The sequence below is a fragment of the Glycine max genome, chromosome 12 (assembly GCF_000004515.6).
Source record: "Glycine max cultivar Williams 82 chromosome 12, Glycine_max_v4.0, whole genome shotgun sequence".
Lineage (NCBI taxonomy): Eukaryota > Viridiplantae > Streptophyta > Magnoliopsida > Fabales > Fabaceae > Glycine > Glycine max.
In genome coordinates, this window is record NC_038248.2 from 7,588,558 (window position 1) to 7,660,646 (window position 72,089).

Below are 72,089 nucleotides of genomic sequence, written 5' to 3' on the forward strand. Positions count from 1 at the left end.
AAGTAGTCTCTTTTTTTTTTATCTACTAATGTTAGTTGTTAGGGGAAAATTAGTCTTACTAAATGAAATATAAAAAAAAATTGAAGCTAAAGCCCAAAATAAATTCACTAGAAAGCAAAATTACTATAAAAAAATCAGGACTTAAAGTTGAGAATGGAAATCAGTTACAAGAGGCAATCAAATTGGGCCCTGCCTAAAGCCTTTGCCCATAGCAAAAGTTATTGGGTTGTTGCTTCCTATACTCCCGAATTAGCTTACTGCACCCGTAGGAAAGTCAAAACACAACAACTAGATAAAAATGCCCTTAATCCCTCTTATACTCATCAGGCACCCACAAGCACTTCCTATCCCTATTACAATTTTGCGCTACCAAAGTACTTCTCTCGCTTTCTCCTTTCCTTTTTTCCATTTATGCGCCTTTGCCTAGATACCACCGCCATTAATGAATTAGAGGATAACCACCACCACAGCTTGTCCCTGCCATTCAAGTAGTCATTTCTAGCAATTTGCTCTTGGTCGCAAACATTGAAAATATTATAAAAATTTAAACTTACAATGAAAAGCATTGGTAACCAGCAAAAAATTATAAAAACTAAACCTTAACATACAACTTGGTAGAAGTCATGAAATTAAGGTTTGATTCTAAATAATTTTTTGCTAGCCACCAATGGATTCACTATAGATTTTTTTCCTCCCGACCAGTATATTTGTAGTGTTTGAAAGTTTATGGCCCATTTATCTTGAAAAGGATTTTTTTTATTTTGATTTTTAATTACAAAATTGTCATCTTGTGTATTTTGAATCTGTATCCTATTTTCAAATATTAGTATAGAATTAACTAAAAATAAGTTTTTTTTTTTTACAATTGTACAAATTTTTTAAAATAGAAAACCAAAACCGAAGTAGACAGACCCTTAATTTTTATAAATTTATCTTAAATAATTGTTAACTCCCTATAATACAAGGTTGTTTTTGGTTTGATCCCTTATTAATTTTGGTTGTTTTCATTTTAGTCTTCTTAATTTTTTTCTCTATAATATTTTGCTTTTTCTATTTTTGTTGTTGTAATTTTTCAATTAGATTTAATGGACAAATCTAATGATAGGAACCCAAAAAAAGATAAAGGATAAAAACCAAAACAGCCTTGTATTGTAGGGACTAAATAGTTATTAAAGTCTTTCTCATTTGTTTTTAAATTATTTTTCTCACTCTTCATTACTCAATATTAAATGTCAATTTGTACATGTATAACAATTCATATATTTTTTATGTTTATCTATCTCGTGCACATTATTTTTTACATGTCATAACCTAGATATAAACACACAAAAAATGATGTTGTGCATGTATAAATTGTTATATGTATATCACATTTCATATTAAAATTATAAACAAATTGAGCACTTCAACTTGGCTAAGTACGAACAAGGCTTGATCTCTCTATCATATTCATTACAAAAATGATTTTTAGGTAATATAATATGATAAGAAAAGAAAGATAATAATTATATTAATTAAATGTTGGAAAAAGTTGAGTGTCCAAAATCATTTCCATAGGTTAACCAGTGCGCCACTCATCATACAAAAAGAAAGTTAACAAGTTTATCAAACCCGAAAAATAAAATGCAACTGCAATGATTTGATCGCCATCTTAAGTACACAGAGCAAACTCGTTGTATTTCTCCTAATTAATGCCTTCTCTTCTACAGAGCTGAATTTTGCTCAAGAAAATATTTTTTTATCATTAGTTACATTTTTTAAATAAAATTTTAGATGAGTTGTATCCGATGATTCATCAGGGTATTATTAGTTATATTTTATTCGCAGGTAAACATACAATTATCAATGCTAAAATGGAAGAATTATTTTTCTGAGCAAAGTCTGATAGCCTGGGTGTGGTTAAAAGTAAATATTCCAAGTTTTTCCTACTCATTTCAGAGATGCAAAGATCCAATCTGTGCCTGATGAGCACGTAAAGGATGATGGGTCCGCCGGATTCGTATTGTATGATGACATATTTGTACGAAAGACAGGTTCTGTTCTTTACTAATTATTGTATTTTTAGCATGTCCTATTTCTTTTTTTCTTTTTGGATTTTCTTTTTGGTATATTATATGTCCTTTTTCTTTGCTGAAAGATGAAAATGGGTAGGTCCTGCATTCTCGTCTGGGCGAATGGCATCTTTTTACTGTTCTTAGTGTGAATTTTGTCCCTAGTGGATCATGTAAAGATTTGGAGATCCTGTTGCTAAAGATGCCACTTGCGTACTAGGTGTAAAAAATGGTGCAAATTGTTATAGTGAGTGGAGAAGCACGTCATTATTATTAATTATGATGGGTTGATTTTCGTTTGTAGTATTTGTTTTGTTTAGGCAATGCTTTGTAGAAGCACAACCTTATAGGGCATGAGAATTACTATCAGCACAACGTTACAAACTGCTTTAAATACGTTTTTATTATTTACTGAAATTTATGAGGAATTACGAATCAAATTTATGAGAAATTACGAATCAAATTAGCTGTCTAGCTAGCTAACTTCTTATTTAATTAATTTCACTCATAATTTTATAATTTTCAATGAATTTTAATGAATGATAATAAAAAAATATATTAAAGAATGGATTGTTAACATTTCTTTTATAGAAAATTAGCATTGGTGGAAGCATGTAAATGTGTGTTTTATCTTAGAAGATCTTCAAACAGTTATTGAATCAAAAATTTTGAATTCTTACTTTTCATAAAACATGCAAGAGAATGTGTGTCCATTTAACCTAACTTTAAACAAAAGTGACACGCCCTAAATCAGTGATAGATCATGTTAGGTGTTGCTTGGTTGGAGGACTTGCTTTTTTTTGTTAAGGATCCGTTTAGTTTAAGGGAATGAAAGAAGTGTGAAAGTAAATTGAGATGAAAAGAGATGAAATATTTGAATTAAAGTTGAGTGTAGATAAAAATATTTAAAAAAGAAAAATGAAACAAATGACTATTTTACTTGAAATTGCATATATTCTATATGTTTTATATGCATATACTTATTTGCTTTTTATCATTATTCAAAAGTGGAACCAGGCTCAAAAACATGAAATAAACTTAGAAACGATTAAGTCAATAAACTCCCGAAATATTATCAAGAAGCATAATACTTCAACTGATCAGTTAGGGAGAAATCTGTGAAAGTTCAGGACATATTTTTATAATTTTTTCCCTCGGCAATTTCTTTCATGCATTATAATTGACAATGTTAATTAAACCATTGGATTATATTCTCTATAAATTACTTTGAAAATCTTATTATTATTATTATTATTATTATTATTATTATTATTATTATTATTATTATTATTATTATTATTATTATTATTCCTAAAAGTTGAACTAGTTTTAAAAAAACACGAAAATAACTAAGCAATAATTAAAGTCAAGAAACTCCTGAAACATTATCAATAAGCGTGATACTCAACTCACTGTCAATAATTTTAATTAATAGTATAATAAGAAAATAGATAAAATGTTTCATCGTGTATGCTAAGCTAAATATGATTACTTGTATGGCCCCTCTCAAGTGATTAAGAGTTAAATTAGTACATATTAACTTTAGATTATGACAAATTAAATTGATTTCCCATCCTGATGCATTAATTAAAACTTGGAAAAGAAAAATAAAACATAAAATGAAATGAAACTTAATTAATGTATTAATTAGTAATTATTCAAGGTACTATATGTGTGTGTGACTACCCCTTAAGTGATAAACCTGTTAGGGTCAGCTTAATAGTGGAAGGTTTGATAGTATGCATGAGATTTTAAGTGTGATTCTCAGTGTCACTACCAAAAAAAAAACATCAGGGTTAATTTCTTAGAAAAATTGTTTAACACAAAATAATGTTTCATGCTTCTCTCTTGGAAAAAATTTATTTGAATATACAAAAATAAGACAACTGTACACAAAAATAATAAAAAGTTTGTAAAAGATAGAAATATACAATTTCATATGATAGCACATATAATTAATGTTAACTTTTTATGCTTAAACAATGAAACTAATAATCTTCATCCTTTCTATTACATTATCCTTTTCATCAAATTTACGCAAGATAATCGTTCATCTTTTTTTTTAATACATGGAGGCCCCTAAGGCCTTGTTTATCTTCTTTTACATTATTCTTTTCATCAATTTCACACAAGATAGTCGTACTGTCACAGACAAGTTAAAAAAAACTGTCAGAAGTTTTATATCTAGACAACAACAAATAGATAACAATAACTAAATTTATTTGTCACGGGTATGCTAAGACAATAAGACTTAAGTGTACCCATCAAACGAAAAAGAAAGGGTCATGAAAACCTAGATCCGTACACCAACTTTCTTGTATCGAAATCTTAAACTTGCAGTTATAGTAGACGGATTCTATGGTTGTGATATTATTAACTAAATTTTATTATCATGAAGGATTTAGACCAACGACACAATATCCATATAATTAAGTGCATTTCTATCATCTACAACAGCCGTTGGATCTACTTTCTTCAATGATAGTTACCGTCAAAAGTAGCAGTTGTGGTTGATGAGAAACCTCACCCTTTTCTCTTAGTGCTTTAATATGTGGTAGCAGGACCAGCCCAAGAGTAAAATAAAGTCTTTGTTTTAGACTTAAAAAAAACCAAAAAAATATATTAATAATTATAAAACTTATTTTCTTATAATACCCATAAAATTAAATACAGAAGAAATATATTTTTAATTTCCAATAAGACCCATAATTTCATTGTTTAGTTTTCACTTAAAATTAATTACTCACTAATTTTTATTAATTAATTTGTCTTTTGGCTATATTAAAAGTCTCTCAATTTGAATATATTAATTTTTATTAAAATTAATCTGAAATCTTATTTTTTTTTATTTTATTTAGTTATCAAAAATAATCTAAAAGTTATTCTCTATTATCTCCCAAATTAGTTGAAATATCACTCTCATTCGTATTTACTTTATGTGGCTCTTTATTCATGCAGATCATTTACACTTATTGATTTTTTTTTCTCAATATTCCTTGTTTTGCTTTTAAGTTGTGGCTTGGCTTTGCTACTCATGTTCCGATTCAAATGTAATCTATTACACATGTTATTTTAATAATTATTCTATCCATTTGACTAAATCATTTGAATCCTTTATGCTTTTTTTGCTTTTTGAAATATGATTGTAAATTTTATAATATTTTTATAATTGTATTATTTTTGTATAATTTCTTGAATTCTAAAATATATTTGTTTTACATTTATTAGTTTCGAAGTTTAAAAAGTATTGTGGTGAAGTATCTCAACTCAAAGAAGTATATAAAATAATTCATTTGCACGTTGGCAATCAGGTTTTATTGTTCTAATATTTTTTTTTATAATCTTGATTTATGATTTTTATTTATTTTTTATACATTAGTTGCTTTATTTCAAATGTTAACTCAAAAATTTGAATTTGGTTATTCAAAAATTTTTTTTGAAAAAAAAATGAGTTGATGCTTTAATTGAATCACAAAAAAGGACTCTAAATAGATTTATGAAAACAAATAAAAATAAATATAAAAATAGGTAATTGATTGTTTAATGAGCAAGTTAATAATATAAAAATTAATAAAAATGAAACTGAAGAAGAAATATTAGTTAATGAACAAGATGATGTTAATTCTCAAACTCAAAATGAAAAAAAAGAAGAAATTAATAAATTAAAAGAAATAACTATTAAAAATATATAAGATCCAAGTCAATGGACAAATATTAATACAAGTTTGAGAGGTTTATTAGTAGAAAAAGAAATGTTAAAGGAAATCAATTATAATAAATTAATAAATAACTTTGCATCCTTAAAAACTCGAAAAATAAATTTTCATTAAAAATATAAATATTAATTTTTGTTAAAAAAATTATTAAACTAAAAAAGTCTTATTTTTAAAATTTACTTTTTGGCATCTAAATACGTTAGGCGGCCTGTGTGATATATAGATAAACAAATTGAGAGGGCCTGAAATTTGAAGTGGCCACTGTTTATGATCAATTAATATACATGTAACTACGGTAATTACTTTCACATTATTTCTATGGCTGCACTTCGATCCTTAGATGGCGGACATTTTGATGATATATAAAAACTGCCGTTAGGTTGGGTTGATAGGCTAATTTTCACGTTACTATAATTGTACAACGCAAATAAAGTACGTACTTATTTATGCGCTTGGCCGAATTTGTTATGCAAATCAATCTTATTCATATCTCAATAAATATGACGAAGACCAACTGACTTTGAAAATTGTCAGCTAAATAAAATATGAAGGTGGACTATTCACGATTTGGTCTTATTGGTTGGGTAAAGTTTGGTTTGCTTACCACACCTCGATCACGCTGTTCTCTGAATCTGGTGGAGATAGTTAAGTATTATCTCGTTTCCTCCCTAGTTTTAATATTCTTTCTCCTAATGAGTTGATGTTAATTGTTAGGTGTACTGTCTTTATTACAAAGAGTTTGACTGCTCTTAGGGCCCCATCCTTCATGGTCACTATTCCAGTTCCTGTTGAATTAATTATCTCTGTTTGGTTTAGATATGGTCACTATTCCACTTCATGTTGAATTATTATCTCTGTTTGGTTTAGTATTCCACTTCATATTGAATTAATACCTCTCTTTGGTTTAGATATGGTAAATTACGTTTTCTTCTTGAGCTTCCGCATTCGAAATTCAATAATTGAATCTTTACTAATTTATGTTTTTTTAAAAGAAAAGTAGTGTCTATTTATATATATATATATATATATAAAAGTAAAAGATAATAATCTTATATGTTAAACTTAAATATAAGTAAATTTAGTTAATTTTATCTTATTTAATATTATATCATTCCAAAAATATAATTTATTTAATTTTATTTTTATTTTTAATAATTTTTTCTATTCAAGATGATAAATTCTAATGAAAATTATTTTATTTTTTACTTGATATCAGTAAAATTAAATAATATCAAATATTTTTTTTAATTAATATAAAATTAGTTATTTTTTATTATATATGATTTTAAAGATAATACAATTTTGGAAGTTATACAAGTGCATGAGCAGGTTGCCATGCACATCTCACATTGGAGTTGTCTATATGTGCATTTGCTATGTATAACACTCTGTCTCATGTCTCCTCTTGCATGTTCTCTTCTGTGCTCCTCCACTTCGATCTACTCGCCATTAAATTAATTTGGCATTTATTTTCAATCAATCTCCTCCCTCTGTATGCTTTACCTCTCTTCAATTCGTTCCTATCACTTTAATAACTTCTCTCTCTCTATATATACGACTAAATACCCTATATGCTCAAAGTGAAGAAGAGTCACAGTCACACCACTTTAGTTTTAGGCTAATATTGTGAAAGAAAGATGAGCAAGAGGGCAAGGAGTCCAAGGTTGGAACTGAGGCTGAACTTGTCCCCACCAAGGGCAGCAGCAACCTCAATTATATCTTCTTCGGAGCTGTCATCGACGGAGTCTTCGACGTTGTCGCCGGTGTCGGTGCAATCGCTGGAGAGCTCCTGCGTGTCTTCCGAGGCTGAAGAGACAAGGGCAATGCTTCTCGTGGGGTGTCCTCGGTGCCTCTTGTATGTTATGTTGTCGGAGGTTGACCCTAAATGCCCCAAATGCAAGAGTACTGTGTTGCTTGACTTCCTCAACAACGAGGAAAACAATACCAAGAAGAGTAGCAGCGAGTGAGAGATATGTTGTGAACACCACATGCATTACCGTCGAAGATTAACCACTCCACCTAGTACCAAGAAAATGTTGTTTTTTGTTATTGTTGGATTTCCCTTTTTAGTTAATTATTAGAGTAGAATTGGCATTTTCCTCTCTCAAGTTTTTTCTGTGAAATTTTGCTGTTACTTACTGTACCTGTACAAGACAATTGCAAGTTAAGGGAAGAGATTTTAAATTTGAGTTTTATATATGCAGGGAGGATTTTTTTTTTATTTTTCTTTTTCAGTTTTATCCTTCTTACTATTATATATTTGAGCTCTTGTTTGAATAATTTTTAATTAATAAAAGAGAAGGAAATAATTAAGAGAGTAATTTAAATTAAACTTTTCTATAAGTTTAATTAACTTATGCACTTTAACTTTTTATAAAAGTTCTCTCACTTTACTTCTAAAAGATTATTTTAATTTCTGTATTATAAACAACTTTAAGTTACACAAGAACCTTTTTTCGTTTTATCATCTTGCTTTCTCTTTTTATAAATATTTATATTGAGAATTTTATTCAAACAAATATAGTTCTTTTGGTCTGGAAAATCGTACATAACATAAGGGAGTTTATGTTGGAATTTTCTATTTTAAATTAATGTAGGCTAATATTATAAGACAATTATATTAATTTTTTATCATTAGTGGGTTTTATTTTATGTTATCAAATTAAGTGAGTCTGTTAAACAACCAAACTAGATGATATGAACGTAAATGAGCAGATGTAAGTGTTGTCCTATTAGGGAATAATGAAAATCATATTAGGTTAACACACTATAAGAACACTATGGTCCCCAATATATCGAGTCGTTACATATATACAATTTCTCTTCTTCCTATTTGAGGAGTTAGGAAGGTCCTATTAAGGAATAAAGAGGTTCCAGTTGAGGAAGAACCATAAAGCCACCAGTTACTTACGGATTCAGTGTGTTTGTTGATAAATCATTATGGATCCAGGTATTCCTAAAACTTTTTCTGATAATCTAACGTAATGTGTTCTTGGTGGTTATTGGTATTTTATAAGGTTTATTAAAAAATTTCCAACACGTGGTATCAGAACCATCATTACTATTAGATTGTTAGGATTTAAAGTTATTTGATTTCAATTATACCTAGATTGCTTTGGTTATATGAACCCAAGTTTTTTTTTTGAAACAACACTTATTAATTGTTGGTAAATTGGATATTTGATTTAAATTCGGGTGGTTCGTTTTTTTTTAACATCGTTGTTTGGATTTGTGAACGACTTCTCTTCATGGCTATTGTTCATAATATATATAAGGAAGTTTTGTGTGCATGTAGTTTTTGTTTTTTTTATTTGTTATTTTTTTTTTAAAAGAAAAGGAGGTGGAAAGTTATATAAGGGAGTACATAATGAAAATGTCTAATTTGGCATCAAAACTTAAAGCATTTAAGATAGAGCTTGGTGAAGAACTGCTCATGCATCTAGTTTTGATCACACTTACGGTACACTTTGAGCAATTCAAAATGAGCTATAACACTCAGAAGGACAAATGGTCCATTAATGCAAGAGGAAGAGAGGCTATAGAAAGACACATTTAAAAGTGTTCATTTAAGCTTAACCTATGAGAATAAAAAAAGGAAAATTAAGGCTGCTCTAAGCAAAAGAAACAAAAGAAAGATGTTTGTGGTATTTTAAGTATAAATCAATGATAGTATTAAATATAATTTAAGGATGTGATATTTACTTGCCGTAATTAATGTTTTATATTTTTTTCTATCACGATTGAAGTTAATTTAGCAATACCAGATCTTTCCCATTTATTTACATATCTAGTGATTTTTAATTAAATTGATTGACATGATATATTGTCAAAGCAATTTTTATTGCGTAAATTAATTTAATTAGAATTGCATAGATATTTGTATAAAATTATTTATGCGAATTGTGCTAAGTCCAAAGGAAGGCACAATTTTCCCAAATAATTTGGTGTCTGTGGTGATAAATGTGTGACAATTATAACATATTTTCATATGAATTATAGTCGGTCCAAAGAAAGACTATGATTTGACAAAATTTATTGTCAATATTTGATCATTGTGTTGAGAGTACTAATTACAAATTAATTTCTATATCCAAAGACTATGAATTAATGTTGTTCTGGGTATCTTGTGATGGGTCTGTTCTGCAAAATATTTACATGTTATGCTATATATATTTTTATATAACTAAATTATATGTGAAAGTTATGTAATTTTAAGACCTCACATTTATTATATTAAATTGTCTTGTATTTTTTGGTTAAATTGATTAAAACAACATGTTGCCAAAATAACATCTGTTGCGTAAGTTGATTTGATTGAATTTACATGAATGTTGCATGGAATTATTCATGCAAATTGTGTTCGGCCCAAAGAAAGACATAATTTGGCAGAATAATTACATACTTGCGATGATAAACATGTGGCGATTATAAATAGTGTAATTTTCCATGTGAATAATGAAATGTTCAAAGATAATCATTATTTGACCGGAATAATCATCATATAAGTTTTTCATGTGAGTAATAGAGTGTCCAAAGACAATTTTTGTTTGACAGGACTTATCATCAATGTTTGATTAATATGTTGAGAGTATCAGTTGCAGTTAGTCTTTTTCAATCCAAAGATTGAGGATTAATAGTGCGCTAGATATCTTGTTTGGGTCTTGAAATTTATCATAAAGATTATTTGTGCATTGCATGTTTATTGTTCTCTTCTTTAATTGTTGTTGTTGTTATTACTATGATTTAAATTACTCATATTATGTGAATCTCAAATTTGCATGTATAAAATTTAGAGTTTGAAAAGGGAGTCCTAAGGTGATATATGAGTGATCTTGGTATGCAACACTAGAAGTAGTAAAGCGCATTATGCGTTAATTGAAGAGAACAAGAAACTACATGTTTTCATATCGAAAGTCTAGAAGTTAAGAGATCAATGGGTATTCTGACTTCGATTTTTTGGAATGTCTTATTAGCAATCACTCCACATTAGGATCCACATTTAACCATGTTGGTGGAGTTAATATTTTGCTATGAGACATCATACTAGAATTTATGATTGCTAAATTATTATAACCGGCTTGCTTGTTGTCGCCAACATTAAGTAGTCATCGGTTGTTTATTGGGACAATATCTTAATGGTCTTATTAAGGATTCAACAAAGTAAAAGTTTGTTGACATAAAGTATTTGGTTGTTAAATAATGAATCCAAAAAATACAGATTTGTATAGAACATACAGTTACTCATTGCATGCTAGTTGATCCACTTACTAAAGGTAAGACACTTAAAGTTTTTCATGAGCACACTATTCATATGGGTGTAATTGTTAATAGTACCTTAGTTTAGTGGGAGTCTTACTTATGTTCTATATCTTATGGTTTACAAATATTTAGTTGTTTGGATTTTCTGCAGAAATAAAGTTAAAGTTTATCATTTCATTATCAGCTTGTTTTGTTTGCAATATTTATGTTGTGTTTGGATAGATCTCTATAAAGAATAAAGTTTAGACCAGTTGGAAATAGGCATGACTAAGACCACATTGCATATAATTTCCATGTTGCTTATCCATATTGACCTATGTCATTGAGTGTACTGATGTGGTGGTCATTTGGGTCTAGTTACATTTGTTGTAGTGACGAAAGTTGTAATGATTTCATTATTGATATATGAGATGGACTAGGTTGTTAAGGTGAAAGTCTAAAGGTAAATAGCATACATATGCTTCTTTCCTTAATTAGTCATGAAATTTTCCTACTTTTTTGGGCTTTATTTTACTCATTAAGCATCATAAATTCACCACTTATATTTTGTGCACAAAAACTTAAATGATATTAATTTAACAATTATTTACTCAAAAAAGAAAAATTAGGAGAGAAAAATTATAAATTCTTATATAATTTAACCCCCAAAATATAATCATAATTAATTGTTATCATCAATTAAAAAATTATTTTTCAATTATAAAATTTAATGTAACTTAAGTTAAACACTCATTTTAACAACTTTAACATTTGAGTAAAATTTTACATGAAATTTTAAATTTATATGACATTATAAAACTCAAATTTAAGATAAACAACTCATTTAAGTAATGCTCTAATTTAATTATAGCCTATCTTTTAAGCCAGTCAAGTAAAACTAACTAATAAGCTCCTAACTTGACTTAATAGATAAATTCAAATACGCTATTTTTTTAGCTCTTCTAAATGGGATTTCAGTAGAAGATAATAAAATTGTTTTTTAATATAATTTTTTTTGGCACTATTCATTTATTATTAATAATAAGAATTCTTATCTTTATACTCCAGCAATTGATACGCGGTATATTTGTTATTAAAAATATATTTTTAGTAGAGGAGTACTGATGCAGTACGCTAGCTGAATCCAGCAATAGATACAGCGTTGGAAACGATGTAGTGTTAAAATTTTAAGATTTTGGGAAATTAATTTCCAACATATATTTAATATATTTATTAAAATTCTAATATATTTACAAAATTATGTTTATATATATATATATATTAGCAATGAAATTTAAGAAGAAATACGTTCTAAAAATTAATTTTTTCCAAAATAATATTTGTTTTAAAAATAATCGCAAAAGAGAGTACAAAGATAGGATAGACAAGGGATGCAAATAGAATCCTATCCACCTGTATAATTTTGCAACATGAGTAACTGGATCCCAATCAGATTGGAGCTGTTCTAGAAATAGACCACTGATCCAACCCATGGGCATGGCAGCAGTGATGGCAAATCCTCCAAGTTGGGCCTTGGCCTCAAACTGATAACAACAAAGCATTAAACATATTCAACTTTTCAATAAAGTAAGCATTAATTTACAGATTTTAAAGTAAGGATTAATCATAGATTTTAATGGCCGTCACTCCGCGCCTAGAAAGATTCATGCTTTTGGATTTTAGTGGAAGTAGTAGTAGGAGTATTGTCTCAAACGTAGAATGTATGTCAAAATCTAATAAATAAGGAATCCGTTACAAAGTAACGTGCTCAAATAGGAGTATTTATTCTATTGTTTGAAAAACAATATAATAAAATCTATACGCACGATTTGAATGCTACAATTTGAGTCTATACAGTCTACACACACGATAACTTTAGTAGTGCTTGACACCGCAATGACTTTTCCGCAATCCGAAGCATGTGATAATAATTTTTAAAAAAATCAATGGATTGGGTCTAACTTTGAAGGGACTAATCTCCAGCAATATAATAAATCTAAGATTTGAATTTCTATCGGCAGATATTTATATTTAATAGGTTAAATTAGTTATTTAGTTTTTATAATTTTATAATTCTTACTTTTTAGTTCTTATAATTTAATTTTAAAATAATTTTTTAGTTTTTATAATTTAATTCTTTTTTAATTTCTATAATTTTGAAAATAATTTTTTTAATTCTTATAATTTTATGATTTTTATTTTATAAATTATAAAGATTAAAAAAAATTAAAATGTAAATTATAAAAATTAAAAAAACATTTTTAAATTACAAAATTAAAAAAATTACTTTTAAACTATATAAACTAAAAAATAAGACGATTAATTTAACCTATTTAATAGATATTTGATTATGATTATCCAAAACACACAAATAAGTTCATGTGAAAAAAATAGTTTTGAAAGAGGAGAATTGTGGGAAAAATAATAATAATTTAGGTGCCTAATTTGACCAAGTCTGGCATTAACTCAGCATCAGTTACCTTGTTCAGTCAAGGTTTGTGACGCGTTGAACTTTGACACTTTTATGGCACATTCATGCCCTATTCACCCCTACACTGAACTTGACCAGTTTCCACGCAACATCTTATAATTCTTCTCCCACTCCTCATATATAAACCTCTCCCATCCTCACCTCTTTCCCACACTCATATCCAAAACCGAATCCACTTCTCTAACTAATGGGCGTGTTCAGCGAAGATCCGAATCCCAACCCGAACCCGATCGTGATCCGAGAGGTTTGGGCCTCCAATCTCGAATCCGAATTCGAACTCATCCGCGAACTCATCGATCGCTACCCTTTTATCTCAATGGACACAGAATTTCCCGGTGTTATTTTCCGACCACATGTGGACCCCACCAAACCCTTCAACCACCGCAACCGTCCCTCCGACCACTACCGCCTCCTCAAGTCCAACGTTGACGCTCTCAACCTCATCCAGGTCGGCCTCACCCTCACCGACGCCGCCGGCAACCTCCCCGACCTCGCCGGAAACCGCTCCATCTGGGAATTCAACTTCCGTGACTTCGACGTGGCGCGTGACGCCTACGCTCCCGACTCCATCGATCTTCTCCGTCGTCAGGGCATCGATTTCGCGCGTAACACCGCCGACGGCGTGGATTCCACGTGCTTCGCGGAGCTGATGATGTCTTCGGGGCTCGTGTGCAACGACGCCGTGAGTTGGGTCACGTTCCACAGCGCGTACGATTTCGGTTACTTGGTGAAGATCTTGACGCGCCGTAACCTACCGACGAGGTTGGAGGAATTCTTGAAAACCGTGAAGGTGTTCTTCGGAGATAACGTTTACGACGTGAAGCACATGATGAGGTTCTGTGACACGCTCTACGGCGGATTGGACCGCGTTGCACGGACGCTTAACGTGGACCGCGCCGTAGGGAAGTGCCACCAGGCCGGGTCAGACAGCTTGCTGACGTGGCACGCCTTCCAGAAGATTGTTGACATTTATTTTGTAAAGGAAGAGCACCGAAAACATGCCGGTGTATTGTTTGGACTATAGGCATTCTGTTAATTATAATAACATAAAAATAATAAAAATTCAATTGATTGATTATTTATTTGTTGGATTATCTTATTTTTGTTTTATTTTATGTTGATGTGATTTCTCCTTTTGGTAGGAGATTGCGCGAATCAAGGGCAAAATTACTAGTTTACATATGGTGCGTGGAAATGATGATTATTATTATAACTTTGGTGTCTCTAATTATGTTTATTGGAGTGGAATTTTCATCTGATGATCGTTGCATAGAAATACCTTTGTTGTTCAAGCTCTAAAATGTGGCTTTTAAAATTAAGTAAATTACAGTGTGAAGCAAGGTATTGTAATTGGCATATTATGAGTAGTCGTCAATTAATGAAAACTTGAGAATCGAGTGAATTACAATGTTAAGCAAAGTGGTGAATATTATTCTCTAATAGGTTGATTTTCATTGATCAGCCATAAAAGATTCTCACTTGTTTATCATATTATATATTAGATGCATGAGCACAAAAGCATTGTGATTGAATGTGAGTTTATGCCAAATTTCAAATTTTATTTGTATCCTTAGCATATTTTCTCTTGACCTATATGATCGTATTGTCAATAATAGGTCAAGAAACTAGTCCGTGCCGGAATGAGAGCTCCCTCTTCCTAATTTCTGCTGATGGATTTATTGTTGTTACTTCGTTGATTGTTTTCAGCATACAATAGCCGGAGATTCAATTGTGAGTTGGTGTTTGCCTGTGTAGAGTTCAAAGAATCTAAAGGTGGGTGAGGCTGTAAGTAGCATTTTACTTTTTTAATGAAATTCATCTCTCGACTTAGATATAATTCATCTCAATGTAAAATGTTAGTGGTAGACTCCATTTTAGTTATACTGATTCATTGTTTTTTACGCTAAATTGTGGATGAAGTTCTTGTAAAATCATTTTCCCCCCAACATGCCATTTTACACTTAATTAACTGGCAAGGTAATTTGTTTGTATATATGACATAAATGTTATTGCAACTTTGTAGTATGCCAAATTTTCAAACTGGTATGATATTTAATTATTGGTTAACATAGATTAAGGTTATTATCTCCAACTATTTTTTAAGGAATGTTATATGTATAGGATTGCATAATTTCATACCTGCAGCTTTTTACTGGTGTATCTGATTATCTCATGTCAAAATGGTCGTGGCATAAGACTTGCAAAGCAAATATACATATATGATTTTTTTTATGAACTCGAGGATATTTATGCATACGAGCCATAGAATCTGCTGAGTGTAACGGCAGGCTCCCAAGTAAGTTACTTTTAAGGATCCTTTAATGATTGCTTAGTTTCATGGACAACAGATATGGGACAAGTTGGGCAAATGTATGTGCTTTTGTGTGATGCTCATGTATGACCACTTCCTTGATTCTTGCAACTTGTAACTTTGGTTCATTTTTAATTGGATTTCATTTCTCTCCCATTTTTCTAAATTAGTACTATCGGTTTTTCTTGAAGATGTTGCAATGATGACTGAATAAAGGTTTGGTCAAGAGATTGGACACAAGCGATTAATGTGTTAAAGTTAAGGGATGACTGAACAAAAGCTTGGTCAAGAGATTGAATACAAGTGATTAATGTATTAAAGTTAAGGTTTAATTGTTCGGGTAGTACTCGAATTTGATCCTTGGCAGAAATAATTTTTGGTCAAACTTTACTTACCTCCTAACCGAACTCCGGATTAGTTAGATCCCTTTTCCTTGATGAACAGGAGGGTTCACACGCAAAAAAAAATGGCTAAGTTGCTTCTTTTTTTTATATCCATGAAATGGATTCATTATTCTTCTATCTAATGATTTGGCTGCAGAGTTATATTGCATATGTTTGGAAAATTAGTTACTGCATAGTCTGATTTCCGCGATCATTCTCAAGATAGTATTTCTCTTTAATAGTTTAGCTGAATAAACAAACAAGAGATATAATTAAAAGAATAGTGCGAAGTGGGATTTCTCCTCCATTTGTTATTAGCTTTTGATGTTTTTACTTGCTGTTTATGACAGGGGGGAATTGAATCATAGTTTCCCATTCAGGCCATGACTTTTGATACTATTATCGATGGCTCCAGTTTTGGTTGGTCAGACTGATTAGGTGTCAGTGATTATGAGAGGGGTGCTTTAGGAGTTAAAAAGCTTTGATCAAATTCTGGCTTCTTAGTATGAAAAACATATTCAGCTAACTTTAAGAGATGCCTTACACTTGCAGTATTTAAAATGCACTATTAGTTTTGAATTCTGTATCAGCACTTTTAGTTATATACTAGTAGGTGTTATTAATTGATGCAAGTGCAATGTTAGTCTCATGAAATAAGGAATTGTGTTTGAAATTGTATTGGAATTTGGAAGCAGTCTTCAATACTAACAGAAAGGTGACTTATGACTATTGTTGCATATTGCATAATTAGTTTTGAAGTTGCTGCTTACCTGCAGCAAACATTTAGAAGAAGTGAATAAACGTCTAATCTGCATTTGACTGATCTGAAGACTTTTATTTTATCTCAATTGTCTGCTTAGGATAAAATGCAGGCTGAAACTCCAGCTTTGCAGAAATGCATAGTATGTTTGATTGGCATATTGGGATTTTTTTGTTTGTTTGACTTACAACTTGTCTTTATGGTTATATTTGTCTTTTACTCAGGTTTTGGTATCGTAGGCTTGAAAGCTAGTTGTGTTTTTTTATATCAGTTATTACATGTTAGATAAAATTACAAAATGAAGGATCTATGATTGATATACCGTTATTCCTTGTATGTGTGGAGAGGATAAAATAATCTGTAGCATTTTAATGACAAAATCAATCTGTTCTATTTTATATATATTTAAAAATTAAATTTAAATTTTTTTATTTTTTAGGAATCAATTTGTTAACGATCAAAATAGATATTTATCCTAATATTTATTGGCGGCCAGACAATTCTACCTTTTTCTAGTCAAGAAGTAGACATTCCTAAATATATATTATCCAAGATGTGCAAGTTTCATTTCATGTGCTTCTTATGGCTTGTTTGAACATTCAAACCAGGTAATCATTTGTATGAAGGTCAAGGTTACCCAACCATGATCAAATGCCTCGTTGAATCAGTCACAGCTTTTGGCCTTTCGTAGGTTGAACATACTTGCATATCAAAATGGGTCATACGCTTCAGTAGTCCCACTACTTTCCAATTATTAAAGTAGAAAAGTTCTACATTTACAATATTGTTTTGTAATTCATTTTTGTCTGTCAATTTTTATTACTTCATAAATTTTATCTCACATTTTTTATCTCTTCCTATCTTTTTCATTTGTTATAAAACATATTGTAAGTTTTTTACATATAAAATATAAGTAACATTATTCATGACAGTATTGTCGTTAATGTTAAAAGTGGTATTGGCTTATGATTTAGTGAATTTTTTAAAATAAAATATAATTCAAAATTTGTAAATCGAAAAAATGAACATTGAAAAAAAATATTTGCTCAATGAAAATCAATTCAAATTTATCAAAATTTAAAATAATTTCTAAATATTGGCTTAAGTCATATGTTTTCACGATAATAAATAAAGCATAAGATTAGTGGTCTATCAAAGAGAGACTGGATAGTTTGTCTTAAGACAAAAGCATCCAAAGATTTCTAATATATAATAACAAAATTCAACCTCTAAGTTTTTTTTACATGATTGTTTCAAGGTTTGAGAGCTAAAATAAAACCATTTTTTTACCTCAGAATCATAGATAAAAAAAAGGTACATTGGCCAAAACTTTAAATTATTTGGTGTGCAAACCTTATGACAACTATCATAATAATTATAAGGTTCAAGGATTGACCAAATATAAAAGATGTAATGTGTTCCGTTAACTAGCGAGTTGTAACTCAGACGCATGCTCAAAAAAGAAGCATGTGAAGATAGGGGCAATTATTTCATACTAATTGAGACTTTATCTTCTTAATAGATACCTCGACCCAACAGAGTTATGTGTTTCACTAACTAGTGAGTTTACAACTCAAACAGAAATAAAGAGACATGACGATGGTGATATATTTCCAACTAAGATGTTCCTTGACCTTCAAATAGGCAAAGAACTCAACTTCAAAGCACAAACTCGATATGATCAAATAAGGAGAATGATGAGCTAGGGACAATTATTATGTATTGGGCTTGAGGTTCGATCCTCTTAACAGCGTACCTCAACCTAACAGAGAATACCAACCAAATTCACAATGTCATCACTTAGGCTCAAGAGCACTACAAGACACTTAAGAATATGGAAGCGTGCCTTGATTTGGAGTAAAATTAGCATGTCACTACTCCATAATTAGGGGCGGGTAAACGGGCTCAGGTCCATGGACTAGTCCATGGACTAGTCCCTGTCCGCGCAAACTATGGACCAATTTTTTTTAAAAATCCATAACTATATAGGATTTTAGGCCTGTCCCGCATAATTCGTGGCTATGCGAGTTTGGCGCGTGGATTAACCCGCAAACCAGTAACCACCAGTTAAGTCTAACCCAAATCCAATTAATCTTAAAAGTCTAATCCAAAATTTCTTTGTAGTTATGTTGGAAATTTATTTGGTTGTGGTAAAACTTTTGTAATTGAGTATTTGTTAAAGATTTATTAAAAAATTTAAAATATATATATATATATATATATATAATTGAGAGTAATTTATTATTTTTTAAGTGAAAAAATATATTTATTTTAAAATTGCCTTTTTTTTAAAAAAAAAAGGCTCGCGGACCCGTTCGTTTGGCTCGCGGGATCCACGGGACGAGAATGGACCAATATTTTAAATTCATGTAAGAGTGTGGGGCGAGCTAGCTTGGTCCACTGCCAATGTAGACTTACGCAGGTGGGTCTTACGTGGGACAAGCTGACCCGCTCACCCACCCCTATCCATAATATACTAAAAGGTCGTGTGTCTCGTGGTAAGGAATCAATCTATCTTAAACTCCTGAAAATACAGGCAACACCAACATTGTTAAGTACGCATTCACTACACATTTTTACTATGATAAAATCGCTATTAACTTAAGTATCAAAGTATCTTTTGTAAGTATTCAATTTCTATCTAGGGTATGTAAACCCAGGGCCATGGAGACCATAAGGCCAATGAGGCCTTTGCCTTCTGTCCCAAGAATTTCATTTTTTTATATTTTTAATATTTTTTTGTCAATTTAAATTAAGTGGTAAATTTTGTTAAGATATGATCTATTATTTATAATTATATTTTGATTAATATGACTACATAATCTTAAGTTATGAATATGATGATTATCGTAAATTATTTTAAGTAAAATTTTGATTTTATTTTAAAAGGTTAAAAAAAATTATTTTATATCTATTTTAGATTCAACCTCTCTTTTACCTATAAAAAAATCTATTGAAATTAGTACACAATTTAAACTTAACAAGTGAATCTATGATTGATATATATAAAAAAGATATTCTGACAAAAAATATTAATGATAAGATCACATATTTAATTAAAATTTAATTTCATGTTGATATTTTGTATACATAAATTAATTTAAATCTTTAATTGAAAGTCAATTTAAAATTTAAATAATATTTAAAATATGAAATCACAATTTATTGTTAAAAATATTAACAAAGTATATTAAATTAAAATTTAAAGTAAATTGATTTTAAGTCTTATAATCTCTAGCCTGTGTCAACCATACTACAGAAGAGAGTAATTGTTTGTTCACTTTGGACCTTGGTCAACAAGATGATTACTTTGATAAAAATTATTTCAAAGTTCAGTCAAATTAATCTTTCACACTTTAACCACAACAAAAATTATGAGTGACACTCATCAAACAAGAGTATAAACTGATAAAATTATGTGATACCTTATGATGTGTACAAATATCAATTACATGTCTTATGGATGTTACGGTTCTTGATTCTGACCGGTACCTGTTGAGAACACTTTTACAAGCAAAGGAGAGGTATCCAAAGTCGTACGTCTAACCCCTCTTTCTCTATTTCAGCATTATCTTGGATTGAAGTGGAAGATTAATTTTGCCCAATGAAGGAACCATCACGTCTCGCATGTTAATTCGCACATAGTTAACAAAAGAGAACTTATAATTGTATAATAAAGAGATCAGATCGATAACAAAAGTATAAAATAAAATGACAGATTTTTAATCTGTAGTATTTTAAAATATAAAATACCAGAAATTTATGGTATTCTTAATCTTAAGTGTCGCAATTTTTAATCTGTAGTATTTTAAAAAATCATGTTGTTTATTTTCACAAATTAATTGATGCAACCAAGAAAGGTAAATATAAAAATAACATTGTAGAAAATATGGTATTGATAATATAATTCATGATTAAATGGAAGATTCATAATCTGTAGTATTTTCACTTTAATTCTTTGTCTTTTTGGTTTATGGCTAGTGTAGAAGAAAAAATATTTTCCATTGTTTTAATTCTTCTGATTGCAGACTGATCTTCACAGAAACAATGAGAAATTAGGCATTTCCATCAGAGCTTAGTCAGACACTACAAAAAGTCATATATTAATGAAAAATGTTAGGTAATAGGTATTATAAAATTTCGTTTATTAATATAATTTATGTTTAAGAAAAATTAAACGATATTAGAATAGACATTATGAGTATATAATTACAGTATGAAATAATATACTAACAATACGGTCTATCATTGGTATTTATGTTTTAATATATTTTTAATCTCTAAAAATTTGTATCTTTTTTCCTCAAAAAAATTTGTATCTTTTTTTTTGTTTTGATCCTTTAATATTTTATTTCTTTGTTTATATTCTTATTTTTTTTATTTTGGTCCTTGATGTAATACTCAACTTTATATCTCATTTTTAGAGAAATTCTTAGCTTTATAATAAAAATTTATTTATAAACTATTTTAAATATAAATAAGATAATCTAAATACACCAGATTTCAGAATGCAAGTTTCCCAAAAGTCCTATGGGGGAAGACGCGAAACTTCGCACCCTTAAATTATGAGGGTCCTTGTTGGTTGCGAAATGTTGTCCTAATCAAATTAGCTCATCTACTAATAAAGCTTTCTTCACTGAAAAGAGAAAATTAAAGGTACTGTGTTTGTTTAATAAGTTTTGGTACTTGTAGTTGTGGGTAAGAAACTATAATACTTTCCATCTAATATGCTTTCAATTCTAAGGCCCCATATCCATCCTCTTACGCTATTAGATGCTTTAGCTAACTATTAATTACCTTAAAAAATAAATGCAACAATTCTAATCTATGAAACAAGTTTTATTATAAATATCGCATTGTACAACTGTGTCGGTAGTAATGTCACTTGTTCATGTAAAAAAAAATGAAAAAACTGTTTGAAAATTGAGACGTTTAAATTTAAGTAACTTTTATATAAGAATAAGGCTTATTTACTGTCTCGAGCATAATATATGCAAGTATCAAGTTTCAATTTGTGTGAATTTGTGTGTATATATTATTTCGGTATATGAAAATACACCACAATAATTAAGAACTAAGATAATTTATAAATATCTTCATTCTTTAATTCATGGAGACAATTTTTAAGGATAAAATTGTGAGTCTCATGCTAATATCAAAATGCACAATATTTCATATAAGATTAGTCAATGACTCTATTGATGTAACAGACTTAAAATTAAAATATTGACTAAAAGAATAATCTAAACTACACAAAGTTAGTATTCCAAATATATCAAAATAGTCTTGCTTAAGCATCAAGGATAGAAGTAATTTATATATATATATATATATATATATATATATATATATATATATATATATATATATATATATATAAAATTTCCCTTTAAAAAAATTGTGAGACTTAAATCAACTTTAAAGAAAATAATACTTTAAATATGGTGACCCTAACAATGTGGTAAATTTGAGGTCCGAACATGTGTAAAGAGTATTTTAGTTAGATGCACTTTAAATATGTTTTAAGAAATTAAAATTATAGTTTATTAAATATTTTTTAAAAACATGTGAGTAATTATTAGTTACACATACATTCATGAAACATATTAAATAATAATTCTTCTCATGCCAAAAAAATTAAAATTATGAATATAAATCGTTAAATCATATTTAAGTGATTATATCATCATTTACTCTTAATCTTAATTTTTTTACAAAAACTTTTAATCCTAATCATTTAAATATAAGTCTGATTTATAGTTCTCATTTCTCACGTAATCTTGTTTTATATTCTTCCTATATATATCATCAATAATAATGTTATGACTTAAGATATTTTAAGCCACTATTATAATCAAATTCTTATAATAAAGTGACAGCTTGTATACGGTATAAATTTGAGTTTGTTTGTTTTATAGATTAAAAGTTGATTCCTCAAGATATAAAAAAGTTACAAGTTTTAAAAAATTATTCTCAGGTAGTAGATTATTAGAAAAGTTATAATTTTTATTTTTATTATACTTTTTCTACACTTTTATTTTCGGGATGAGGGATAAAAAATAATATTCTTTTGTGAAAAAGAGAATTTTTTTTCTAACATACCAATAAATACTATTTTTACTTATTTTTTATTTAAATTATTTTAAATTTTAAAGGTTTTTCCAGAAATATAATATTAAAATGTAACTAAATACATTTTAAATATATCCAAAAATAAGTCATATTATTCTTAAAAATGGGATTCCTAATAAAATACCTTAAAACAAAACATTCCTCTCTCTCTCTCTCTCTCTCTATATATATATATATATATATATATATATTATAAAAATAATAAATTAATAATAAGTCAAAATTAATTAAACCTTACATACGATAAATTAGTAGTAATTGCAACTTAAAGTCTACTTCTAGCAATCCGAATCCCCTATCTGCTAAGCTAGCGAGGAGCAATTAGAAGAAAGAAGCTAATTAAGGAATTTTATGACCATCAAATATAAATCAAGCGTCAATAAAATGAGAAATTATTTTATGGTTTTGGACCAGTATTAACTATAAACAATTTCTACGTAATACATAATCAAGTTTATTATTTATTAACTCTTTTTTAAATTGAAATTTTCAATTGTATATCACATATAAAATAGTTGGAATCATATATATATATATATATATATATATATATATATATATATATATATATATATATATATATATATATATATATATATAAACTTTTTTTCTCTAAACCATGGCACAACTGATAAATTAAAAGGTTAGATTCAGCGCCAAGAAAACCCATTCATCAAAAGTGAGCATCTAGCAGCTAGTAAGGAATATTATTGAATGAACAATTACTCCTAAAAGTTATTGTTTGAAAAAATCTTTAGTTTCCATCTAATTAATCATTAACATTAAAAAAGTACCATACAAAAAAACTGAAGAAAAGATCAATCAAACCATTATCTCTTTAAACTTACACAAAACAGCCACTTGCCATTCTCAAGCTCACTCAGCTTTTATACTTTTCAACTAAACCCCAACTTCAACCCCACACACACACATATATATCATGCATTACTTATCAAAGAATGAATAAGGAGCCAACTTTAAACCATGATGTTTACATGCATCCTCCTCCAACGTCTGAATTCAATGCCTGCACATGGCCTAGCTAGACATATGCGTGGCCTATCTTAGCTAGCTAGCAAAGAATCCATTGCCATGAAACAGTACTTTGTGTAAACACAAACAATCTATATAGACACAATCAATTAAAAGAAGAAAACATCAACTTAACTCCAGCATGGATCTTAGTATATATATGCTTTTTTAAGTGAAAAGAGTGAATCATGAAAATATTGGAATTAAATCAGAGTCATGTAACTTTTTAAAGTACTACAAGCACGCCTTGTGTGCATAATGATATTACCACGGCCTTCATTGGTTCTTTGGAACAATGAGGGGGCTCTTGTGAGAGGGAGATGGTTCAGACACGACAGAAGTGGTAATAACCTTGTGAGGAAACGCTTCTTTGCAAATCTCCTTGAAGGCCTTAACGATCACGTGGTGATGACACTGCGCATTCAGCTGAAGAAAGCATTGCAGAAGGTCTTGAAGGTCGTTCTCTGACTCGATCTCCTTCTCAAAGATCATTTGGAGCATGGAGTGCCTGAAATCATGATACGGATTCGAAGAGTCCTTCTCAATCGCCACGCTATTCACCAGGGGGCTTCGTTTGAGTACAACATTGTTGTTGTTGTCGTTGTTGTTGTTGTTGTTGTTGTGATCGTGAAATGTCTCGGATTCGGAGATTGTGGTGGAAGTGAACTCTTCTTCATCAACTTGCTCCGGGGAAGTGGTGGAAGAAGCCATGCTACTAAGGTTGTTGTTTTCCTTTTGGTGAATGTGTGTTGTTTTCGACTTTGGTGTTGGCTCGTGCACTTTAGAGGATTTTGTTTTGCTGCAACCACAGCTTCCGTTTGCTGTGAACACGGTTCTGAGAAGACTTTTCTTATTGGAAGACATTAACCTTATAAATTAGTTGACATACACAAATAGGTGTAGGAATATATAGAGTGGGAAAAACAGAGTAAACAGAGGAATCTGTTTTTGCTTTTCTTGAGGTATGAGAATGGACCAAAGTAGAAGTAAGTTCGATAGGCTAAGGTAAATGGGGGGTGTTGGTAGGATTTCTTTTCAAACTAACTTTGTGCTGAGTTTTGATAAACTGAGAGATACAAAGCGGATAAAATGGTCAATTAAATTAGTGTGCTTGGAGAGGAAGGTGGGATTGGGGATATATGGGAGTCTCTTTCGGAAATGTTTGGTGAAAAAATGGGTTGGAGTTTAAAAGGGGTTTTATGAAGCTATTTGACTTGACGTAGGAGTAAAAGTGATTAATCTTACGGGAGAAAAAAAAAATAGTTAAATTAGTCTATCATGACCACATTCTTCTTTTGGGTTTGTTTTCAAGATAAATTTCAAATGATTAAGTATTGAAAAATTAGTTATTATTTTATACTATTATCTAATTATAAATTATTATTTATAGTAAATTTATTCATTTTTTTAGTCATATCTATCATGTTTTTTTATTTATTTATTTTTTATTGATAAATATAAATTTATTAAAATGTTAATTTTGTTAGAAGAGGAAATTGAATCTGCCTTTTTTAATTTTTTCTTAATCATCCAACTCATTTTATATCTTTCATGTTTTTTGATTTATTAATAATGTTAATCCTTTTACACTAAAAATACATAAAAATTAAACTCTTAAATGTTCAATTAAATTTTGATATATTATTAATGCAAAAGATTTTTACTATATCAACTAATTAGAAGTTATGGTAGACATAATTCTTAAAGTAATTATAAAAGAATTAATATTTTCAAATACAATAAATGAAATTTTCAATAAAATTCTCTAATATTTCCAATAATGGCTATACTACATAGTTCTTGTACCAAAAAATACTAGGATAGTTCAATAAAACACAGAACTCTTAATTTTCAAATAGTAGTAATGCCGTCCTTATGTTATTGAATTTACAATAAACTTCATGAGTAATAAAAATACGGAAATTACCTTAAACTGAAAAGGAAGCCTCTTTTGTTAATAAAGTTGGCTTACAAGGAAACAAACTACTACTACTATTTTATAGACTTGTTTGAATCTTAAATTGCTTTTTCCTCCATCTACTTGCTTCTCCCAATATGTAGTTTTTTTGCCGCTCAAGTTTTGTCTCTATCTCTTGTCTAACATTGTGGAGCTTGAAAATATTCTAATAAATAGTTTAAATCATTTCAACCAAATATATGTAAAAGATAGTTTTATGTATTTATTTAGACAAAAATCTGCTGCTTTATTTCACAACAAACTGTTATTCAAAATTGCCATAACCGACTATGGCACCAGAAGTTTCATTCAAATAAATGATTTGGTATTAATTAATAATATCAGCCGCATTGATAGGATGATTAATTAAACCTTTTTTTGTTCAATGACACATTCTATCTTACGATAGCTTGAAGTTGTAGCACGGTAAAACAGAATAAAATGCCTTTTTGTGTCATTTATTCAGCCATTTGACACTTGGTGCTATAAATGTTAGCATACTAATTAGACGCTATATTATTTTGTGCCGGGTATAATTAAGATATTACAACACACTGAAATAACTAAGTGCTCCTTCAGGTCGTTTTATATTGCTAAAGACTTGAGTTGGATATTAAATTTACAAGATGATTACATGTTCTTCAACAACTATAATATAGAAACTATTTCTTCAACAATATATAGTAAGACTGGAAAAAATAATCCGTGAGTTTTCACGTGGACCTCCTTTCATCATTTGCTCTGTTTTTTTTTAGTGGAGAAATAATAGGTCTTGCCGTCTTGTCCATAACTCACTTTGAGTTTTGACATTGAAGTCCCACTAACTTGCTTCTTTATTAGATGCATGAACATTTTGTTAATTGATTATGCCATCAGGGCTAAAAATATTCCATCACGCGTTTATATGATGTTCATGTGTATGGAAGATTTACCACGTGGATGGAAACTGAATTTCTAATTGTAGGCCAATAAATTAATTGATTTGATACAAGGAGCGCATTGTGCTTGTTGGAAGATCAATTTGAACCATCTTAAGCTGTAGCAGTAGTACAAGGAACTTTATAAAACGAAGCTCTAACGCAATTATGACACCAACTTTCTGTTGCATTTTAAGCTTTACATTTAATCCTAGCAAACACAACCTTATAATATGGCATCATTTGCAATTCAAATTTCAGAACAAACACAATGAGGAATTTGAAACAACTTTTTAGCAGGAGATTTCCATTAATTAATTATCTCATTCTGAATGAAAGAAAGTTTAGTATAGTATTCAGATTTGATTTGAAATAGCCTCTCAACTCATTTTTATCACAAATTAGATCTCCTATGAAGTCTAATTTAAGATAAATTTCTCTAGATCAATAATCCCACGTTTGGAAATTCTAATGATGACATCAAGTGATAAACATATTTTAGTTTGAGCCCTTATCTATCTCAGTCAATTCCTAATTTGTTTTATACTATCCTATTAATTGAGCAAGTTGTTCTTTTGCAAAATTAACGAGGTAGCAATTTGATAATATAAACAATAAAATATAAATGCAAAGATAAAAAAAGCAAAGCGTAGAAGAATAGTTAGATCCTACAATCTTTGGAGAAATGGGTCTTGATTAATCCTGAAGTAGAAAAGATACTTTAGTTTCTCATGATCACTATAAGAGCACGAGAACAAGAGAACAAAAAAAGAGAGAAGTTATCATTACAAATTTAGTATAGTACAATACTCCTCTCTCATGAGAAGTATAAGTATTACACTATCATCACTTCTTAATTCAAAATACACTCCTTAGTCTATTTAACATGACACTGTTAAATTAAATTACACTTTCCTCTCCTTTGAGATTTGAGTATTACATTTCTCTTCCTTCTTATGTGTTAAAATAAACAATTTAGTTTATTTAGTATAACACTGCTAAAGAATATTCTTTTAAAAGATATCAAAATATATACTAAAATAATTTTAACTTGCGAAGTTATCATTACTAATTTAGTGTTCTAGCATTGCTCTTGTTTATGCATCAATAGTTATTGCTTCTCTAGTAAATGTTTTGGGAGTCACATATCTAGTCAAAATTGTTGTTAGTAGAATCTCGTAGTAGCAAAGTCAAGAGAATAGTTTAGTCATTAAATTATTTTTAACAAAAATAATTAAAATCAGAGTAAAGTGTAATATATTTGCATATGTGAGGAAATGGGAATGTATATTTTAACACGAGAGGAGAGTGCTGTAATATTTGCATCTCTCAAGGAATGAAAAAGTAAATGATATTTTGATAATACGGTTTTATTTTAACAAAAGCTAATGGGAACTCTAACGAAAAATTTAAAAATGGAGTAAATTAAATGATATATATTTGAATCTCTCAAGGGAAAAAGTGTACGTTTTAATCTAAAATTTAGTGCATAATTTGAAAAACTAAAATAATTGATGTTCATAATTTCAGAAATATTATTTTAATGCATTAATAATTACTTTTTTCCTAATCCTAAAAATTCTCTCAATATATTTATGGAAAAATTAGTATTTTGGTTATTTAACTTAGGTGACATATTGTTTTCTATTTTCTTCTTCAAAGAAAATAGAAAATAAAAGTGAAAATACGTTCCTTCAAATTTAGAAAACATTTTATTTAAAAATATTTTCAAAAATAAGTCCAAAATTAAAAATAACACATCAACATTTGCAATTTCTTTTTTAAGAATTAAAAACACGATGACATTAAAGTAATTTCTTCTCAATACATGTTTTATAAATCTTAAAAATAATAATATTTTCAGAAAATAAAAATAAAAAATAAAAACAGAAAATAAACACTCAAAAATTGTGTGTGGCCTTATTTTTTCTATTTATTCTTCTAACCTTTTTTTTTCCTTTGGTTATCTATATTTCTGTTTATTTTCAATTTAGTCTAGTTTATCAATTATGACAATTTTTAGTGTAAAAAAACGTCTACTATGGTTGTTTCTTTCCATCATAATAGATAGATTAATCGTCACAAATGATAAATTGTGCTAAATTAAAGCAAATAAAAAGATAGATGACTAAAAAAAATAAAAAACGTTAGACCATCAAGGCCAAAAACATAAAAATAAAATACTAATTTTTCTTATAATCATATTTCCTAAAATAAAAATAATTTTTTTAGATATAAATGATAGTAAAAATTATAAAATGGTTAAATTTTAAAAAATTGTAATTGATAAAATATTAAAAAATAAGATTTAAATATATTTTTACATTGTAATTTATTTTTTTTTATTTTTTATCCTTACAAAATTATTCTTTTATTTTTATTCTTTTCAAATTATGTTTGTTTTTTATCCTTATAACATTTTAAATAACATTATAAGGAAAAAAATAAAATAAATATAATTTATAAGGACTAAAGATAAAAATTATAATTTTATAAGGATGAAAAATAAAAAAAAAAATACAAAAATTAAAAAGATATTTAAGTCAAAATATAAAATTAAAATTTATTATAGGTATAAAGAAATTTGTTAAATTTCACTCATTTTTTAAAATGAGAATTCCAACAAGTTACACTTTAACTATATTTAAAAAAAAAGGATTATAACTTGTTAAGATAATAAGTTTGTACATAAAAAAATCCCATTTATTAAAAATATGTTAATAAGCTACACTTCAATTATATTTAAAAGAATCAAATCATAGTTTACTAAGATACCTTTTAAAACCAGATAAAAAAAAAGATACTTTAACAAAAAGAAAATATACATCAATAAATCCCGCTTATAAATATTAAGAACTTATTTAAATCCATGAAAAAAAATAAGGTGCACAGATTGGAGAAAGATGAGACGAGTGAAGTAATTGTGCTAGTATTGCTTGCTACGTGTTCTTCACTTCCAATGACCATAACTCTCTTGTTGGGCTTTTTTTGGAAAGCCCATTGCAATGGAACAGAGAGAATAGTTTTGGCACTGAGTTCGTGACATCCTCAGCAGACAACCGTGTAGACGTGTAGTGTGGACAAAACAAGTAATTATAAACTGATATTTTGTCCTATCATTATCGTTTACTATCTTCTTTCCCATATAACACTTTTTTGTGTCTCAGATTTTCCACTTTGTTCTGCTTTCAATTTTGATCATCACACAACAAATTCTTTAGTGCTCGGTACAAGATTCGTGAGGGGCCAGCAATGACCACATCTCTTCTACTCCCATCTCCTTCTTGTGCTGCTATACTGAGCAAAGGGACTAATAGAATTTGCACTCGTGCTTCATTTCACTCACTTAAATCCCATGTGAAGAAGGGATTCAGAGTGAGAGCTCTTAAAGAAAAAACAGAGGAAATTGAAAGTCCTTCACAGCCATCTTCACCTGAGGAAGTTACAAAGAAGTATGGCCTTGAAGCTGGTCTTTGGCAGGTGCCCATTTCTTTTTTTCTCGTCTATGTTTGGCTTAACTAGAGAATAAGGTTGTTCAAAGATTCCGATTTTATAAATCAAAGGTTTCTTGCTTTTGGGGTGTTTCATTTTTGTGTGTAATTGTTGATAAGCTACCGCTACCTCGTTTTTCTTGGCTTGAATGCAAAGTGTGTATTGGTTCCCTGTTCCCACTCTGATAAATATGTTGCGAAAAAGAAGCACAATTTGGATTGACCTTAGTGAAAGTCAAAAGTATAATCGAAGGATATGCCAAGATATGATTTTGTTGCTGAAATTTTCCAATAAAGAAAGCAAAATGACTAGTTTTGCTTGTCAAATTGAATTCGAGTCGCTTCCTTGATGCAGATAATGTCGCGTTTACTACAATAGATGTGCCACTTGATCGAAGTTTTGTTTTTTAAGTCATAGCCTACTAAGCTTCTGCTTATGTGTTTATACCTGAATTGTAGATTTTCTTTCCATTCCTTACTTTGGCCTCGTTTTTTTTTCCTACTTTTGGGGAGCAAAACCAAATGATGGGTTGTGGGTGAAATTTTGTCTTTAAGGAATGTTAAGTAATGACTAATGAATCAATATTCAGTACCTCTTTTTTGTATCTAAAATGAAAATTATGGTCTTTTGCAGATTTTCAGCTCAAAAGAGGAAGGAAAGGATAATTCTCAACAGAAATCAAAGGGTGATCAAGCCAAGGAATTGCTAGCAAAATATGGTGGAGCATACTTAGCCACCTCCATTACTCTGTCATTAATCTCTTTCGCACTGTGTTATGCATTAATTAGCGCTGGAATTGATGTCCAAGCTTTACTGCAGAAGGTGCAACACTAAAACTAAACCTAATGTAGATTGCAATTTAATTTAAAACAAAGCAATTGCTTCGGGTTAATAAATTGCGTGTTTATCTTCAGGTTGGAATCTCAACTGATGCGACTGGCGAAAAAGTTGGTACCTTTGCTTTGGCATATGCTGCACATAAAGCTGCATCTCCAATTAGGTTTCCACCCACAGTAGCTCTTACCCCAATAGTAGCTGGTTGGATTGGAAAAAAAGTTGAGAAAGATAAGTAGCTTGTAGTGGTTTCCACCCACAGTAGCTCTTACCCCTTCTAATATGCTTCTCTATATAGTATTTTCAAATCAACATTTATTTTCCACACTTTTGGTCATGTACATCCTTATTATTACTTTACCATAATGAAAATGATGTTTAATAATGAACCGTCTATTCGCCAAGTGTACGCCACAAACTTTGCTATAATTCGCTTGCATGATTGCATCCTCCATTTTACCAGCATTGCAATAGGGCTCACTAGTAAGTCACTTAGACTGGAATATCGAGGCAGGAACAGAGACGCGAGAAGGTAATTAACTAGTCACAGATGAAATGTCATTTCACCAACTGTGTGCTTAATTGCAAGCTTATTGAAATGGACGAACAGTTACAGGTGATAACATTGCCTGGGAGCATTCCGAAGTGTTTTTTATTGCTTGGTAAACATAAGAGATCGAGCTAAGTACACTAGAAAGCCAAGACTAGGGTTATGTAATATACAAAGATGGTTCAGCAAAGCAGCGAGATTTTTTTCTTGAACTAAGGTCGCTTAGGTTATGTAATATTTACTGTACAATGAGCCAGTTGATTGGCCACTCAGTTAGCTCCTAGATCGAACTTCTTGGAGAAACATGAGAAAGCATCTTCATGGAACCTTCAATCCAACCTCCAGGACTATGTAGAGAGGATACAAAAGGGAGATGGCTAGATGTCATAGGTTCTCAGAAGGAAGAGGAACACCACGTTCACTATTATATTCACAATGCATCCTTTGGAAGCTTCAACCTCCAGTAGGTTTAGATGCAGAAGACACTTCACCTACATTTGAAGGATGACTTGGCGTTGTAGTGTTCTCGTCAGTCATACAATAATCTTCTTGAAGTGGTTCCAGTTCATTCCATTCAACTCCAGCTGTAAATGTAACAAGGAAGTTTAAGAACATCAAGCCTAGATTCCTATTTTTTTTAAAAAAATTAAAAAAAAATGACACTTCCAAACCCCTCCCTCCTTGTGTGTGTGAGATAGAGTGCATGATATATTTAAAGAATGAAATGGATGTCAAGGAGTTTAGAGAGAATACGTTCTGTTCTCCACATGTCAGTTATGCTAACATCAGCATCTGATAAAAGCCAGTAATCAGCTTCACTCTGGGAAGAGAAAGAAATGTTTCACATAAGCTCCAACACTGGCACTTTTAGTTCGTTGATCAGAAACTATACTGACTTATGCTTACAAGTTACAACAACAAGAAAATGCAAAAATTTATATTGATCTGTGGTACAAATTTGAAAGATAACCCACTACAGCTTGAGACTTTGTTGGCATAGTCCATAAGATACACTCTTCCCTCACAATTTATGATAGATGAATTATCGCATTAGAATCATAATACATAAAACAAATGTCTCACAGACTGAGATGATACTTACAGCAACATCTGAAGGAACAATCTTCATGATCCCACTCACGAAATCCTGGGAGGGAGTAAAATCTGAACTAGGTCCAGGAGCTGCTTGTCCCTGCACTTCTATGTGCTTCCCTCTATCCTCTGGGACCACTGTTGATTGTTGTTTGGTAACATCTGGACTTGATGGAAGTTTGGGTGCAACATCAGCACCATTAATCTCTTCAAACTTTTCTTCAAATTGACTAAAATGGCAGAGAGAGAAAAGGAGAGGTCAGGAATCCTGAATTTATGACATGCTGCAATTGTGAAGCCATTGCAATTATAAACCCTTGAGGTAAATGATTTTAGAACCATAAAAAAATACCTAACAAGGTAAAGATCTATTGGGCCCATTGTGCTTCTGAGGACTATCCTGTATCTCCTCTGCAGATAATCAACGGCCTAATAGAAAAAGGGGGGATTTTCATTTACATAGATGCACATGATATTTACTATTTAACTTCTACTTAACTTTTCATGCCCTCTCAAATTACCTCGTCGGGATCAGGGACCTCCAAAGTGGTTCCATGAGGAGCTTTAATGGCTATCAAGGTTTCATTCTGGCAGGGTAAAGACAAAGGGTTCAGTAAACATCCCAAAAAAAAAATATAGTGATGCAAAGAACATAGACGAAGAAACTCACCTGGAAGCAGGGCAAATTCTTTATATCTTCCTCAGTAACAAAAAGCAACCTATGAAGGTGGAGATAGATTAAAGAAAAACACATCAAATATAGTTATGCAAAAAAAAAAAAAGACGCCAAATAACACAAAGACGGAGAAAGGCAAAATAAATGTTACTTGTCATTATTTTCATCTTCACTAAGATCCCGCAGTCTTTCTTGCATCTCCCTGCAATAATTAAAAAACTTAAGTAGTTTAGATAAAAATAAAAAAAGATGAAATAATTCAATAAAGATGAATAACCTAAGGCTTGGCAACCAAACCTTATTTGTTCGTCTAACTGGCGCTCCTTCATCGTTAAATTTTCAACTTCTGCCTGTAGATGAGAAACAAAAAGAAATCAAATGCCAACGAAATTTCAGGAATTAATATTATCATGGAAGTATAATATATAAGATAAATTATATAAACATAAATTCAATCCCAATACCCATTGCAAAGCAAATTACTGAAATTCAAGTCAGAAGGTCTGTAGTTTATTTCAATCAATAAAATGCTTTACAAGCTGTCTCACATAAAAATGATTTGACAACAAGCCTCAGCATGAAAATAGGAAGTTTCTTGACAGGAAATCATAAATTGAATATAACATCAGGCTTCATATCTTCCAAAGAAACCATTTCCATGTTAATTCCAACCAGAAAACTGAATCATTCCTAACCTGTAAACTGGCAAAACTATCATCAGCCTCACCCGGTCTTGAAACATCTAGTCCCCTGACCAATCATCAAAGGAGTCAGTAAAAGAGTTTCAAACTATCAATACCTCGGAAAACAAATATGACAAGGACAGATGTATAGAAATTCCTACTTCCATTGAATTCGATTTTTAAGTTTCTTTTCTATAAGGCCAATCCCTTCAAGAACATTTGTTATATCATATATCCTCCTCTTTTGCACCTGCGGATACCGAAAAGAAAATAATAAAACTTTACAGCATGGAATCATTTGAGCAGATGAAATTATATTAACCTCTAATGTGTCAGCAGCTTTATTCAGATCAAGGATACCATCCTCAGCTTGTTTGATCAAATTGATGAACTTCTTTGTCAACAGCCCTATTTTTTTATGAAAATGATAAGTACAATAATTAAAAAACATATAGAAGCTTCATTTTGTCAGTAAAACTAAAACATAAAACAAAAGGCAAATTACACTTTATCCACCATTAGTTTCACCATTTTCAGATAAACCCACCTGACTATTTTGTACCTGAACCCTCCTCAACTTTAGTTTAACTTGAAATCATTAGCTACAGTTAACTTCAATGGCAATTTAACATTTGCTCAACCTATACGTCTAGGGAATGATTGGTTGGTTTGATTAAAAAACCTGAGCCAAACTGTAATTAAAACTAACTTTTTCATTTGGTTAACCAGTTCATCAACATAATCATTGATGCTGCGCAGATGCATGTTGACGGGTGTGCAGGGTATCAATTGTGCTACCTTTCTACACAAAAAATGGATAGTGGTGACTGTTCGGACCTGTGCATCCACCATTGGCAGTGAAAAACATAATAAAAGAGTGGGCTGGCAGCACTGGATCTGCCTCAGACATCAGATCCTTGACACTAACAGCACCAGTTCTTCTTTAGATTAGCCACAAGTTGAACAATTTAGGATGCCCTTCAATATGGAGGATAGAAGTGACAGATGGTAGTAGAGCAGGTTGTATCTCCGTGGTAGTGGCAGAGGAATAATGTGCTTTAGGAGGTTTCGGCAAAGTAGAGTATTAGAAATTTGATTTGCTAGTTAAATACAGTTAACGGAATCGAACTTGAGAGTGGTTGTACAAACTGCTTTTAAGATAGAAACCAGTTTAGTAGTTACTAGAATGCTATTACAATTTGGTTAGTCTTGGTCTGGTTCGGTTAAGTCTGCAATTCAGTTTGGTGTTTAGTGGTTCTATGCCCACCCTTATGCACCTCCAAAAGTTAGTTTTTTTTGGAGGATAAAGAATTAACAATAACTTTAGAGGGGTAGGTTGTGAAAATATTATACCACGACAAGATAGTGTGTAACATAAACAACCCATATAAATGTTATTTGAAAAGTTAATATTTTCAACTTAAACCAAAGTTTTCTACTCGTATATATATAAACTACAAGTTAAGAGGGGTTAGCATGCACAAAAAGGTTGGGGCTGTTAATTGAAAAGGGATGAAACCAGAAGGGGTCAAAGTGTAATTTACACCATAAAGAATTGAATAACAATAAAACCCTGGTGATCGACAATGAACTATCAAAAGCTATAATACCTAAAGAGCTGTCATAACGACATGGACCAGCAGGAGTGAGATTACTTCCTGCAGGAGAACCTGCCAAGTTTACAGAAAAAATAAGTATCTGAATATTTTGCACACTAAAATTGACAGGTAAAGAAATGATTGAGTATGTTAGTTGACAGCCAACCAAAATATTCTTTTACCAGAAATTTCTTCAGATATTTACAAAAAATAAAAATCTATAAACTTATTATACAAAGTTTGGAAGATGATATTAACCAATGTTTGAGCCTGGGGTCTGAGTTCCAACTCTGTTGCCTTTTGTCAGCCTAGAGGATTTGCCTCCCTTTCCCGTCTTTCCTGATACAGGTGTCTGAAAAGGACTATTAGCTGCTTCAGTGAATCCAGCAGTCATCCTATCACCAGAATCAGCTTCAAAATCAGCCACTTCACTCTTCCGCTTCAGTAGCTGAAATGTGAAAATATAATCATTGCTATCCATAGAAATGATAATAAACAAAAGAAATTAGAATGGTAAGAAATACATTTTCACAAATAAATCACATACCATAATCATCTGACCATAATGTACAATCTATATTTAGGTCCAAAGCATTGCAAGAAGATAATTGTAAAGCATTATTTACTTTGTAAAGATACCAATATAGTTTTTAAAAGAGAAAGTATAAAAAAGGAAGTATTTCACTGTATTTATAACAATCGGCAGGTCAATCCATCACAAGACTATGCATAATTAATTTTTTCACAGGATCACTTATTGTGAAACCCTCGGAAGCCCCAAACACAAAAGGGTAGGCATGACACATGCAGAAATATGGTCAACTGCTTTCATCTGACAGTATGAAAGGCACCCCAAAGAAATGCATCATGGCCAAATTCAGAATTCCTAACCGATGAACATATGGATGGAGCAACTCATTAGTGGTCAAATACCCAATAACATTTGCAGGTCTCTGCTTTAATCTTAGGTTGAGTAAAATGATTCAACTAAAAAATAACCAGGCCAAAAGAAAAAATGTGCATATAAACTCAATGGGGCCTTCCATAAGCACTTCAAAGCAGCTAATACAACCCTCCCACTTGCTCCTTTCCTCCTGAAACTGACCAATTTACAATCACAACATGAACTCAACTTCTGGATAACCAACAAGCACATCCTCTCAAGTTCCTCATTGCTCTAGTACCAAACCCAAAAAAGTTCATATTACTAAAGAGACTAAGCAGAAGAAACAATTAATTTCATTCCCTACACACACACACACACGCATATATATATATATATATATATATCCTCTCACAATCTCCAGTACCAGTTATTAAACCCCAAGTTACAATTTAGCTCCAATAAACTAATTTATCAACTAATTCAAACAAATTAACAACTCAGCAACTAATTAAACCCTTCAATTGAGTAGATCTCTAGTTCTCCACAACCTACTCGAGCAACGAACACTAAACCACAAAACCCACTCCAACAACTCAACAGCGACCAAAAAAACACAAAAAACAAAAACAAAAAGACCGAAAATTTTCAGAGAATAAAAACGAAACTAACGGGAGTCTTGACGACGATGGCTTCGGCGGCGTCATGGCGGTGATAGTCTCCGGCGGCGACGAAGGGAGGCTTCATGGAGGAGAAGGGGAGTTGGCGTTTCATGGAGTGCATGATCTGGTCCGGCGGGTTAGCGGCGGGGGGAGCGCGCGAGGCCGACATCCCCGGGCGGCGATCGGCGGCGGAGGGGTTAGGGGGCGGGAATTAGGGGGAATCGGAAGAGGGAATGAGAGAGATCTGAGCGTTTGGCGAGTGAGAAAATGAAAAAAGCGGGAGAGAAAGAGAGCAGAAAACGAGAGAGAGCAGAGAAGAGGCAGAAGAAGGAGGGAATTTGGTTCGGATATAGATGTGGAGGGAAGCACTTACAATAATTCCCAAATAAATAAATTTATATACTCTCACAACAAGAAAAGAAAAAATGGACCATTTGTCTGTTACAACTCACAACACAAGTGCAAGACACTACATGCACGAGTTTTCATTTTAATAAATAAATATAGATATATTATTAAATTAAAGTTAGCATATATATCAATGCAAAATAAACTAATAATAAAAATTATTATAATATAGTTATATTTTTAACACGATAAAAATCTAAAGATACAAAACATGATATATATATATATATATATATAGACATCCTCATATGGTTGTCTTTAGTCCGATGAATCAAATATAATTTTTTTATTAAATAAATCATCTTCACTTGTGAATATAAAATAATTTTATATTACTTGTCAATTCTATGAGTTTATATTTTCACGAGTTTAAAGTAAAAGAAAAGAAAAAGAATAAATAAAAAATAAAAAATATATTATTAATTACAATAATCAGTTTTGATAAATGGAAAGTTGAAAAAAGAATATAGATTAAATTAAAAAATCATTTACATTATGGAAAAATGAAATTATGAAATGGAGTTAAAAGAAATAAAATGAGTAAAAAAATAGATACTGGAATGGATATTGTCATTATTATTGTGCCTGCCTGATTGCATTTCTTTCAGTGAAATGAAATAGAATCAGAAAAAATAATCTGTAACATTTTTTATCGGCAAATTAAGTTGTAACATAATCTTATTTTAAAAATAAATTAAAATTAAAAATTATATATAGTTATTGTATAAGAACAAAGGAGAGAGAATGTGTCCCGTTATATATAGTTTAAAAGATAAAATGAGTCAGAAGTACAGTACAAATGGATATTATTTTTTACCTATTATTATCATTTATGAGTGTTATTTTTTCGGAGTTAAATTTTTATGTAATGTTAATGTAAAATTTACATAGTTAATTAATTAAAATTTACTCTAGAAATAAATATTTACAAAAAAAAAATCAATAATCTTAATATAGATAACATTCTATGACTAAAAGGAGCATAAAAAACATTAACACTATGAGCCTATTTTAAATAAATTGTATTTTTTTTGTCTTGATTTTCTGAATTAGAAAAAAAAAAAAAGGCTTTTCCTTAAACCGCTTCTAGCCGGTTAGGGTTCGGCGCGAATCACATGTGCAATACTCCTTCAAACTTCGCTTCCACTTCCCAACGTAACCACCACTTACTCTAATTGAACTAGATTAATTCTTTATTAAGGAGGCAATTTTAAATACGAAGCTTGTGTTAGATGACGAATAATTTAAGTGATGATTAAGTGATAGACTTAATTGAATTGTTGTGTTGACTTTTTCAATTAAGTAAAGAATGATTAAGGATTGCATTCTATCTAATCTTATTTCATATAGTGGACAAATTGTGAGAAATAGTTTTTTTTTTATAAGATGAGAATTAGTTTTTTTTTATTAGATGAGAATTAGTTCTTTAAACTTAAAGATCACTATTACTATGCAGAAGAGGCTTATTTCAAGGAAGTTAATTTATGTATGATTATTTGTTTTATTCTATTAATTAAAAAGAAAATAAAGACGGTTAAAATTGGCAATTGCACGCCTTGTATTAATTTACAGTTTGGTTTACGTTGGCACAAATCATTAAGAAATGGTCCTTTTTATTAAAGAAGAAATGGTCTTATCTTCCATTAAATTAGTGATAAATCCCATTTTCTTTCCTAAACTTGTTTAATTGTTCTGGCCACGCAAGCCTTGACCACTACCAATGCAGTGATGCTTACCATTTTAATTAGTTCTGTTAATCCTCTTGGACTGGGCTTTTCCTCTTATCATTCATTTGATTCACACCAATGGCCAAAACTACTACACTTTCTTTTTTATAAGTACTCCCTTCCTTCTCAAAATAATTATCGGATTGTATTGTATTAAATTAAGAAAAAGTAATAAATATATATAAAAAATAATTTTATAAAATTTACTTTACATCACTATTAATTTATTTTTAGATTTTGATTTTATAATTCATCATTAATATATAAGAGATATAAATAGAAAAAAAATTGTTATATTGAAAAATTAAAATAACAATTATTTTGGAAAAAAAATATTTTTTATACAATTATAATGATATAAGAGTAATTGAATTTTAAATTTTGGCTAGTTCTTTTGAAATTTTCTTGATTTTAGCCATTGTGGTTTGGATTCTATGCAATAAAATTGAATATATAATATGATAATTTTCTGTAAATTCATAAATGCACATGTATATTAGTGTGCTAGTTATTTTTATCAATTCTCACAAGAGAATGAATGAATTTATGTCATTGATTTATGACATTATTTTTTAATTACAAAAATTGTAAAACAATTAAGGATATTTTAATAAAACTAATAATTTATACAAGAAATGATTAAAAAGAATGTTATTAAAAGGGCAAACAAATTTTTTTTAAAATGTTATTATAAATAAAGATGGAAATAATACTACTAAATAGCAGCGTAGTACAAGCCCTGGTCCAACTATTTGTTTTTTTGGAAAAAGTTGCAATACCCAACTTTTCTTTCCCATAACCAAAAGATAAATCAAAATAGCAAATCCACCTAATAATGTAATATTGAGAAATAGTCAAGATGCTAGCGTGGCTTAAGACAAAATGAAGAAAGCATAATTACACCCATAAACAACATGAAGTAGGCATAAAAGCAGCACAAGTTGACCTTATCACCTTGCACAGGCTTACTGATGTTAAAAGAGCTCATGAACATGACATACAAAAATTAGTACATATCCTACTATGTTGTACCATGAAATAGTCATCTGCAACTATACTATACCAAACCCAAAACTAATACACAATGCTATTAGGTAAAAAATCAACATCTCTCATTTCCTTTCCTCTATTTCATTTAGCAAAAAACAAAGTATACCAATATACCGTTAACCATTAAATATTTTCCAAACCAAAAAGAATATTCTTCAGCCACTACAACATCAAGCTCCATTTAGTAGATAACATTTTACCAACGATCTTGATCTTTCACTTGATAAGCTTTTCCACCACTCCATTGAGGCCGCAATGAACTGTTACTAGATGCACCCCTACCTTGTCCTCGACCAAAATTAGGCACAGTCACATATTGTGACCCTTGATGATTAGGAGCAGTTTTGGACTGATTCATGTAACCATTATTATACTGTGAGCCTTGATGATAAGGAGCATTTCTTGGCTGATTAATGTAACCATTATTAGATGGTGAGCCTTGATGATAAGGAGCATTTCTTGACTGATTCATGTGACCCTTGTTATGTGGTCGAAACAGAGAACTGCCACCACCAGGCCTCAGAAAATGATTATTAGACTCTGATATTCTGAGTTGTCTAAAGTTGTCCACAAAGTGCTGTGGTTTTGTGTTGTTTGGCACACTCTCACTTGCCATTGCATCAATTCTTTTCCCTCTACCCGAACCCCATCCGACACCAGCACCTTGGAAAGTGAATAAAGGTGTGTTTGATGAAAAGATTCTTGTATGTTGGCTAATTGCATTTGAGGCAAACCTTGAAGTATTGCTTGTGTTTTCACTCCTCCAATTGTCTTGATTTTGCACCCTGAATTATCAAGTTGGTCAATTAAATGCATGTTTGGAAACCATTGAGAAGTAAGAAATCATGTCACGGACGTGGAAGTTATAACTATTAGCTTTTCAGTGATAGTGAAACATGAAAAAACACATTTGGGAAGTAGAACCAAACATGCTATAAGGTTTTATAGGAAACTGAAAGAAGCTTCCAACAACATCCCCTAAAGTAAAAGGAAGGATTAGGAAGAGTACCTCTCAAAACGACTATAATATTTCTGACGTTCATGCCAGAGTTCTGTTTCCATAATGTCACTTTCAAAGATTGTCTACAAAAATTTTGGAATGATTTTCAGGAACGAACTATGTTACATAAAGTTATTATATAGTGTTCTTGATCATAAAGTTGTTTAAAGAAGCAATTGAGTTTTTTTACCTTCTCTGGAAGCTTCACATCCGATAGTAAACCAGGAATATGATTACTACCAGCAGGAAGCTCGTAATAGACACATCTGAAACATTAACCCCAATATCAAAATTATAGGAAGTTGTTTGAAGCTGAATGCTAATAATGAAAATCAAAGGTATATTTCTATTTTCTAATAGCATACAAGACACTATCTTCTTTTTTGTTGTCACTAATGTCCAAGCAAGGCTTCTCAACGAACTCGTCACAAAGACTTAGGATACCCCCAATGCCGTCACTGCTAAAAAGTATAAGAACACAAAACAAAGGAAAGATTGAACTGTGTTATTTCCAACACAAAAGTACAAGCAAGGCTGCCATCAAAATTTATTATTCAAAAATACTAACAACAAATTTTCTAACACATTCTTTTAAAATTTATCATTGAAATGGATGAAATTTATTGAAAATGATAATTCTGTAAGTCCCACTTTTTAACCACCAATGATTTTATAATTTTCAATAAATTTTAAACTAATAATAAAGAATCTTAATGAAAAACATGTTAGAGAGTGTATTGTTAACCACAACAATCAATCACTATACACCAACCTCATTCTTGTTTCTAATTTGCAAGGCAGGTTTGTGTCTAGAGAAAGAGAGCCAAATTTCTCTGCTAATTTGCTAGCGCTTCTAACTAACAAGCTATCAGCTTTGACTGAATTTCTTATGGCCTCATTTTCCTGTAAAACGCAATAGGAGATTTAGAGGACATTAAGAAAGCATTGCCAATTTAGTATTAAAAACATTTGTGTGTTTTGCCGTGGTACAATGCTAGTAATTCATACAGATAATTCATTTTTGAGTTCTCTGGTTTCAGCCACAAGCCGTTTATCATCAATCCATGAAAGTATGCAGATTCCCTAGATGAAAGACACACAGCATTTGTTACCATCAATATATAGTATTTTGCATGAACAAAAAAAAAATACTACAAGGGTGTAGAGTGAGATAACCTGCCACATGAAGCGCTTTCCTTCCGTGTCAACTTCAAAATCTACAAAACAAAAATAGAATAAGAACTAGAAAAGAAACACAGAGAACAAAAAATGGAATAAAAGACTTCAAACAAGATAAGCCAGCTTACCTTGAGGATAAAAGTCAAATATTCTAGACTGCTCATCTAGCATCAATTGCGAATAGGCTTTTGGAAGTGCATGAGAACTACACAGGAGTAAAATCAGTTAATTTTATCACGGTAAAAGAAATCTAAATTAAATTCAAAATTTATGGTATAGAATGAGTTTGGCATTTAAAAAGAGGAGAACATAAGAAAGTTACCTTGCCGGGGGAAGAACACTTAAAAGTTGATCAAGTGGTAAAAATGGGACACCTTTTTCAAATTTTACTCTCACCTGACCCATGCCCTTTAAGTCCGAAGCAAATGGACCATAGTGAAATGGATAAAACCTGTACATTGCAGTATTCATTTATCATTTTCGGATTTTCCATACTTATATAATGAAATACACATGAAATCAAGTTAGATATTAAACCATATTGGCTTACCATGTCCACGAAGCAACTGATGAAAAATAGTATTGGAGAACCCACACCAAACCTTCCGTGTACTTCTGGACCTCCAATTAAATTGCAATCTAACACCACCACCATTGAAAGTTGACTAGCAAAAGATACTCTGCTAGTGCATGCCTAATGAGAAGGGAAAAAAACAAAACCAAACAAGACAGCAGCAGGCAAAGTAGTGGGAAGAAACACATACTATTTCTTTTCTTTTGCACTCAATGTCAGTAGGTCCCTCTACAGAAAACTTTGCTTTAAAATATCTTTCTTTGAAACCAGGTGTTCCCAATTTTATCTGAAATGAATGACAACAGCACTTACTAATCTTGTATCAAATTTAAAAATAAGCACGCCTCATATCCAATGATCAGAGGGAAAAGTCAAATTAAAAAAAAAAAATCAACCAAGAATTATAAAAATCCTTTGGGACAAAAATATACGAGTTTAATCATCTTCATGTGGAGTTCTGGTGAAATCAATAATAAATCATCTTAGATGTGACTTTTAAAGTAATTATTATAAAAGTTAACTTTCTATACATAACAATATGTAATTAGATGATAATATAAAAAACTTATATACTGTTTTTTTTTTTTGGAAAGCAAAAAAGCTTATATACTGTGAGTATAGTATAATTAAATTCGTAGAATATACCTTGTCTATTAGGAAATCCCCGCTCTTAAACAAGTCACATTTCTCTCTAATACATCTCTTCAATTCATTTTTTAAATCCTTTGTGTTCTGCTCAATCTGATAATGAGGAACAGAAGATTATCAACAATTCAGCAACATTAAACACCATCAATACATGTTTGTGTAAAAACTCATCAATCAAAGGTGTCAACAAAAATAAATAAATGAAGACCAACTCCTGATTGACAAAACATCAACTTACTTCAGCATGTGTAGCTGAGACATTGTTGACCAAAACAGACAAAGTTTTTGAATCTGGTGCCTTCTTAATCAGAAGAGTACAATCAGAAGTATTTTCATCATCAAGATCGGAGTAACATGCTGCATTCACTTCTTCCCGCTTCTGGATGGAAATCAGGGAAACCAATGAATCCAATACTTTAAAATTTGAATGCATATGTACATTTTTCAAATATAATTCTACTTACAGCATCCTCATTATCTCTAATAAGCCTTCGCAGATATCTTTCTCGTGTTTCGGATCTTTTCTTAAAGATTTTCTCTTCATATGCACCAACAGCAAGTATAAATTTTTCAACTCTAGATAACTTCAAAAAAGCAGCATGTTCCTCCCCAATCTGCTTTCATATCATAGACACAAGCATTGCTCATAAAATAGATTTCAAACTAGTGGAATATAGGAGAGGAAAAAGAAAAGAATATAAAAAAAAAAAAGGAAAAAGGAATTAGACAGTAACAGTGTTACCCTGCTCATGTCCACAAGATATCCTCCAAGTTTATTGAATTCTTTCTTGTAAACATTCATTAGCAAATCAATAGCCCCCTGACAAAATTGAGCCAAACAAATAACAAAAGCTTAACACGCATTTATATTTTATATTCACCATATCTAACAAAGAATTTCCTAATAACCTCGTGAATTTCCAAAGTTGGCATGTGGGGCAGAAAATCATTTCCAGCGAAAAAGCAAATGAAGATGAAATCATCAATTATCCTCTCAAACTCAACGCTGCAATTCTTAGGAGGATCTTCTATCTGTTGAGTACAAGTGTGTACAAGTGTGAGGTAAAGTCCCACATCGGGTAAAAGTGGAAAAGTTGAGCACCATATAAGTGAGGAGAAAACCCATAAACCTGAGTCTTAAGGTTTTGGGTTAGAGTGTGGTGTCAGGTCTCCTTATTGTTTAAGTCCTTATGGTGAATTTTTGTTTTCTTTCCTACAAAATATTTTTCTTTGATTATTATTCCTAAAAAATTGAAATTATTATTTTTGATCCATAGTTCATTTTAAGATAGATAAGTAACATTTATTTTAAAAATTTAGAAGAAAACTAACTGGAGGTATCATATGCTGATAACTATATTACCTATGATGGTCACATGACCTTTCATAAAAACATAAATAATTAATAAGTTTCATGTAATAGTGGGACCAAAAATAAAATTTTAACTTTTTTGAGGAATTAAAATAGAAGAAAATTTTAATAAAAACTAAAATTAAAACACACTAATTTTATAAGCACTAAGAATGTATTTAAACATTAAATTTATATAAAATTTATTAAGAATGGAACTAACATAAATTTTTGTTTCAAAACTAAAATGAACTTATTTACTAATAAAACAAAACATATATAGAAGTAGTACATTAAAATAATATGTTAACAAAATAATGTTATACAATATTTGCTTAATGATCTCACTGATATTTATTCAAAAAATTATTAAATAAAAATATAAATATGAAAGAGGGCCATGAACATATTATTTTTAATATGCTTTTTATTATTAGTTAAAATTTATTAAATATAATAAAATTATGAAAGTGACTCGTCAACAATGTGTTAACAAAAAAAAAAGAAATATGTTATAAATAAGCTGGATAGAAATTTAAAATAGTAAAAATGAAATTAGAGTAAAGAAAAATAAGTGATAAATAACATAAAAATAGATATATTTAAAATAAATTAAAATATAAAGAGAGGAGAAGAAATAAAAATTAGAGAAAGAGTATTAATTTAGTAATTTCTCTACAATTGTTTGTAATTTTTTTATTTTAATCAAGTGATTAAACATAAGTTATAAGTATATTAAAATTAAAGTTAAATTAGTTAAATAATATTCAAATTTGATCCTTAAATTAAAAATAACGATTTTTATTCAAGTCTTACTTATTTTCCCATCAAATTCTGAATTACTTAATCTTTCTTTCTCTGGATGAATAGAAGATTAAGATTAAGAAATATTAGAAGAAAGAGACATTAACTAATCCAAAATTAGATTGGAAGTAAAAAAAAAATTAACAAAAAATTATAAATCAAACTTAACTAATATTCAAATAATTTAATTTTAACAAATTAATTACTTGTTTCCTCTCCATTAAGAAAAAGAGAAAGCTCTCCTCATTATTTTAGAGAAATAAAAAGGTGTGAGTGCCTCTTCACCTACTTTTCCTCTCTATTAAACACAATTTGTTTTTTATTTCTCCTCTATTTTTCTCTATCTTCTCTTTTTTATTTCTTCCTTTTTTCGTAATTTCTAATCATTTTTTTATGAACTAATAATTTTCAATCCGTTAACATTTTCATTGCAACATTCCAGAATGAAAATTGTAAAATTAATCGGGAGGTGAACGATAGAAATCAAGTAAGCTGAAGAAGACGTGGAAGAAGTTAAAAGAAAAAAGAAAAAGAAAAGAGAAGTAACATAGAAAACCGAAGCGTTGTCATCATGATTGCGTGAACCGTGCGGATGATATCCTCTCGTAATAAAATCGTGGGATGTTTCGTTCAATAAAAAATTTATTAGTTTATATAAATCATAATTATAGCAGTCAAATGTATTGTTTATTTATGTTTCCTACAATAAAATATTTATTGGTATATTTTAGATTTTATCTCATCAATGATAATCAATGGTATTATATTTAGTGAGATAAAATAACTATTAAAGTAAAGTGAAATTTAAAGCAGTGAAATGTATTATTTATTTATGTTTCATATAAATGAATAAATAATCTATCACATGGGTTGTTCAAAATTGTAAAAACAAAAATTGATGACTAGATAAAAAAATGGATTATTTGAGTAAGTAGGTTGATCTTCACAATGAGAAACACTTACACTAAGTTTGGTTGAGTGGAATGAAAAAAAAAATATGAAAAAATGAAAAGTAAATTTGTTTGGTGGCATTTGGATGTTAGATGTCCTTACTAATGGACCGAATAAGAGACTAGATTGATTCCCAACATATTGGAAAATATTTATTTATGTGATGCCATGCCATTTGCAACGAATTTATCAATTATTTTAGAATAATTATAATTTTTGGAAGAAAAAACAAAACTTCCCATTTTGTTATAAAAATGAAATAGAATTTAAAATTTAAAATTAGAACACAAACCTAAAAGGGAGTCGAATTACATTAGGGTTTTACTGTATGTGGCTTGTCTTTTTCTCCTCTTCCCTTTACTGAAGTGTCTCATGTCATGGCTGTGGAATATTAGTTCACGATCTTTGTTGTTCGTGTATGTTTGTGGATGCTTGAAGGTCGTTGTGTGTGGTTGTTTGCGAGCATGGATGTGCATGGTTGCATGGGACGAATGTGTAAAGATATGCATTTTCGTGTCTTTGAGTGGGGATCATCGTGTACTTTTACTGCTCACGTGAAATCCTAATCAATAATTTATAACTAATTAGTTTATTATTATTGGTTAATGTTGATTTTTTTAAGTGATTACCCGACAATTTGATTTGGTGATTGATTTTATGTGTGGGTGTTATGGGTTTTATCCTAACTTGTAACTAAGTGAATGGTTATTTTCTGGTTTTTCTGTTAGTTGTGATTTAAGTATTAACCGTTACCTTTTTGGGTATCAAAATGTTTTTTTCCCCTCATTTTAGGTTTGTTCTGAGAGCAGTTATATATATATATATATATATATATATATATATATATATATATATATATATATATATATATATATATATATATATATATATATATATATATATATATATATATATATATATATATATATATATATATATATATATATATATATATATATATATATATATATATGGATAGATTGTTTGATGAAACATGGAAACAAGTAGTAAAGATGAAACGAGGCATGGCAGGTGATGCATTTAAAGTGGAGAATGCTTCAATTTTCCAACCTCCACCTTAGCAACAAAGACCCACCAGACCTTGAGGTTGGTGGAACGAGTTAATTCATCTTTCCTTTTAGAATCTTCTCAAGTTACCTTTCATAAAGTTGCAGGTATACAAAAGGAACCACCATGAATATTTTTTGCCTTACTCCATCTCATATGCATTTAATCATATCTATTTTAACGAATGACACTTAATTAAGTCTTTCAACAGTCACCCCTGCCATTATTTTTTCACATGTCATGTGGTCCTGCCAAAGGGGAAAAAAAGAGTTTCATGTGCAATTTTGTTTTCCGAAAAATTAAGATAACGAAATGTATTCTTAGATGCGGATTATATTTAATTATAGATATAAAGTTTCTCTAATCGCATCTTATGATTTTTCATCTCACGTCTAAAACAACAATTAATACGTGTTTGGCCTTAAAAAAACAATTAATACAAATGTTTAATATACTTTATGATAGAGGCAGTTCAAGGACTTGAAAAACCTAAAACAAATTTAAGAATGAGACTTTTTATTTACTCATAAAATAGTTTATTAAAATTATCATTGTTTTATTTAAAATTAATTTTTTAGATTTTTTGTAATGCAAAATTATCGATTAAATTGTTCTAATTAATTTCATTTAACATTTCTTTTTCAATAGACAATAACAAAAATCCGTTCAATCTTTATTGAGACATTGTTGATCTTAAATAAGTTTTTATTATTTTTAGTTTTGAAAAACTCATTTCAGCTGAAGTAACTATAGTGGTATCGTTAACATTATTTTATAAGCTATATACGCATTTGGAAAAGAATTTTTTCTTTTTATATAATTAAGAATGTCAATTGATTTATCATTTTTCAATCCTATCATTTTCTTTAAGATATTTAATTCTAACAATAAATCTAATCCATCAACATCCAACAAATTATCATGTTTCAAAGATTTTTCAAGGTTTAGACATTTCTCTTTCAAAAGTGTACAATCTAGTAACTTTAATTTTTTAACACTAAATAAAAAACCAAAAATATCTTCATATATTTTAAATTGTTCAAATCTACTTTGAAGTGTGGTAATTATTTTATCTACGATGTACAAAAAGTAATCAATTCTAAATGATTCTTGAAGAGATTTTACAATTTTATCCTCAACATTTTCATCAAATTATTTCTTTCTACAACTAATACATTTTTCACAAAACTTAGGCTCTATATCCATTTCAAAAGCAATTTCCTTGGTAGAAATCAACACATTTTCAAATCCATTTTTCCTATACTTTTCAAAAAATGAAAAAAGACCTTTTAATTATTTAATAGCTTCATCAATGCACATATCTTTTGATTGTAAATTCTTACTAACTAAGTTAACTGCAAATAAAATGTCATACCAAATAGTCATGCCTAACAAAAATTCAAAGTTTTCAAGCTCATAATTTGCTAAACAATCAACTTCACTTTATTTTAGGATCATCATTAGCTTCAGCTAATTCAAATAAAGCATCTCTTATTTGTAAAGTTTGAAATCTTACTGCTTTCACACTTTCAATACGGCTTTCCCAACGTGTTTGTGACAATGATTTAAGAGTTAAGATATGTATATGGTTTTGTAAAAAATTTTACCTTTTTGTAGAAGAAGAAAATAAAGTGTATACACGTTGTAGCACACCAAAGAAAGATGTAACTTTAGGATAAGAGTTAAACATATCACAAAGTACTAAGTTTAAACTATGACAACCACAAGAAGTATAAAATGATCTAGGATTAATATTAAGGAATCTTTTCTGCACACCTGATGTTTTCCTTTCATATTAGATCCATTATCATATCCTTGTCCCCTAAGGTCATTAATATCAAGTCCAACAATTTTTAATTCATCTACAATAGCATCAAAAAGATATTTTCCACTTATATCATCTACTTTTAAAAATTCTAAAAAATACTCATTAACTTGTATTGGAGTTGATGAAATATCCACACACCTTAATACAAAAAACATTTACTCTTTAAACTTATATCTGGAGTACAGTCAAGTATGATTGCATAATATTTTGCATCCTTAATTTTTTTATAATTTTTGTTTTGATTTCACCTGCTAATAGATTTATCAACTCATTTTGTATATTTTGCCCAAGGTAACAGTTGTGAATTTCATCATCTTTAATTCGACGAATATGTTCTTGCATGATTGGATCAAATTATGCAATCATTTCAATTAGACTTAAAAAATTTCCATTAGCTTCTTGGTAGATCTTTTTTTCATTTTTTTTTCACATAATGCTAAGTTATTTTTACCAAGGAATTTAACAACGACAATAATTCTTAACAACACATTTCTCCAATGTTCTCTATCTCTATTTATTTGTTCTTGAACATGTTTGTCTATTGTTTTATTTTTTACCAATCTCATTTCCAAATCAATCCATGCATTCATGTTAGTAATATGTTCATTCGTTATTTCATGACTCTTCAACTTAGCACTAAGATTTCTCCAATCTTTACCACCTTTGTTAGCTAGTTTACTTGTACAATAAACAACATTAAATAATTTGCAACAAAAACAAAAGACTTTATCCAAATCTTTAGAATAAATTAGCCATTTTCTTTCATGTTTCTCTCCATTAGACAATTTTTGAATGTAATTTGATGAAGAAAAGTGCCTAGAATATTTATCCTTTGGGAAATCCATATAAGTAACTTTAATAGGGTCCTTTTCTACTAATAAATCTCTCAAAGTCATATCAATATTCTTTCATTGGCTTGGATCATATATATTTTCAAAAGTAGAACCATCTAGTCTCCCAATCTCTTCCTCGTTATCATCAGTTTGAAAATCAGAATTATAATTATCCTCATCACTAACTACTTCTCTATTGTTGCTTTCACCTATATCTAAATTGTTATCTTGTTCATTCAAAGAGTACCCACCTGTATTTTCTAATTTATTTTTCTCATCTATTTTTATAAATTTATCCATAGCTCCTTTTGTGATGTAATTAAAGCCTCGACTCTTCTTTTTTTTCTGAAGTTTTGAATTGCCTGATTCATATTTTCTGGTTGACATACTTATTATATATATTTTTGTATGAAATTAAAAATTATAATATATAAAACACTACAAAGATGAGTATATAAAATAAGAATGAGCTAAAACAATAAAACCTGATTCTGGTTGTCAAGAAAATGAACTTGATTGTAGTATCTTGAAGTCTCAAGTCTCTTTCTCTTCTTTGGTAAGTGCTTAAACTTAATTTCCAAATTTCAACATTTTTGTTAAATCTGCATAAATTATTTTGAGATTAATCATTATTCATTAATAAAACAATAAAAAATAAACTTATTTTGAGATCAATCTCGCAATTCATCAGGATTTGGGGTAGAAGCTTAATAATATATCATATATATAAAACTTGTCATTTGTCAATACAATAATGAGACTATTATTATATGTATAAGATTTTAGATTATTAAATTAACAGTTTTCAATAGAAAAGACAAATATAATTTGATAAAGGAACATGTAAGTATGTAATAATTATCAACAAAAGAAAATTTGAGTAAATAAGAGTATAATAAGTTCTATTTTTGGCTTTTACTTAATATTGACACACTCAAAAGGAAGAAATGCCAATTTTTGTTCCCTCTACCCTCCAAATAGAGACACATGTACATAAGAGATGAGAATAAACAAATAGGTATTGAGGAATGTGTCAAAGTGAAATAATAATCAAGTAAACTGAAGAATTAGCTGAGAGACAGTGAGAAAAAAAACAAAATCAGAATTGAATAGGAAGAGAATAGAAATAAAAGAAATTTTTTTAGATTTCTTTAACTATTAAATCTCTTTTTTTTCTAAATAAAGCTATGATATTGATAAAGAGTTGTTACTCATTAATTATTACTTACGATACTAATAAAAAGATTAACAGTTATTTACAATATTTTAATTAAAATTTATTTTCAAATATAATTTTATAATATTTTTTGAGGTATATTAGCATTAAAAATAATTTTAAAACCCTTTTTTTTAGACCTAAAGCTCTTGCTTAAACTGCTTGGGCGTTAAGTCATCCCTGGATTTGATTCAAGATATTTTGCTTTTACGGCTTATTAAAAAAAATAGTAATTTCCTTTAAATGAATGGAAACGATAACAATAGCAAGCGCATAAAAAAAAAAAATAGAAACTTACCGGTAAGGCATGTGTGTCGCTCTAAAATTAAATACGAGGTTATGAAAGGTGATCATTTTTTTTATGTGTGTTGCGTAAACAGAGGGCATGATCCTAAAGCTATGGAAGCATTGATGAAATAAAATCAAACTATAATTAAATGTCAGAAAAATGGGTACACCCCTTGTTTTTATTTCAATGAAATTATAATCCTGACACTTACGCACAACATGATTAGTCTCAAGGTTCTCTAGTTCTTGGCCAATTAAAAAATAGAAAACTAGGGTCAGACAAAAAATCAAATAAGTAGTAATGGATCCAAGATGTGATCTCCAAGACAAAGTGAACCATGGTCAAGCATATATATATATATATATATATATATATAGACAATCGATCTATACCAAATTTCCATGGATTTCAAGTCAATCGATCTTATTTGTCACATAATTATACATACTATTTTATTTTAAATCGAAAAATATTAATTGATTAAATCTCGATCGTGATTAATACAAAACTATAGGTTATTAGATCTTCTTCCATCAAAGACTAACCTCCAAGAGAAACCATTACATATAACCAAGTTTATGGTGCAGGACGACTACACGTCGATGATGTTGGTTAATCTCCACGGGCTGCATAATTGATTTTTATTAACCGTTGTAAATAGAAACGCTCTAATATGCATGTGTAATGTAAAAATTGACTGAAACATGAATAGGTGTCTAAAACTATATATTGTAGTAATTTAAAAAAAAGTTTTTTTTTTTAACTTTTGATCAAATGTGGTCAAGGTATCTATTTTCCTTTAGATGAATTTGGTCTTTTTCAAAATTTAAAAACATGAAATTTGGTCCCTACTCTCTAATTAAGAATTCACCATTTTTTTCTAAAATTAAGAATAAATTTACATTTTCTTAAAAGTTTAATGACCAAATTTATCACCATAAAAATAGAAAAAATACAATTATTTTTAAAATTTATTTTATGAGTTTGTGACACTAAATATGAAAAAAAAATGATGAAATTTCACGTGGAATAGCTATTTCATATAAATAAAACTTTAAGTTGACTTTATCCAAGTAATCACTCCTAAAAAAAATTTAAATACAGAGCAACGAGAAGAGAAAAAAAAAAAAAAAGACAAGACACGCACTAGCGAACAAGATGCTTGAAGCAGCGGCAGAACAAAAACCTGATCACTTCTACACATCAACACTGCAACTCTGCAAGAGGCGAAACTTCACCGGAGAAGCCACGACTCCGGCGACATTGCTCCGATCTCCGGCGAAGCTAATATACGCGGGACAGTTCACGTAGATATGGTACCTCCCAGAGACCCAAGACCCGACCTTCCACTTGACCCTCCCGTTGACCTTAACGTTGACCACTACGGCGCCGGCGGCGCTCTGGTCCTGCTGCAGCGAGGTCAGCACAAACGGCGAGACGGGGACGACATTGCCGAAGAGAAACGGCGACCAGACGGCGAAGTCGCGGTGGCCCTGGTAGGTGTCGGGGAGCGCGGTGGCGAGGGAGATCTGCTGGCTCCGGTAGGAGGCGTAGACGCGGAGCGCGTGGTAGTAGACGCCGATGCGCGCGTTGGGGTTGTGGGAGGAGAGGGTGACCTGCATGGTGAGGGTGAGGGTGTTGGGTGTGGGGGTGGAGAGGTTGAAGGCGTAGAGGGTGGCGTCTTGGAGGGTGAAGTGGGGCTTTGTGGGGCGGAGGATGACCCAGATGAGGAAGATGACGAGGAGGATGAGGACGACGAAGGCCGCGATGGCGCCGAGGATGAGGCGGAGGAGGTTGCGGCGTTGGGATGAGTGGTGGCCGCACTCTTTGACGGACATGGTGGTGTTGGTGGTTATTGGTGAATGGGCTAAATGGGGTCTGTGTCTATATATGCAAGGGAAGTAATGATATTCATATATAACAATATTTGGGACAAGTAAGAATTTCAAAAGTGCCAGTAATAATGGAAATGTAGTACGTGTTACTTATGTTGTACACCTAGCGATATTATTATGAATGAGATTTTTTTTTAATGTTTAACACAGTTATATATTTAATTAAAACTTAAATTCAAGATATTTAGTTAAATTTAATTGGTTTAGATTGTCAATGATCATTATTGTACATTGTTTAGGAGATATAAAATAAGTTCAATGGTTAAAAAAGAAAAAAAAAGAGAGAAAAGATGTGGATTTAATCTTCTTAGTTAACAAAATTAGTATTCTAATAATTAATATTTATTAATAAAAAAAATTATTGTAAACTGCCTACCCTATTGTACCCATTTAGAAAAAAAAGAAAACATATTTTGATAGAAAAATAATTCGTGGATACTTGCCCTTGAGAGAAAAAAGAGCAAGAACCAGATAATTGTATTGTCTATATTTTTTGGAGGTGAACAGTGTATCTCTTGTGAGGAGCCAACGACTAATCGTGATGAAAATGTGAGATAAAAAAATATAAATACTAATAAAATATTTAGAGTGGAGAAGTATACTCTAATAATTACATTTTAATTTATACAATAATTTCTTACTACTTCTGAGTAAGTAGAATTAGTATATCCATGCAAGTCTTAAATGATAAATTTTATCACATAATTCACTGATGCAATATTAAAAGAAAATTAAGAAAGATGTGAAGAAAAATAATATGAAAAAAAGAAGAGTGGATGTGAGAGTATAATTATTCTTTCTTTTCCTGTCATTTTAAAGAGAGTTATGTTATATATGGTACAAAAATAATGAAGAAGAAATAAAACTTAACAAAAGACAGAATGCATGGGAAAGATAGAAATTATAAGTCATTTTTATCAAATAAAATTGTAACACGAGTGAGTGTGCAAATGTGAAGGTGTAAATTTTGTGTCCTTTATCATTTTTATTGTAAAAATAAGAATAAAAAACAAAATATGAAATAATTAAAATAGGCTATTGATTTGATAGAGATAAAAAGAAAAATAATTAAAAGTTGTTATAAAAAATGTTATTTGTATAACTCTTTGAAGATTGTTTATAGTTTTCAGTAGAAAGTTTGCAATATATTCCAGCAATATAGGTGAAAAAGTTAAAGAACAAAAAAGAGGTTTTTTAAGAAAAAAACAACAACTTAGGATGTGTAATTTTTAAAGTTGTTTGTTTCTTAGAAAAGCTAGCAACTAATATTGTAAGGCCTTTTGTCTTTTTAAAGTTATAATACATTAATAATTAAAGAATTTAATTCAATTGATTTAGCAGAATAGAATAAATTATTGTGAATTTATGTTATTTGTTTTTGATTCTCAAATAAAATAAAATAAATGTTATAATAAATCTACATCCGTTAGTAAAGGTTCAATATATGTTCGGTTGATTTTTATAATATACACTTTTTATTTTATTATTTGCCTATCTATTCATGTTTGATTTATTCGTTTAGTATTATTTTAATTTCCATATTAGCAGTTTGAATTGAGTAGGTAATATGATCATGATTTCAAAGGCATAAACTAATCGCTACGACAATTATTAATGTAGCTATTGCCTATGCTAGAAGCCTCAAGATTCGCAAAACTGTGATTCAATTGTTATGAAGTTGATATAACTAAAGAGTTGCATAGTCATTTACTGTTGGAACATTTATGAGTAAATAGTTGTCAGTCGACCATGTCAGTGGCATATGATTTAAGCCAGTTAGATGGTTTCATTAATTATTATACCATATGTTGATCTTCATTAATACTACAAGTACTATAGTTAGAAATTTCGAGTTGGAAAAGACGGGTCTTGCGGGCTTGATATCAACTATTCAGTCGGTGGATCTTGTAATTTGTAAGAAGCCAATATTTTGTTCTAAACTTGCAATTTACTATAAGGGAAATTAAGGTCTGCTTGATAATAGTTATGATTTTTTTAACCTTTTGTTATCTTCATGATATTACTTAATCTGTACTTCATACTCGACAAGACTGCAATAATGCAAATGCAAACTGTCATTCGTTCATATTGGAAACCAAAATTTATAACATTTAAGAAAATGGCTGAATTTTCCATGACTACTGCAGGATATTATTTTTGTTTAGTTATTCAGTTTGGGTGTTTCTTCTCTCTAGTCACCTCCTTCAAATTAAAACTTGATTCAATGTGGTTTTGAAAATGGACTTACGCTGATTGTTGAATATATATACAGAGAGAGGGCATATGTTCACGAGGAGACTGAGTTACTATTCTGTCACCTAGTCTCTTTTACTTTTAGAAAATGTTATTCAACATTTAGGGAGAGAAAGAAAAAATATAAGCATGGTAAGGTTTATATTATAATTAGAAATAGAAAGACATTTAATTTCTTCATATTTACATACTTTTAAGATTGTGTATCCTTTCAGTGACCAGCATTCTCATGTTGTTTGTTAAGCATCCCATTACGCATGTAGCCTAAACCTTAGATGATAAGCAACCTTAATGGCTTGTGATACGTGCCTAAGGATCTTGCAACCTCAACCGCTAGCGATATACATGCCTAAGGATCTTAAATAACATGTCCATCAAATATAATAGATCCTTACGGGAATACCAGATCAGTCAATTATAATGCAATCCTATATAAACTTTAACATTATAGAATAGTAACTCTTGGATTAAGTCTGGAGGTACGATCTAGTTAGAAGAACAAAAATAAATGAATGTTTTTATGTGTCATTACTCTTACTTTTTTCTGATCAAGTTAACATACTACTTTATATCACCTAATTTCATAATTGAAGAACACATTACATATGAGAATTTTTTGCATTATTAAAAATTATAAGTAAATAAATTGTTAACGAAAATATTATCAGAGGCCTCAAGCTAATTAGTTTCGCCTAATGCATGTATTCTAATTTTACAACATAATCATCACATATATTATTAGCTAGTTAGTCTTACATAAGTCACCCGAAGGGGAATAACATTATTTTGCAAAAGAACACAACAAATTTGTTTTCATACCTAACTATTAGTGTTTCATGATATTAAATTTATTTTTTATAATTTATATGAATAATTTTTATATTATTTTAAATATTGAATATATTATTAATTATTAATTATTTAGTTTAAATTTTAATAAATGTATGTTAGTAAATATGTCAATAAATATTAAAATATGGTTTTATATATACATTTTCTAGAAAATTAAATTATTATTATTAGAATTGTTGTCCTTCTTTATTGAAATCTTACGTGCTTCATTTTCTACTTTCTTTTTAAAAAATTAATTTAGTTTATTTTTTTAACTAGTGTTATTGGTATTGGTATTTGGTAGAATCTATCTAATAATTTTGTTAATATTAATTTTTATCAAATATGACATTTATCAATGTGGTAAAATCTTCGTCAAAGATAACATTATAAATATTTTATGCAAAGTTAAGCAAATACAAAGGAAAGAGACAAAAAAAAAAAAAGGAAAAAAGTCAGATATTTAATAGAAAAGGGAGAGGGAGCATATAAAAAGAAATGAAGAGCATGAATTTGAAATAGAAAATAGAACTCATTAAAGAGAGTTTCCAAATTTATCTTAATTTTTAAATATTTTTATTGTTACATATTACATTTCCAAATTCAGATTTTTGTTAAGTCATAATAAAAATTGATACAGGCATTAAAAAAAATTGATATGAATGTTTTATACTTCCTTTGTGCATTCTGGATTTTTCTTATTTAAATTTAATTATTTTTAAAATAATTTTCTTTTTAATTATGTTTTGAAAAATATTTTCATTTAAATTTAAAATACGTCCAAGGGTGTTTTTCTAATTTTCTATTAATTTTTAAAATAATTAATTGTCATATGAAATATTGATTTAAATTATTTACATTATTAAATGAAGATTATATATATGATTCTGTATTTAATTTTATTTTGACATTTTAATTTGATTTGTTTCCTAAAATTTATATCATTAAAAATAAAACAATTTTATTTCCGTGTAGTATAGATTTTTATGAAATAATTTGATTTTATATGTTATTTTCATATACTATAAATTTTTAAAAATTAAAAATAAAATAATTTTATTTAATATTTTTAATGAAAATAAATATAAAACTGTCACGTAACATCATTCCACATATATATATATATATATATATATATATATATATATATATATATATATATATATAATCATGATGATTAAATGATAATCTCGTATTCATTCTCTCCAAATTTATAATTAAATGTCATATATCAATTTAATTAATCATTCAAATAAATATTATTTTATTGTATTATGTTAACCGATTATATTATTTTATTATTCATTCTATTTTGTTATCATTGGCAAGCTAGATTCCAATAGCAATGGCCTCGAGTTCCGCAAGATTGATGAAGCACAACCCAAGATTGACCGAGAAAGCTAGCATGACATCCCCAAGATGATTACGAATGACTCCTCTTCCTCCTGCAAGACCATTGTGCCAAACAGAGGAATCGCAGTTCAACTTAAAATTGTTCTCTGGAGGAGCTTCCCAATAGATGAAGAACAAACTCAAAGAAAGACTTTCTCTCATAGAATCCCAATTTTGGCACACTCCTTTCCAGAAGCTAGACTTGTCCTTCTTCTTCACCACTTTCAGCATGTCTCAACACCACACTTACATTTAGATTTAACCACTTTAGTCCAAAACAAATGTTTTTTTAGTGGAAAGTCTCCAGCCTAACTTCATAAGAAAGGCTTTATTGGTGGTTCTAGCAGATCCCAAACTAAGGCCACCCACATCTTTTGCTCATTCCAAGTCACAGTTTGCACCTTCCCAGACTCCTCTCCATCACCTCAAACAAAAGCTCTGCACCTGTTGTCAATCTCTTCACAAGTAGAAAGTGCATGATTCATAATGTAGGTAGTTAGGGCTTGAATGACAGACTTAGCCAGAGTAACACGTCCAGCCATGGACAACATTTTAGCTTTCCAGTTGCTAAGCCTCTTGTTTACCTTATCCAACACAAAGCCAAAGGTCTGAGTGGTGACTCTGTTGTGCAAGTAGAGACACCTAAATACTTGCCAAGATTATTCGTAGCTTCGAAGCCAAATTCATTAGTAATGTCCTCCTTGATTCTCCAATTCACATTCTTGGAGAAGTATATTCTAGTTTTATCAGTATTCACTTTATCAAAGAGAATGAATCTGCAAAAAGAAATAAATCATTAGCAAAGGCAAGATGAGAGATAAAAGGGCCACCTCTGTTGAGCTGAATAGGCTTCCAGACTTTCTATCTAATGGCTAAGTTTATGAGATGAATGAATCTCTCCAAACATAGAACGAATAAATAAGGAGAAATAGGATCTCCTTGTCGAACTCCTCGCTTAGGGGAGAATTCATCCAAGGCTTCACCATTCTAGAGCATACGCATTTTGACATAAGATATGCAACACCAGATAAGATTAAAAAAATTGGAAGGGCATCTTATCTCCACAAGAGTATCTCTGACAAAATCCAATTTAAGGCAATCATAGGCCTTCTCGAGGTCAACTTTGATAGTCATCCATCCAGTTTTCCCCTTTTTGCTCCTCATCGAATGGAAAACTTCTTGTGCAACACTGGTATTGCCCCCACTTTGCCTGTTAGGGATAAAACTAGCTTGGCACGGGCTCACTAGTTTTTCCATCAAGGGACGAAGACGTTGAGCAAGAATTTTAGTAATGATCTTGTAGGATACATTACACAACCCAATAGGTTTGAAGTCCTTAAGTCGGGATACATTATCAAGCTTGGGTATCAGAGTAATATAGGTCTCATTAAGGGTTTCAACCAAATCCGAATTTCTAAAAACCTGTTTAACAAGTTGACAAAGGTCATCCCCCACAATGGGCCATTGGGATTGGTAGAATACCCCTCCATAGAATGAAGAACATTGAAGATATAAACTCTGGAAACCTCTTTCCTAAGTAGATTAACATCTTTAACTACCAAAGGAGGAAAGGAATTGGATAAGCAAAAAGTGGTAGAGGGAGTATTATCATCGAAGAGCCTCTAAAAGTACGAAGTCACATATTGTTCCAACTCATCCGGTTGAGTAATCCAGTCACTCGTCTCATCCTAAATAATGTTGACTTTGTTTCATTTTCTCTGGATGGCAGCAATGTCATGGAAATATTTCTTGTTGCACTCGCTAACCATCAACCACTTCGAGCGGGACTTTTTGTACCACATAATTTCTTTAATTAACACTTTCTGATATTGATCAAGTATCTTGCTACTGGTCCAAAAGGGATGGGGAGGCATGAAATTTCATGGCGTTATTCTTCCATCAATGATAACCGTTAATTATGCATATATTTTGGGGTTAAATTATATAAGAATTTGTAATTTTTTTCTCATAATTTTTTTTTGAGTAAATAATTGTTAAATTAGCATCATTTAATTTTTTTTACAAAAAATATCAAAAGTGATGAATTTATGATGCTTAGTGAATAAAATAAAGTCCAAAGAAGCAAGATAGTTCAGGAAAACAAAAATAATTAAGCAAAACAAGTTAATTAAGAAAAATAGAACTAATTAAGAAAATCAGAATAATTAAGGAAATCATACTAATTAAGAAAAATAATCTAATTTGGGAAAGTAAAGGCGAGTTTAGTATAAGAAGTCCACTAATCTATACCTATAAAAGAAGCATGGAGAAAAAGGAAAATACACATAGAAATTCCAATAGAATGTAATTCCTTATAAAGGCAAAAACTATAAGAAGGACAATTCCTTCATTTCCTTTCTTATCTTTTCCCCATTTATTAAATATTTCCCTCTTGTGATTGTAAAACTTCTATGACAATGAGAGACTAAACCCTTTTGTTGTAAACTTGACAATCAACTACTCTTGATGAAATTTTTCTTCCTATCTATTTATGAATATTACATTTGTATTATCTTTTTCTGTGCCTAATATTATTGCTTGTGACTTGATCACCCATTTGCATAATAAGTTTTAGGGGTAGCATTGGAAAACACTATTTTTTAATAGAACTGAGAAAGGATATCTAAATAAAGTCATCACTAGGAATATGTTGATATTTGTTTGGTCTGTTATACATCTCTATTCTTAATCCATTTTATTATTTTAGCTCTACAAAATAATTTGGGAGAGAAAATAGATAAATTAGACTTTTTCATGCGGGGGACCAAAGTTAGAGTATACTAGTAGATGTAAGTGTAAATTGAAATAATTATAAATAGAGAAAAATCATTAACATTACATCAAAGAGTAATCCCGGTAGGCTAAGTTCTCAATATTCTCATGTTCTAAAATTTCTTCTACAATAATATTGAATTTTCTCATCTTTTTTGTCTTTAATTAATTTAAATTTTTGTTTAATTTCTCCTCTTGTTTGATTTAATTTTCTATCAATTTAAATTACTATTTTTCTCATAACCTTTTGAAGTCAATTTTCTTTTACTTCTTTTATTAATCAAATATTCATCTATCTAAGTACAAACAAAGTCCATGTGGATACGATACTCAGACTTCTATTTTAATTTTATTACTTTGGACGAATTGGTTCACTTGTTAATCCATCAACAATCAACACTTTCTGATATTGATTCCAAGTATCTTGTTGCTGATGCAAAAGGAATGGGGAGGAATGAAATTGCATAGTATTAGAAATGCCTTAGAGCTTCCTAATTAACTCCCTATTTTTGCTGAAAATGTGACCAAAGACAACTTTATTCCATTTTTGGAGTTCCCTCTTAAGAGAATTCATCTGTTGGTCCCAAGGGATGTCCCTCCTCTAGTTGTCCTTCATAAATCTTTCAAAGTCCTCATGAGTGATCTAGTATGCGAGAAACTAGAAGGGATGCCTTTGCCTATTGGGAAGACCATTCCGCGAGAGCTTAACCAACAAAGGGTTGTGGTCAGATTTGAAATTCAGGAGGTGAAATGTAAAAGCTTCGTTGAATTTAATTCTCCATTGAATATTGATGAGGCATTTGTCCAACCTTTGATGAAGATTTTCGCGTCTCCATGTGTAAGGGTTCCCTTGAAATCCAACATTAATAAGCATGCATTGGTCCACAACATTACCAAAATTATTCATCCCACGAGTGTCTAATTTAGTCAAGGCCAAACTTCTGTCATGAGGATTCAAAAGAGTGTTAAAACCGCCAATGACGACCCACGATTCATATAAGTCCTCACAATCAATCAAAGCCTCCTAAAGTGTTTGGCTAGCCTGATAATGGGGACTACCATACACCACAGTTAACAACAATACTCTAGAATTGCCATCCGAAATACGCATATGCACAAATTGACTATTATGGCAGACAAAGTCAATTTTCCGGCAACTGCAGTCCCACAAGATTTAGATTCCCCCTGCCTGACCCTGGGCATCTTTGACAAAAACTTTATAAAAAATCACATTTATTTGCATTTCTCCAAGCAATAGAACCACCAGAATGTGTCTCCAAAAGGCACATGAGCAAAACTTTATACTCCCTTTTAATATCACGGTAAGGCTACGAAACCTTTACTTGCATTCCCTCTACAGTTCCAACTCATAAAATTCATAAAGTCATTTGAGAAGGGGTGGCTTTCGTTGGCCTAGGCTCTACATCAGCATTAACTCTATCATCAGAATTCACCATGTCCACATTCTGAACTTGATCCACCAGGACCTCCATCGTGCTAGTCTCTTGGGTCCCCTTTGTTGAAGGAGGATGAGTCTCGCTTCCCTTGGCCCCCGAAGATGGTTGGTGCTAAGATTCAATAGGTCTAGCAAGGTTATCGTTGTCACTTGAAGACTTAGGTTTATAACTAAAGAAAAGGGCAAATTGTAACATTTCATTTTTCGTAAAATAAATTAAAAATGATTTTCATTCAAAAATAAATAGAGTTTTAGAAAAAATGATGAGATTTTTATAATTAAATAAATAAGGATAAATAATTTTATTAAAATAATGGTTTGAAAGAAAATAAAAAGAATATTTTATTTATTCATTTGATAAGAAATAAAATAAAATTTTTATTTATAAAATAATAAAAAAAATAGAGTAAATAATAGGCTGAAAGTAGCCTAGCTATAAATAGAGAGGCATGCTAGGTCATTTTTTAGACTGACGATACGTCTTTACGCTTTCTTTTCCCTTCTTCCTCTCCTCAAAACCTTCTCTTTTTTTCACATACACCCAAATCTGTCTTAGTAAAATGACGATCCTGGACTTTCTAACCGTTGGATCGTCGTGAAATTTGAACACCACGTTCAGAACTCATATTTTAACATTCGCACCATTGGAATTTTTAAAAACATGTATGGGGTGAGATAAATGACCTTCGCATCCTAGCTTTCTCTTTTCTTGTAGAGACCCAAAACCTGTCTCAATAAAACTATGATCTCAGACTCATTAACCGTTGGATTGTTGTGAAATTTGGAAACCACCTTTTGTACCCATTTTAACATAGGTTCACCGTTGGAATTTGAAACATAATGTCCATAGAGAAATAAATGTCCCTCACACGGAGACAGTAAAATGTAGGCTTCAATTTCTTCTCTTTCTCTCTAACGCTTGGAAATCCTAGGAAAGCAACCAGAGAAAAAGCTTGAGAAACATGAGGAAACCACTCGAGATGCCGCTATTGCTACCGGAATACACACTTGAGCCCGCTTAGAGGTAAGGGGTGAGTTTATCGCAATTGGGGTTAGAATGAACATGTGTAGGGATCCTTAGAGGATTAAATTTGGGATGTTTATTGAATTATAATTTGCCTTTACAATTATAAATACAATATTGTTGTGTTTGATGGACCAATTGATGTGAATTGGTTGATAAACTTGAGTGCTCTTGATGTTTTCATGTTTTTGACCTATGATTTTGATTCATTGATTTTAATATGATTGTGTGAATTATTTGAGAGGTTTTACTCCATATGTTGTGAGAAAATTTTTGTATAAATTGTTATATTGAGATTATGAAATGGTGATTCAAATTGTGAGTAAGTGACAAATTGAACCTGTGATGAATGGTGAGATACATGTGTATTGAGATATTGTATGTATTGAGTTATGAGCTATGAACTGTATAATCACACAATTGTAAGACCTTTTAAGGGTGACGAGTTTTTGCGCGACGAGTACTTTGATGGGATCCATTGTGGGAACCTGACGAGTTGAATCACTTTGAGACTCCACGAATTAAAATTATTTTGAAAACAATTGAGTAGTTGTGTGTATTGCATAGTTCATAGGTAAAATGTATATGATTCATAAGGTGTGATAACATGTTAAATTGGGATTGTACCATTGTGATTGAGACCAAATGTATGTGATAAGTATTGTGATGAGAACCACTGTGGGGACCCGACGAGTTTAATCACAAGCGTGATGAGATAAAATTATTTTGAGAATAATTGAGGAGTCATGTGTTTTGTACAGTTCATAGATAGAATCTGTGTGCTAAAATGTTTTTTTGGGTTGGACCTGAATTAGGAGGGAGAGACCCTAACGGACTCTTCGGAGTCTAGGCCTTGGAGGTAAACACACCGGATTTGAGTGCTCCTTTAAGCCTGTGTCGATCCCACATGGTTGGAGCATTCTCGCAAAACAGCGTGACCCTGACTGGTCTCCCTATGATTTTACCTAGTGAAAGTGACCTGACTTACTAGTGTGTGATTTGTCTTTTCATGTACTTCTAGGCGTCCAACGAGGTTTTTCACTGACATGATACCACATTGCATATAGGATTGAGTCTTAGTATATCTATTGCATAACACTTGTGAATTGGTCGATATTGATTGATTTAGTGATATTGTGTTTTGATCCTCGAGTACATGAATAATTTGAAAATGAATGAGACGTGTTGTGTTGTGATGTGATGTTATGCGACAAAGTGGTGGAATGACGTGAGCTATATTTAAGTAAGTTTTATTTCGTTTATATGATATGTATATCTAAATGTTGTCTTATTTCTTTCTATTAGTTAGGAATGTGATAATTCACTCTCCGTGTGTTGTTTGTGTTTGGATCCTGTGATGATCTCAAACTTTGTGTTCTTGGGAGCAGATGACTAGGTGAATTGCTTTAAGGAACCTTGTGCTAAAGGACGTCGAGATATAATGTTCTGATAGGATGTGACATTAGAGCATGAGTTTTGTTTAATTACATGATGTTTTAAGCCAAAAATGTTTCTAACAAGTTTTATTTGGTAATAGTGAAGTAAATGTGATCCTTTTACCCTTACGAAATGCTTTTATTTAAATGTGTTTTAAAAAATTTTAATTAATTCTGATTTCTTATTCCTTTTTATGATTAGTACATATATGTGTGGGGTAGAGGGTGTCACATGAACCCTGGAATCAATATTTTAGTTGATTGATTAAGTGTCAAATAGGTCTATTGTCGTCATCCAAAATTGCCAAGTAGTTGAATCAAACAAAAGACAGGATGAGGTTGCATGAATCATCACATCTTTTTAAAAGAGATAGTCAATATGTGTTTTTTAAAAAGAAAAAAAAAGAATGCCATGCAACATTGCACAATTTTCATGAATAAAAACCTTTTGCATTGCATTACTGGGTACAAAGCCTACATTGATCGTGAAGTTTGCATGCCTTTTTTCATTCATCATAATGCATTCCAAAACTCATATGTTGCATGTCAGGCTTTAAGAGCATAGTCTTCTCTACATATGCCAGCTTCTGAGATCCAGGGTTTTCCTATTTGAGTTTGGGATGAATGACACTTTTAGAGAGTCAACCTCTCACCTTCTTACGAGTTTAAGCCTCTGTGTACCAGTATCTGTTGGCATGTTCATAAGACTCAATGTCCTATGTCTTTAGTTTCATAGGACTCAACGTCTTCTGCTTTCTGTTTCATATGACTCAACGTCCTTCACTTTATGTTTCATAGGACTCAGCGCCTTCTGTTTTTAATTTCATAGGACTCAACATCCTCTATTTTTAATTTCATAGGACTCAACGCCATCTGCTTTATGTTTCATAAGACTCAATGTTCTCTATTTTTAATTTCATAGGACTTAACATCCTTCGTTTTTACTTTCATAGGACTCAACGTCCTCCTTTTAAGTTTCATAGGACTCAACGTCCTCCGTTTTTAGTTTCATAGGACTCAACATCCTCCTTTTTTAGTTTCATAGGACTCAACGTTCTCTGTTTTTAGTTTCATAGGACTCAACATCCTCATTTTTAGTTTCATAGGATTCAACATCCTTTGCTTTATATTTCATTAGACTTAACGTCCTTTTTATCGAATTTATGTTTCATAGGACTCAATGTCATTTGTTTTTAGTTTCATAGGATTCAATGTCTTTCGTTTTAGTTTCATAGGACCCAACGTCCTCTCCTTTTTAGTTTTATAGGACTCAACGTCTTGTACTTTATGTTTCATAGGACTCAACGCACTTCTTTTTAGTTTCATAAGACTCAAGTCATCTGCTTTATGTTTCATAGATTCAAAGTCCTCAGTTGTGATCTTTCCAAGGACTATTCGTTCTCATGTTTTGACCTTTCAAAGGATCATCCGAATAGAATTAATGTCATTGTCTTTAATTGTCTTTTATTTTCAATAAAAGACAAATAAAGAGAAGTAGCTGCTAGACCCTAATTATGTCCGGACAAGTTATTCAAATAAAATAAAAACAAAAAATAAATAAAAAATGAAAAAAAGAAGAAGAAAAACAGAAAAAGAAAAAAGGAAAGAAAGAAAACAAGAAAAAGGGGGGAAGGAAGAATAAAAAGAAATGGGAAAAAGAAAAAAAAAAGAAAACCAAAAAAAGGAAAGAAAAAAAAAATAAAAGGAAATAAAAGACAACGGGAAAAGAAAACAAATGATAGAAAGAACAGGAAAAGAAAAAAAAGAAAAGGAAAGAAAGAAAATGGAGAAAAGGGAAAGAAAGAAAATAAGAAAAAAAGGAAAGGAAGAACAAAAATAAAACAAAAAAAAATAATAATGAAAAGAAAAGAATAAGGAGAAGGAATACTATAAAAAGAGAAAGTACACACAATTACATAAGAGAAAAAAATTACACATAAACACAGAAAACACGCAGAAAATAAGAAGGACACAAATCTTGATGAGACGAAAGAAGCTCACTGCATCGTGTTGTTTGACATTATAGTCAGGAAAGGGGGAGGGACCTCCGAGTATCCCCTTATGTCTTTCATCTTATCTCTTTCTTTCTTTCTCTTTCCTTTTTTCTTTCCTTCACTCTTCCTCCACTCCTTTCTCCTCTTTCTTTTGATTTCCTACTTGATTCGTTCTAACTTGTCGGTGAACCCTTGGTTGCTAGTGAGACTTAGAATTTTTTTTTTTTTGTAAATATTTGTTGTCCATCTTTTTTTTATATAGTAAAAAGCAAAATAAGAAGAAAAAAACAAAAAATCGCTATTGATCCCAGCTTTTTCACATATATATTTTTTTCTTTCATTTTGGGCCTGACCCATTTTTCTCAAAAAATAATTATATATAAAATAAATATCACTAGTCATACATCCATTTACATACACACCTCCACTTCTTCGGGCATAGCCCAAATGAAGTAGAACTCGCTATTTACACCACCCTTTTTCTGGTTTGGCTCTATTGTCCTAAAAAAAGAAAAATTTGCTTTCCTTTTCTAAATAAACAAAAAAATATAACAAACATAACTCATGCTCTCAAGGAAAAATAAATAATTTAAAAAGTCACTTTATTTTTAGCACATTCAATTAAAGGTTGTCGTCTTTATGACGGACGCGTAGGGTGTTTACACTTTCCTCGTGCATAAACGACTCTCGAATCTTTTTTCTCAAACTGTAGACCATTCCTTGTCCTTTTTAGTTTTTCTGATATTTTTCTTAAATAAACGTTGGTAACGACTCCTCCAATTTTTCTTTTTGAAAGACCTTTTTTTATCTTTTTTTATCGTCGTTCCGTGGTGACTCACATTACGAAAGTTACAAATCCAACCAAATCCATGCTCACTTTATATGGGACTTGTGTGAAAACTTCAACATTTCAATTCAAATATTTAATGAGCCAAGAAAAATTATAGGAGAGCATTTTAGAATTTTAAAAAATTAGGGGCTCCATTTAGAAAGAAAAAAAATAAGTTAAGGATTATTCTTATATTTTAGCTTTTTTATAGTTATGATGAGAATTGAATTGTTATTAGTATCTTGATCACTATTTACTGTATTAATATTTCATCTGGTCACTTATTAACTATTGTTTTTAGCTTCTTTTTTTATTTATTTATATAGGGATCTCAGTTCAAAGAAGATCAGTATAATCGTTCAATTCATCAACTAAAAAAAATGAAGGTTGATTTCTCATAATCTAATTCAGTATCCCACGCGTTATCAAAGACTTTGTGGAGGGTACAGACTAGTGGGGCAAACCATATAAGATCATATACGCCAAATGATGAAATTGAGGTGAAAAGGAAAGCAACAATAGCGATGCAAATGCGTTTATGAATTACAACAGCGTAAATAGTATAGTATGAAAGACAAATAGGGTTTTTTTATTAGTATTTTGTAAATTATACTAGTACTATGCTTCTTTGTTGTTTCTAAAGTATGTGTGGTACCAAGGCCTGCTTGGGTGATATGAAATAGGAAAATGAAATTAGAGAGGAAAAAAAAACGTAAGGGGTGAAATAAGATTGGTGGGTTCCACAAAAACATTTTCCGCCCAAGAGACATGAAATGGGGAGGAAATCGCTATGTTTTTTTTTCCCCAAGTTTTTTAGAGTCACATAATTTTTTATTTGTATATTTTTTCTTACAATTTCTTTCTTTCTTCTATTTTCTATTCTATTCATTTAAATAAGTAGAGTATTTTTTGTATCTTTTGTTCCTTCATATCCTTGCCTATCCAAATAACACTTCTTTCTATTTTATTTATTTATTTTCTTGTTTTATCTCCTCTATTTCATTTTTTACTTAACTAGAATAAAATAAGTGTTGACTAATTAATTTGTTTCCAGAAGATGTTTATTTTGTGTTCTTAGCCCATGTACTAGTATTTTTTTTTCCTAGTCTTTGTTTGTGAAGTTTTACTTCTGATTCAATATGAAGTTTCTATGTTAACTAAAGCCTATATCTTTGCAATAAGCTATCATTTTTTAATTTAATACTTTTTATCTCTCTATCTGTTAGGTATATAATATAAAAGTCCTTACTAAAACTGTCCCGTGATTTTTTTCTCTAAATTTTTATTTATTTAAAACTCTTTAATTTTAAATCTTTTATTAGTAATTTTTATTTATTATATATATGTTTCGTCACTTTCATTTTTCAACATTTCAAATTTTAAGTTTTTGTTAATTTATTAATATTTATAACATTAAGAATTAAAAATTCTGAAAAAAATATTAAAACTTAAAAAGGTTAGAAACATAAAAAGTCAACACAATGCACACGAAATAAATGAAATATAAATAAATTAAATAATTTAAAAGATACAATTTAGAAAAATGTCAAGTGGCTACTTCAATTAAAGCACTTTAACATTATACATAAACATATATATAGATTCTTCATTTATATAATTTTGTTAAAAGAATGAAACTGCAAAAATTCTTGTTCATGTTTGGGAATTGCTAATATTTATGATGTACGTTTAACTTTTTATGGGTTCCCTCCGTGTATACATTGTAGTTTGCAGCAAAATTCTTTTTCACTTATTGGAGGAATTATGAAACCCAAAGTTTAACTTTAACGTGTTTTTTCAACCTTCTAAAAAAAAATGTTTTTTCAAGTGTATGAATTATGAAATACTTACACTATATATAAGGTTTAAGTCTCAACGATCAGGTATATTAAAGTATTAGCCTTTTTACAAAACAACGTTTCCAAAAGAACTTGTATTCTATCTAGATTCTCCAAACTCCGGTGCGTCATGTTGAGTTCATTACCTGGAAACTTCAAAGATCCACTACACATATTCCATAACACCCGAATAAAAAAGCAATATATTAGAATTTAGCACACAAATTTTATGCTATTGCTACTAAGCAAAAGCAGAGTTTCATTTGAACACCACCTGAACAACACCTGTACTGTACCTATGAAAAGTACTTATTTGTTAATACTGTATTCATTTATTAATGTTATCATGTTTTTCTGAGTGATAGTTAATTAACTTTTTTTTTTTTTAAAAAAAAGAGTGCTATAGTTAACTGATCGATTAACCGATAACATAATAGATAGATTTTAGATACAAATAGCAATCCTCTCTCTCAAGTTAACTACATTACATTTTGCAGCTAGCTATACAATTTCAACAACCATATAGCAACATACATACATGATGTTTAAGTTCAATAAAACAAAGTAAAGAAAATAAAATGAGGATCGTCCACTTCTGCCGTTTCTTCATTTGTGGCCCCACACTCTTCTTTCTTTCCAACTTGTAACACCTTAAAGTTAACATGATAATGTACATGCAATATCCTTTCTCTTATAACAAGTATCTAGGCATTAGATTGCCTTTTCTTCTTCTTCTTGTCATTTCATCCTATTCAAACTTCGATCTTAAACATGGTAGTCCATAGTCACCAGATCTTTTACTAACTTTTTGCGTATCATATTCAAACTAGCTACACCCACCACCACTACAATTGATCTATATATCTAATATACTATTTTACTATGAACCAAAAGAATAAATACTTTAAAGAAGAGTTTAATTTAGTGTAAAATATATTTTTTACATCGACATCCAATAAAAAATTATTTTATCATCACGTCATATTAAGAAAATGGCGTGATAACATAATTAAATCTTATTGAATGTTCTATGTAAAAATGTCTTACAGTTACAGCAGGGTATATAAATTAAACTCTTCGCATTGCACTACTTTCTGGATCTTGCCGTCCCTCTAGCATTCACTGTGTGGCAGTTCTTCCCTATACCCAAAAGCTTGCCAGTGTCTTTTGTTGGAGAGAGGAACTCCACATCCAGATTCATACACTGAACATCAAATAACTTATCCATACTTGGCCAAATTCCAGATTGGAATCTAACCTTAACACCCAAGACCACCATGTTGAAGTTAACCACCCCTTTGGTCCAGTTCTTAAACAAAACATCAGGAACCACCTTCTGGCGTGAATCCCTCACTTCCATGTCAACCTTCACACTCTTGTTGGTAAACTTCTCCATGAACACGGTTTGTTGTTGCTGTTGCACCGCAGCCATGGAGTGCCACTCCTCGCCATAAAGCCGTAACGTGTGGACACGGTGAAGCACCACTTGTGCTTTGATCTTGTTTGGGTTTGTTATGGTTAGTCCAACCTCGTACTTTCCTCGTACCTGCGAGTCTGAGAGGGCGAAGTTGGTCACGGAAAGTGATGTCAACCGAAAACCAGGGTCATGCGGATGCATGGCAAGCCATGCTATGCTGATGATGGCCATGATGATAACAAAGATGGAGACCAACACCAATGTTAGTCTGCGGAAAAAGGAGTTGCCACAGCACCTTGTTGTCGGGGTGTTGTTAGTTGGAGTCATTTGATTTGGATTTTGGTAGAAGGGTTTGTCTAATCAATGATGAAATTTTGGAAGGTGCAGTTTTGGCTCGGTGCTGTTGTGAATGAAGGTGAAGCTGTTGTTGTGATCATGAAATAGAAAAAAAAAAAAAAGGAGTATATGAGGAATGAAAAAAACGTAAAAAAACACATATGGACAGTAAAACGCGTGCGATCTTTATATAGCAAAATACTACGTATAATCAATAAGGAAGAGGAAGGTT

General features: G+C 30.4%; 8 protein-coding genes across 12 annotated transcripts; 3 read left to right on the forward strand and 5 right to left on the reverse strand.

The window, feature by feature from the left end:
* The first annotated feature begins 7,151 nt into the window (after positions 1–7,151).
* Positions 7,152–7,962, forward strand: LOC102667525 (protein GL2-INTERACTING REPRESSOR 1). The gene has a single exon (XM_006592287.4). The coding sequence runs from the start codon at positions 7,405–7,407 to the stop codon at positions 7,732–7,734; it is 330 nt and encodes a 109-aa protein (XP_006592350.1). The 5' UTR covers positions 7,152–7,404; the 3' UTR covers positions 7,735–7,962.
* Positions 7,963–13,387: 5,425 nt separating this feature from the next.
* Positions 13,388–14,578, forward strand: LOC100811298 (probable CCR4-associated factor 1 homolog 11). The gene has a single exon (XM_003539794.3). The coding sequence runs from the start codon at positions 13,684–13,686 to the stop codon at positions 14,518–14,520; it is 837 nt and encodes a 278-aa protein (XP_003539842.1). The 5' UTR covers positions 13,388–13,683; the 3' UTR covers positions 14,521–14,578.
* A 9,319-nt stretch (positions 14,579–23,897) lies between these two features.
* On the reverse strand, positions 23,898–25,276 carry LOC102667780 (transcription repressor OFP6). The gene has a single exon (XM_006592288.4). It carries the CDS (start codon positions 24,976–24,978, stop codon positions 24,391–24,393), a length of 588 nt encoding a protein of 195 aa, XP_006592351.1. The 5' UTR covers positions 24,979–25,276; the 3' UTR covers positions 23,898–24,390.
* A 4,791-nt stretch (positions 25,277–30,067) lies between these two features.
* Positions 30,068–31,699, forward strand: LOC100811827 (uncharacterized). Its single transcript, XM_003539795.5, has 3 exons — positions 30,068–30,468; positions 31,114–31,302; positions 31,395–31,699. Exons 1-3 carry the CDS (start codon positions 30,241–30,243, stop codon positions 31,551–31,553), a joined length of 576 nt encoding a protein of 191 aa, XP_003539843.1. The 5' UTR covers positions 30,068–30,240; the 3' UTR covers positions 31,554–31,699.
* A 253-nt stretch (positions 31,700–31,952) lies between these two features.
* Positions 31,953–37,851, reverse strand: LOC100812368 (transcription factor E2FB). Of its 4 annotated transcripts, XM_003539796.5 has the most exons (14): positions 37,469–37,843; positions 36,172–36,361; positions 35,926–35,985; positions 34,638–34,723; positions 34,477–34,565; positions 34,328–34,382; positions 33,930–33,982; positions 33,784–33,834; positions 33,627–33,675; positions 33,478–33,543; positions 33,309–33,385; positions 32,967–33,186; positions 32,618–32,684; positions 31,953–32,448 (listed from the first exon to the last, which is right to left on the reverse strand). In XM_003539796.5, exons 1-14 carry the CDS (start codon positions 37,625–37,627, stop codon positions 32,318–32,320), a joined length of 1,353 nt encoding a protein of 450 aa, XP_003539844.1. In that variant the 5' UTR covers positions 37,628–37,843; the 3' UTR covers positions 31,953–32,317. The 4 variants fall into 4 exon arrangements, with proteins under 4 accessions (XP_003539844.1, XP_040863397.1, XP_006592352.1 ...); XM_041007463.1 differs by having other exon boundaries at positions 34,477–34,723; positions 37,469–37,846; XM_006592289.4 differs by lacking the exon at positions 32,618–32,684 and having other exon boundaries at positions 37,469–37,845.
* Positions 37,852–40,586: 2,735 nt separating this feature from the next.
* On the reverse strand, positions 40,587–52,945 carry LOC100783700 (5'-3' exoribonuclease 3). Its single transcript, XM_006592972.4, has 17 exons — positions 52,930–52,945; positions 44,954–45,168; positions 44,787–44,864; positions 44,509–44,658; positions 44,313–44,423; positions 44,042–44,131; positions 43,587–43,682; positions 43,373–43,443; positions 43,145–43,273; positions 42,951–43,027; positions 42,820–42,860; positions 42,652–42,726; positions 42,416–42,546; positions 42,009–42,101; positions 41,834–41,909; positions 41,653–41,726; positions 40,587–41,428 (listed from the first exon to the last, which is right to left on the reverse strand). Exons 1-17 carry the CDS (start codon positions 52,943–52,945, stop codon positions 40,840–40,842), a joined length of 2,112 nt encoding a protein of 703 aa, XP_006593035.3. The 3' UTR covers positions 40,587–40,839.
* On the reverse strand, positions 51,464–54,296 carry LOC100812905 (NDR1/HIN1-like protein 1). 2 transcript variants are annotated; one of them, XM_041007472.1, is made up of 2 exons: positions 53,571–54,296; positions 51,464–51,481 (listed from the first exon to the last, which is right to left on the reverse strand). In XM_041007472.1, the coding sequence occupies exon 1, from the start codon at positions 54,220–54,222 to the stop codon at positions 53,581–53,583; it is 642 nt and encodes a 213-aa protein (XP_040863406.1). In that variant the 5' UTR covers positions 54,223–54,296; the 3' UTR covers positions 51,464–51,481; positions 53,571–53,580. The 2 variants fall into 2 exon arrangements, with proteins under 2 accessions (XP_040863406.1, XP_003539845.1); XM_003539797.5 differs by lacking the exon at positions 51,464–51,481 and adding an exon at positions 52,835–53,010.
* A 16,895-nt stretch (positions 54,297–71,191) lies between these two features.
* Positions 71,192–71,752, reverse strand: LOC100784231 (uncharacterized). The gene has a single exon (XM_041007530.1). It carries the CDS (start codon positions 71,750–71,752, stop codon positions 71,192–71,194), a length of 561 nt encoding a protein of 186 aa, XP_040863464.1.
* Positions 71,753–72,089: the final 337 nt, after the last annotated feature.

Coding starts and splice junctions, on each gene's coding strand:
- LOC102667525 (XM_006592287.4), top strand. CDS start 7,405: ATGAGCAAGAGGGCAAGGAGTCCAAGGTTGGAACTGAGGCTGAACTTG.
- LOC100811298 (XM_003539794.3), top strand. CDS start 13,684: ATGGGCGTGTTCAGCGAAGATCCGAATCCCAACCCGAACCCGATCGTG.
- LOC102667780 (XM_006592288.4), bottom strand. CDS start 24,978: ATGTCTTCCAATAAGAAAAGTCTTCTCAGAACCGTGTTCACAGCAAAC.
- LOC100811827 (XM_003539795.5), top strand. CDS start 30,241: ATGACCACATCTCTTCTACTCCCATCTCCTTCTTGTGCTGCTATACTG. Junction 30,469..31,113: donor TTGAAGCTGGTCTTTGGCAG/GTGCCCATTTCT, acceptor GGTCTTTTGCAG/ATTTTCAGCTCAAAAGAGGA. Junction 31,303..31,394: donor TCCAAGCTTTACTGCAGAAG/GTGCAACACTAA, acceptor GTTTATCTTCAG/GTTGGAATCTCAACTGATGC.
- LOC100812368 (XM_041007463.1), bottom strand. CDS start 37,627: ATGTCGGCCTCGCGCGCTCCCCCCGCCGCTAACCCGCCGGACCAGATC. Junction 33,544..33,626: donor AGAATTTGCCCTGCTTCCAG/GTGAGTTTCTTC, acceptor TTACCCTGCCAG/AATGAAACCTTGATAGCCAT. Junction 33,187..33,308: donor ATAGATCTTTACCTTGTTAG/GTATTTTTTTAT, acceptor CTGCCATTTTAG/TCAATTTGAAGAAAAGTTTG.
- LOC100783700 (XM_006592972.4), bottom strand. Junction 44,659..44,786: donor ATCTTGTGGACATGAGCAGG/GTAACACTGTTA, acceptor ATATGAAAGCAG/ATTGGGGAGGAACATGCTGC. Junction 41,429..41,652: donor TATTATAGTCGTTTTGAGAG/GTACTCTTCCTA, acceptor TTGATAATTCAG/GGTGCAAAATCAAGACAATT.
- LOC100812905 (XM_041007472.1), bottom strand. CDS start 54,222: ATGTCCGTCAAAGAGTGCGGCCACCACTCATCCCAACGCCGCAACCTC.
- LOC100784231 (XM_041007530.1), bottom strand. CDS start 71,752: ATGGCCATCATCAGCATAGCATGGCTTGCCATGCATCCGCATGACCCT.